General features: G+C 37.9%; 2 protein-coding genes across 4 annotated transcripts; one reads left to right on the plus strand and one right to left on the minus strand.

The window, feature by feature from the left end:
* Positions 1-3,462: 3,462 nt before the first annotated feature.
* On the plus strand, positions 3,463-17,479 carry LOC141599686 (plasma membrane ATPase-like). 3 transcript variants are annotated; one of them, XM_074419779.1, is made up of 18 exons: positions 3,463-3,742; positions 4,650-4,753; positions 4,842-5,062; positions 5,511-5,579; positions 5,694-5,819; positions 12,951-13,070; positions 13,295-13,393; positions 13,479-13,616; positions 13,704-14,018; positions 14,140-14,466; positions 14,544-14,663; positions 14,752-14,979; positions 15,073-15,382; positions 15,459-15,973; positions 16,069-16,242; positions 16,336-16,518; positions 16,606-16,787; positions 17,039-17,479. In XM_074419779.1, exons 7-18 carry the CDS (start codon positions 13,325-13,327, stop codon positions 17,133-17,135), a joined length of 2,658 nt encoding a protein of 885 aa, XP_074275880.1. In that variant the 5' UTR covers positions 3,463-3,742; positions 4,650-4,753; positions 4,842-5,062; positions 5,511-5,579; positions 5,694-5,819; positions 12,951-13,070; positions 13,295-13,324; the 3' UTR covers positions 17,136-17,479. The 3 variants fall into 3 exon arrangements, with proteins under 3 accessions (XP_074275880.1, XP_074275881.1, XP_074275879.1); XM_074419780.1 differs by lacking the exon at positions 3,463-3,742 and adding an exon at positions 3,819-3,948; XM_074419778.1 differs by lacking the exons at positions 3,463-3,742; positions 4,650-4,753; positions 4,842-5,062; positions 5,511-5,579; positions 5,694-5,819 and adding an exon at positions 12,522-12,724.
* Positions 17,480-23,981: 6,502 nt separating this feature from the next.
* On the minus strand, positions 23,982-28,113 carry LOC141599687 (uncharacterized). The gene is made up of 3 exons (XM_074419781.1): positions 27,952-28,113; positions 25,904-25,950; positions 23,982-25,675 (listed from the first exon to the last, which is right to left on the minus strand). Exon 3 carries the CDS (start codon positions 25,607-25,609, stop codon positions 24,401-24,403), a length of 1,209 nt encoding a protein of 402 aa, XP_074275882.1. The 5' UTR covers positions 25,610-25,675; positions 25,904-25,950; positions 27,952-28,113; the 3' UTR covers positions 23,982-24,400.
* Between the last annotated feature and the right edge of the window lie 43,976 nt (positions 28,114-72,089).

The raw sequence follows: 72,089 nt of genomic DNA on the forward strand, positions 1-72,089 counted from the left end.
AATCTTCACCGAACACTTAGGAACACATCTAAGTGAATATATATATTGTGAGTCACTTAAACACAAAGTTTAACAAATGTTAAGACATGAATGACCAACCTATTATCCAAAACTTATTTTGGAGCGAATAAAATGTCCTCAAAACACATTTAAGGAATCCTCCTCTAAACCAAAAGAAGGAAAACTTGATCAATGTCATACTTCACTTAACCATGTAAAGTGATGCACAATTCCTCAACTAAAACAGCCTCTTGTCATAGCGATTAAGAATTGTAAAATCAAAGCACATATTTTTCCTCATGTACACTTTGAACATATCAAAGAGTTATTCATAACCAACACATTTACTAAGAATTCTGACTCTAAGTTCAAAGTTGTTTTTTCATTTTTTTTTATCATAAAATGTTTGAACATATCAAACACGTTATAAAATGACAGAAGAATGAATAAACACTCATATAGCGTGAATCATCTTAAATGAAGACGGAAAAACATACGGTCTCATCATGCTCAACATTTAACTACCCACAAATAAAATAAAAATAGATTGAAATATAAAAGTTAAAGACAATGAACATATAGTAAAATGTAATCAAATAGGTAATCAAAAGTAATGCGGTGAACATATATATATATATATATATATATATATATATATATATATATATATATATATATATATAGAGGTGGGATCCGGTGAGAACGATCATTCGGTGAGAACGGTGAGAACAAGCTAATTATCCTATACCACGTGACTCCCTCCCTGCCATCCCTTTATCAATCCAATTTTAACAAAACACCCTCTCATCCCATCTCATCTTCCACGATCCCGACACAACTTCATTGACGCCATTGAGCACCACCAACCCCTGACCTCCTCCTGATTCATGAACCTCAAGTCTCGATTATCCTTCCTCCGGCCAGACAACGGCGGTCATCTCTCCTCCCTGCCTATAGCGGCGGCGCTGCTCGACTACTGCCGTCTATTCAGATGACGCCGGCAAATCAAATGACGGTGTCAAACCACGGGTTACATTAAGAGTGCCCTTCATCGCTCTTTATATTATACTCTAATTCCATGGCATCACCGGAGCTCCGGTCGTATCTCACATCGTGATGCCAGTGTAAATTGCCAATGAGAAATGGATTATCCATTTGGAGATGATCTTTCTACAAAAGCAGAAACTCCAGACTCAATGGTACACTACTACACTTAGAGCGGATTTTATTGGTTTAAGATGAAAATAAGCTTTACAGAAGAAAGTTGATGCTCTAGTTCAAGACGGAACCATACAGCGATATAGGTTAACTGTACAAGAATGTATGCTAAAACAGGAATGATGGTTGTTTTGTTCCTCGACGAACTTATACAATAATGGATCGTCAATCTTGAAATAATTGGGATCCTCTGGAAAATGGTATTCCACAGTGAACTACAACAAACTCCGACAATCAATGTATCTGGGTTCTATATTAATGTATCTCAAAGCAATTTTAATGTACCTAGTAAGTAATTTTGCGTATATATGTTTATACATTAAAATTGTGGTTAGATACATCAAAAACTCGAGTAGTTACATTAAAATAGGCGATTAAGAGTGAAGAAGAGAAACGCATAGACGGACTGTTGGGTTCAATTTCTTTTCAGATCTGGGTTGATACCGCCGTCGACAACCCTATCTCCACCATTTTCCCAAGTATTCATCATTCAATCCGCGACCTCGTCGTCGGAAATCAAGCTAAATTCGGTAAAACAATAAACACGAAAATCGAACTTACCAATTTAAGAATTGAAAAATAGGAGGATGATTAATGATTTAGAGGAAAATAGAGAGGATAAGTTCCTTAGAGTAATGAATTAATGTTCATTTTTGGAATGATGGAGGAAGCTGACTTTGATTAAAATGATGGATTAAAAGGAAATGGCAATGGCAATATCAAAGTGCAATATCAAAGTTACGCACATAACGAAGGAAGCAGGTGGGACCCGCAGGGCTTGATGGATTTACTAATGACTTTAATTTAAGCGCAAATATCAGTCGTACATTCACTTTTAATCCAAGGGAGGAGAGTCGTTCTCACCGTTCTCACCGAGTGTTTGTTCTCATAGGATCCTAAATCTATATATATATATATATATATATATATATATATATATATATATATATATATATATATATATATATATATATATATATATATATATATTATGACCAACACATGGCCATAACGAACTATTAACAAGAGGTTAAATAAGAATCCGTAATTTTCAATAAACTAATTATTAAAACATAATTAAGTGCGTAGAGAATTAACACATCAAAGTAACACAAAGCCTCTTTGAAACATGGTTCAAAGTAGCACAAAGCCTCTTTGAAACATAGTTTAGCTAGCATAGCTAAAACTGAATAATCCATCGACAAACAAGGGATTAAACAACTACGAGTTATAAATATTCCCGCTTTGTTTCTAAATCCACAAAAGACAAGAATTAGCAGTAGATGCAAGAAACAAACATATAATTCAAATTGATGGAAATGATGTCATTTGGCTCGAATCTGTCATGAACCAAATTAATATTATCTCCACATTATTCTCTTGTCGACACTAAGTCAAACATATTTAACAATACCGCATATTTGTCCTCAATAGTAAGAAAAACATAGACCATTTATAATCACAACAGGAGTCGTTATTAGTGCGAATACATACTCTTCTCCCGCCTCCTTAAGTTTAAGACTTTTACTAAGGATTTGGTGTACTGATAGCAAAACATCAAGAGTTTTCCATTTTTCCTAATCCCATAATCGAATGGCAAACAAATCACCTTGGAAAAATAACTCCTTACGTCAGTCAATCCCGTGTTTAAAAAAGGCACATCATCATCTCACGTAACAAAATGACGACAATCCTTAAAACACTTTTGGGTCAAGACACATAGTCTTGTACCATACGTCAAAAAAAATCTGACTTACTCCTAGTCTTGCGCTACATAAGCGGTAAGACATGTCTCAAAACCAATTTAATAGGTCTACATACAAAATAACAAATTTTTGCATGGATCAAGCTTACTATTTTTTGAACAAATATTGGTAAGAACACAGATTTCCATCATCCTACTCATTAGTAAGATACTCAACCTCGATCATATAATAGTGATCACAATTTCTCAAATTTGTGATTAATAAGATACTAAATCTTATCACACTAGTTATCAAAGTTCAAACCGCGTCACTATGGTAAACAAATCACCAAAAACACTTGTTGTCAAACTCAAGTATATGGATTAAGGCACAAATCCAAATCTATAAATCTATAAATCTTATTGAAAGGCTAAGCTAAAATGCCAATTTAAAGCCACGTAGACTAATTAAATGCCACGTCAAATTAAGAAATGCCACCTCGCATTTTCAAAACCCCATGTCATCACCTACACAAAATTCACCTCTTATCAGCTCCTACCGACAACGAAATACATCAAGCTTACCCGCCATTTCTTAATCCCGCGTTCTTACCTTTTTAATTTCCTCTTCTTTCAGCCAAGCAACATCAACCAACCACTGCCTACACAACCTTAAAAAAAAAAACGTTTCCCCCAATTTCACATTATACGGTTGCCGGTAATGGCCAGTTCTCGGAATCCCTTTGGCGCGGTCCATTACCGATTAAATCCGGCCCATGGCCCCAGACAAGGATCGGCAGGTGCTTCTTCTATGCGGTGTTGGTGGCGGTTCTGGAATATGTACGGCTTTAAATTTATTGCGCCTTTTCAACCCCCTTCTTACGGTTATTAACTCATACATTCATGACACTTACTTGTCATCTGTTTGCCTCCCCAAATGGATTACCCCATATGATTAAATTTTGGGTCTTAAAGCATTTTCCTTTGGAAACATTTCACAAACCTAACTACAAACCTCAATCAATTATCGGAAACTAGACAAGCAGGTGGTCTTCTGATTGTGTTTATTCTTAATCGGAACTTTAATTTGCAGTATTTGGATTTAATTGCGTCTATTTATTGGAGTTAATTGTGAGTGATTCGTTTCGTGTATGAGCTATCGCTGCTTTAGTAGTGTTTGCGAATTCCTCTACTGTGGTTTATCTAGAACTGATGTTGCTATTTAGTTTGCTGTATTTAGATGTGATTTGGCCTACATATTTAAGTTAATTGTGCATTATTTGTTCCGTTTATGATCTACCGTTCGTTTAGTTGCGTTTGCGATTTTTTGAATTGTGCTTTATCTCCAACTAATGAATGATGATGCTATCCGTTACTTTCTCCGACTGATTTCTGCGGTTTGTTGTTCTGAACATTTATTTCCGTTTTATGTTCTTAACTTGCATAGGTCAGCAGCCTTATATCTTCATAATTCATGAGAGAAGCTCTATGCACATTGATAGTGATGTACGTATGTGGTTTGGTTGAAAAGAAATACTCCCCCTGTCCCGGTTATTTGTTGTCCTTTTCCATTTTTGAGTGTCCGAGTCATTTGTTGTCCTTTCTATTTTAAGAATGAACTTAATGAGTAATTTGATCATTCTCATTTAATTTGTTCCACTTGTCATTTGGTTATTGGCCTTAGTCATGTCTATATAAAATTCAATTGTTATTAGGTGATACTTGCAAACTAAAAAATTTTGTTCAGGTCTTTCCTCCAGCAAATATCCGTATTGTTGGCCTCCAGCAAAAATGTTGTTCGGGTCATCCCAAACATCTCACGGCTGGCAGTGTTGATGAGTGACAACGCAAGTGCGCCTCTTTTGCCCCCTTTTTACTTTGTTGTTCAGCATGCCAACTGTAAACAATTTGTTCTTATTTATCATATTCCGGGCTGCAGGACTCACCCATCTGTCCCTCTGAAAACGGGCCATTCTACGGGTACGTCAAGCCTTCCACCATTGACGGAATCCGCTGATGACAACCCTCAGACCAGTTTGGTCCAGCCAAATACTAATCCACGTAAGAGAGGACGTCCACGCAGGCCAACAAGTGTTGACAAACCTGTTTCGAGTGCTAGCGTGCCACAAGTGGTTTTCACAGCCGATAGCAATATAAGTGGTAAAATTTCTCAACTTTATTTATGTCTTGCAATTTACGAACTACACAAAATGTTTTAGGCTCTGTTTGGCGAACAGCAGAAGCAGATTCATGATAGCGGATAACGTTAGCAGAATACGGTTAGTATATTTTAGTAGCAGGTTTGAGTGTTTGACTATAAAATTAAATTAGCAGAATTAGAATATGGTGTTTGGTAATTAGCAGATTATAGGATAATTAGAATGGATTTATGAATAAACTGAATATGCTAATACAATATGCTGCTATTAGCAGCATATTCAAAAATAGAAGATTCCGACCAATATGCCATCAGAATACGCCGTTTACCAAACACATGAAAATAGTAGATTGCTTGGTCAATCTACTAATTAGGCCGAAATCTACTAACTTTGCTCAATATGTTGTTTACCAAACACAGCCTTAAATTCTTTTGAATCATATAAACCAGGTGCAGGGTACACCTCTGAATCCATGCATGAACAACCCCCTGCTGCACCGGTTATGGACCCGACTTCAAGTACGCTATACTTTATTGTTTGTCTACTTTTTGTCACCAGCTCCATAGTAAAGTTTTAAATAGTTTTTCTGATTTTACGTAACAAATTTTTTTGGTGTTGCTTTAATTAAACAGACAGTGCTCACGTGGAGTTGAGTTATCGCCAAAAAGGTCGACCACGCAAGGCTACAAATTTTTGAAACTCGAAACTCAACCTTGCCACTCCGAGACCAACAATGTTAGATGTGAAGACAACATGAGGTATAATTTCCTTGAATGAACTTTCCTAGAATGTACTTTTTGATCGACTGTAACCTTAATATTTGTGTTATTCATATTAAAAAAAGCAGCTGGAACCGCAACTGAAAGTATGGACAACACCGTGACAACGAGCACCCCAACTTCAAGTACATTTTATTAGTTTCTATATAGATAGATAGATAGATAATGGAAGGCTGAGTCCGGCAAAAAAAAAAAAAGATACGGGTTACTTCTAATATTTAAAAACAAAGGGGAAAAAGTAAGAAGTAAATATTAGACCAACATACAATTGGGCCTGAAAAATTGACACCCAAACCGGTCCAAACACAGACGACAACAAAGGATTTGGGACGGGAACCCAAACGAGAAACCAAAAACAAAAAAACCCGTGAATTCCACGGGTCCCAAAACTAGTTAAATTATTAAAACCCCATCATGTATATTGTTCGTTCGAAAATTTCGCTAAGCTTATAATCATCACAAATGCCATAAACGAGAAATTTCAACAATTTAATTAATTCTTAAGATTAAATGAAACGAAATCACATAATCTTTACAAAACGCTAAACAAATTAGCTATTACCCTTACAATATTGGCTAAACACATTAGCAACCACCATGTATTTACCCGTTTTTACAAATTACCACCACGTATTTGCATTTTTACAAATAACATCCAATATTTACCGTATATTCCCCAACCACCACCGTATTTTAGCCCCGAACACCATATTTCTTATTTTCCGTTTCGTTAAGTGACGACGTAGTCATAATACCCAAATTACCCTTCTATGCTACGGAGTACAACATTAATTACTCCAAATACATTTTACTTTGTTTGCATAATTCAATTACCCTAAATTCCCAAATTAAATCACTGTTCCAATTCTATTGATTATTTGGGGTATTCGTTATATCTCCCTAAATCATTGAAACGATTTCCAGGACATATTCTACTCTTTATCCATGTACTTGATCAATCAGGTGACATCCACGCTTTCACCCCAATTATTTCTGTTTCTCTCTTGCTACCTTCGAAATATCACGCTCCCCTGCTTCATAAAACACACTAATATTTCTTAAGCACCACATTTCATGGACTTTGGTGTAGCAAGTTTTGATGGGTTTTCCATAGTCATAAAAAAAACTGTTACCCAAGATTTTTCACCCTCTAAACTTACTAAACTAATCAATGATTTTCACCCTCTAACCGCCTTCATCTTAAACATTCCTCCTTTGTTCTTTCTGATAAACTACAAGAGCAGAATATATTGAGTGCTTATAATGTTGATGTAGAGAGCAAGCCCTCTATTGATTTCATTCAAAAAAATTCAGATCTGGAATATGGTGACCATGATTTCAAGGAGGAAGTTGAGGAGCTGCTACAAATGGGTTCCGACGATGATGTTAATAACCGATTATTTGGGGTATTAGTCATGAACAACATTAATCACAAACTTAAATTTTCAATAAGCGATTGAATTTGGGGAGAGATAAGGGATTTGGTGATTTAGGGTTAAGGGAAATAAATGAAATATGTTTTGGGGATTAATTAATGTGAAGATAGGAGGGTAATCTGGGTATTTCACTTAAATCTTCACTTAGTGAGACGGAAAATAAGAAAAACGATGCTCGGAACGAAAATACGGTGGTGGTTGGAGAATATACGGTAAATGTTGAGTGTTATTTGTAAAAATGCAAATACGTGGTGGTAATTTGTAAAAAAGAGCAAATACATGGTGGTAATTTATAATTTTTCCCGAAAAATAATATCACTCAGATATTACACAAATACTATGCAAAACAAATTTGCACGTTGTAAAAAAAACTTGATCATAACAAATATGATAGTTTATGAATTATTGATACACAACTAATATGTTTCAATTCCTTCTATCTCCAGTTCATAGACTATACATCTGAGGTAGTACCTCTTATTGTTTTTTCTGAGTTTTATTTTAAAGTTTTTGAGTTATGCTTTAGTATAAAGATTTTGAGCACATTTACTAAAACATTACACTAAAAAAATATAATATTGCTCAAAAACTATATTTATAAATGGTAATATGCTCAGAAAAAATGTGTATATGCTCAAAAACTACAAGGTCTGAGGTACTACCTCAAATGCGTAATCCTTTTTCTCTTCTATCTCTCATGTAAAAACTAATTTTACACGTTACTATATATCACTAAGATATAACAGGTTCTCTTATGTAAAACGAATTTACAAGTACAAGTACATCACAAAGATATACACCATTTATGTAAAACAAAATTACATAAACTAATAATCTAATATATCACAAAGATATAAGTCATTTCGTAAAACAAATTTACAAGAACCGTCATATCACAAAGATATAAGTTATTTCGTAAAACAAATGTACAATAATTATTATATCACTAAGATATAAGCCTTGTATGTAAGTTATAAAATCTCACCAACAACAAATGTCAATAAGATATTTATTTTTCTATGTAATACAAAATTACACAATTTCACAAGATAAAATAAACAAAACGGATTAGTAAGTTCCAACTTTATCTTGCAAAACACAATATAGAGATAGTAATGAGTAGCATATACTAAATTGAACACGGAGTCGAATAATAGTATTTCTCATACCCATAAATCTGCTAGCCAAAATGCTTAAAACAAGAAATGTCACTGAGACAACTAAAATTTACAAACAAGGACAAATTTACGTGACTTGTAAAATATCACTTAGATATTTACCATTTACACGTAAAACAAGTTTTATGAAACATATTCATAAAATATAATTAATATCACGAAAGATATCATTATCCACATAAAACAAATTTACATGGTCCAAACACAAATATATAAGCGGAGTATGAAACACATTCATAAAATATCGGGTATAACTAAAATCATATAAAACAAATTTATATGATCCTAGTTCAACTTTGTGTGAGACACATTCACACACTTATAAAACTAGCTAAACAAATTAGCATTACTTTTAACATCACTAAGATATGCGAATATAGATATGTAAAATTACGGTCTTATATTGTGCAATTCGCCGCAACAACCAAATATGGAGAATAACCGTATAAGGAATAGCATTTTATCATACTAAAATGTGGGTTAAGAAAATTTTTGGGCTAATTCAATGTACTATGCAACACATGCTGACATACCCAACATCCAACTAGTAGACTAGCAAATGAAATAACATTGCTATAAAAGAAAAATGCTAACCCTTTGAAAGAAAATTTGTACAACATACCCAAGAATTGATTTTCCTTTCAATTAAATAATAATAAGATGCACATCTCAATGATTCTAAGATATAGGATAAGAACAAAACAATGACTAAGAGAGAACTGAGAAGTACTAAAACCATACATAAAAAATAAAGGGATATTCTCTCGTGTACCCCCGAACTTTTTCGTTTTCTATGGTGTACCCTCGTTTTTTGCAAAAAAAACTTTGACCGACAATAATTCTCTGTTACGAGTTCAGAAAACGGTAATTTTTTTTTTCAAACCAATTATCTCGTCAAGGCCTTCAATTTGAAAAAAAAATTCACCGCTTTTTGAACTCGTATCCGGTAGTTATGGTTGGTCAAACATTTTTTAACGAATAAACTTTGACCGACCATAAATCCCAACTACAAGTTGAGACGTCGGTGAATTTTTTTTTCAAACGGAAGACCTCTTAAAGACAGTCAATTTGGAAAAAAAGTTTATCGTATTCTGAACTTGTAGCCAAGAGTTATTGACGGTCAAAGTTTTTTTGCATGAAAAGAAGGGTATATCATAGAAAATGAAAAAGCTGAGGGGTACACGAGAGAATATCCCAAAAAGAAAAAAAAAACAACACAGTCCTCTTCCTCTTCCATGAAAATTCTAAGAAAATGAAATTGGAAACACATCCCTTTATTCATCACCATTTCACCTCCATTAAAAAATTGAAGAACCTATCTCCATTTATTCATTAGAAACAACAATTCGAAAAACGTTTCACACAGAATCATATCCGAAGCAACCGCCGCGCCTCCAAAATCGAGGCATATACCATCCATGTTCCACCCAGATAAGAATGACCACCGCCATCACTCAGATCGGCGCCGGAAAAAACTACTGAGCCGACTTACGTGCTCAACGCGCCATGACCGATGTCGGTGCGTGACACACACGCGCCTCTGTTCGGCATCAGATGGTGGTCCACCGCAGCAGATGGTGGTTCGTGACACACACGAAGCCTGATTATGACTAGGGCTATATGCGACAGTTGTGAAGACTGAAGAAAGAAAACGGGTAAGAGTCCATTTACAAATAGAGGTAACAAGAAAAACATGGCTGTAATTATTATAGTAAATTCAACATATGAATTAATCAAAACATGTAATTCAACATATGAATCAGATATGTAAACATTATTTATGAAATCAACATATGAGTCATAGATATCAGTTTACAAAAAAAAAAACAGGGGCTGTCGGACATGATAAAAAAAACGAATTGATTTTAATCATGTTATTTAGAGTCGGGACAGAAGCCAAAACACGATCGGCTCTGATACCACTGTTAGAAATATGCGTACCTTAATAGCGGAATATGTACGATGATCGACGTGCCGCTTTCTGTCCACGAAACCGAAACCGAAACCGAGATCGGTGGCTACTAGAGTCACCGGATATATTCACACCTCAAGTTCCAAAAGCACAAATGACGGTGGCTTTGTTGTGATTGTTTGTTACTGTTTTGTGTTATTGGTGTTGTATATATAATTCACACCGAATTACCATATTTATAGGCACTTAAAATAGGAGTTACGGGGAGATGAGGAGAAATAATGACCATTAAAACTGATTTAATGGCTCATTATCTCACCTTATTTACAGCCATAATAACACAATATTGACTCCTTGTAATAGCCACAATGAAGTGGCCGTTCAACTCAAAATTCAATAGCATATTCCACGACCAGACCCAACCCGATATTTTTGCGGCTTAAAAAAAACCTGAATCGAACCGATGACGACCCGTACTCCGACAAACTCGATATGACGCGACTCAAACTTGACCTGACTCGATTCCACCCCTATACCATGACCACATAAAAGTAGTCCATCGGAGATATAACAGTTCATAGACTATACATCTGAGGTAGTACTCTTATTGTTTATTTTCTGAGTTTTATTTTAAAGTTTTTGAGTTCTGCTTTAGTATAAAGTTTTTGAGCACATTTACTAAAACATTACACTAAAAAAATATAATATTGCTCAAAAACTATATTTATAAAGGAAGAATTGACAAGAATAATCCCACCTTTGCTCAGTCTTCCCAAAATAGTCCCACCTTTTGATAATCCGAAAATAATCCCAACTTTATAGAGTATCTTCTCAAAATAAGTCCTTACCTGTTAATAACCCACAATAGGAGGTAATAGTGTAACACTTTTATATCATTTATATTTCCTAATTAAGTAAATCAAAATTGTCCCACCTTTCCCTCCCTCATTATTCTTGTTCTTTATTTGTGTTCTTCAGCATTGTCAAACTGACCAAAACTTCCATTCTTTTTTCGTTTTTCTTCTTTTCCTCGCTTGTTCATGTTCTTGTTGTTCATATCCATTCCTCCAGTTTCTTATACAAATCTCCGTATCTTTAAACTTTTTTTTCTAACTACAATTTGTTAAACTTAATTGCAATAATAGAAGAAGGAACAAAGTGTGGTAAAAAAAAGCTTCCTTTTTGAGCAATTAATAACTATAGTCCAGATAATTGTGATCAAAATCAAAAATTTAAGCTATTAATTGCCTTAGTTATTATGAAATCACTTCAAAATTAGTATTTTTAAATAAGTTAAAAAAATGTGTGAATTTTGATGTTTATCATACTATCTTAAGACGTCTGAAACAAAATTTTCGAAATATCATAAAGAATGAACTGTGCAACAGTGGCAAACTACTGTATAAGTTTGAGAAAACAAAGAAAAGGGAGAAAAGTAACAATAGTTAGTAGAGGAATTTATGTATAATTAATAAAAATACAAAAATTAAAAGTATTACCTTTTATTGTAGGTTACTAAAAAGTAACGACTTATTTTGAGAAGATACTATACAAAGTTGGGACTATTTTCGGATTATCAAAAGGTAGGACTATTTTGGGAAGACTAAGCAAAGGTGGGATTATTCTTGTCAATTCTTCCTATTTATAAATGGTAATATACTCAGAAAAAATGTGTATATGCTCAAAAACTACAAAGTCTGAGGTACTACCTCAAATGCGTAATCTTTTTTCTCGAGATATAACACCAAATATATTAAAAATGTAGAATGATAGTAATATTTCAAAAATATACGTGGCCAAATAACTAAACTACTATATTTGGATTATTTCTGAACTATCTCAACAAAGCGAGATGAACAAAAAAACTACTCATGCATCAGAATGACAAGAAATGAAATCTGATTTAAGACAAAATTAGTATACTACTATAATTGTTTAATGAAAATTCCTTAATTAGAATCCCAAAATTCCAAAAATAGGAACACCACACCTTAAGTGCGAGTTAGTCTCCCAACAAAAAATGAGTAAATGACAAATGTCATCAAAAATTAACTATCTCCACGTGATTAGTCTAAGTTGTTAGTTATTTGCTTAAAATTAGATCTCTTACTTGCTCAAAATTTGTTATAAATATTACCACATTTTAACTCAAAATCACAAATCATTAAACATTAATTCATTCTTCCTTTAAAACCTCACTTAATTAAACCAAACTCCATAACATTCTCATTTCAATCAAATATTAACAATCATACATATATACCTCTTAATTTTCTTCTAATGATTGTTTAGTTTAATTGTAATCAAACAAAGATCATGGCTAACTTGGAGGATATCAAGAAGGAGAATGTCGACCTAGTATGATCTTTCATTCCTTTTTACATTACACTTTCCGTCCCAAAATGTTCACTGGCAATGTTGTTGTCACGAAATCATATGTCGCATTTTCCAAGATAATACGACAACAAATCATATGTCACAATCGTAAAATTTTGACGGGTTAAATATGTTAAATAATACGAAATATATGAAAATATAATACAATTTTGTTTGTTATTAACAAAGATGCATGTTATGTAAACAGGAGACAATTCCAGTGGATGAAGTATTTGTGCAGCTTAAATGCTCAAGAGAAGGACTTTCGACTCATGAAGGAGAAAATAGGCTTGTCATTTTTGGAAGGAACAAGCTTGAGGAGAAGAAGGCATACATTCCCTCTTTCCCTCTCTTTTATTTTTTTCCTTCATTCCTTTAGTTGAGTTTTTGTGTCCAAATACCGTCTCTCGGTGTTGAACAATACCGGGGTAAAACAACATTCGTTCTACCCCTTACCGCCTTTTTTAAGGTGTGAAATTCTTTTTTTCCTTTGTTTTTACGAAGATGGTGCTCATAATACTGATTTCGGGTTGAATTGAAAATATGAAACAGGAAAGCAAGTTTTTAAAATTTCTAGGATTTATGTGGAATCCATTATCATGGGTTATGGAGATGGCTGCTATCATGGCTATTGCATTGGCTAATGGAGGGGTAAAATTACATTTCCTCTCTTACAGAAACCATCATTTCTAATATTTTTGCTTAATCTTATTGAATTATAATGTTTTAAATGCAGGGGAAACCTACAGATTGGCAAGATTTTGTGGGAATCATCACATTGTTAATCATCAACTCGACTATTAGTTTTATTGAAGAAAACAATGCAGGAAATGCTGCTGCAGCACTGATGGCAGGTCTTGCGCCAAAGACCAAAGTATGTGATTCACTTTCCATATTTTCAACACTTCATATTTTATTATAATGCGTCTATGAAACTAAAGAGATGGTATATATGGTTTAGGTGCTAAGAGACGGGAAATGGAGTGAAGAAGATGCAGAAATTCTGGTTCCTGGAGACATAATCAGCATCAAACTTGGAGACATAGTCCCTGCTGATGCGCGTCTCTTAGAAGGAGATCCCCTTAAGATTGACCAATCTGCCCTCACTGGAGAGTCCTTGCCGGTTAACAAGAACCCTGGTGATGAAGTCTTCTCTGGATCCACTTGCAAACAAGGTGAAATCGAGGCTATTGTTATAGCTACTGGAGTTCATACCTTCTTTGGTAAGGCTGCTCACCTTGTTGACAGCACTAACCAAGTAGGTCACTTCCAGAAGGTACGAGTCTCTTTCTTTCCTGATAATAATGCGTTTTCTGAGACCCTTCTATACAAATATTATGGCCTAGACCAGATCGTAGTACTAACTGACATGAACTTGGGTGCAATTGTTCGTGCAGGTTTTGACAGCCATCGGAAACTTCTGTATAGTGTCAATTGCAGTTGGGATCTTGATAGAGTTAATCGTGATGTACCCAATTCAGCACAGGAGGTACAGAGATGGAATTGACAATTTGTTGGTGTTGCTCATTGGTGGAATCCCAATTGCTATGCCAACAGTCTTGTCAGTGACGATGGCAATTGGATCACATCGTCTTTCACAGCAGGGTGCCATCACTAAGAGGATGACCGCCATTGAAGAAATGGCTGGTATGGATGTGCTGTGCAGTGACAAGACGGGAACTCTCACTCTTAACAAGCTCACTGTTGACAAAACCATGATTGAGGTTTGGAACACATTTGCATCAGAATTGCGCATGCAACACCTTTTACATTTAATAACACATATAAATTCAACTTTCAGGCATTTACTCCCGATGTTGACAAGGAGACTGCAGTTTTGTATGCTGCTAGGGCTTCTCGTGTAGAAAACCAAGATGCTATTGATGCTTGCATTGTAGGAAATCTAGCAGATCCTAAAGAGGTGAACTTTTTTTTCTTCTGGGAAATCCGTCGGTATTAGAAAATCTATATGACAGTAAGAACTTGACAGCAAAATGACTTGCTTGCAGGCTAGAGCAGGAATCACTGAAGTACACTTCTTGCCTTTCAACCCTGTCGAAAAACGTACTGCAATAACATACTATGATAGTAAGGGAGATTGGTATCGCGTAAGCAAGGGAGCTCCTGAGCAGATAATTGAGCTCTGCAACCTTAGTCCTGATGTAAAGAGCAAGGCTCATGCCATCATCGATGGTTTCGCTGACCGTGGTCTTAGGTCTCTTGGTGTCGCTCTTCAGGTAAACCTGCCTGCATCAGAAAGACAAAAGAACTATCCTTAATCCCTTTGCACCTTAATGCAAATTTTAATATATGGTTTCTTTAAATGACAGACAATTCCCGAAAAGACCAAGGAAAGTCCAGGGGGACCATGGAAATTCATTGCTCTATTGCCTCTCTTTGACCCACCAAGGCATGACAGTGCAGAGACTATCAGACGTGCATTGAGCCTTGGCGTGAACGTGAAGATGATCACTGGTGACCAATTGGCCATTGGTAAAGAGACGGGTCGTAGGCTTGGCATGGGGACTAACATGTACCCTTCATCCTCTTTACTTGGTCAACATAAGGATGAAAGCATAGCTGCCATACCAGTTGAAGAGCTTATTGAGAAGGCTGATGGTTTCGCAGGAGTCTTCCCAGGTATATCAATTACTAAAACTACAATTATTCTGTGCCACCAAAATCAAAATACTAATGTTGATTTAAATACACACAGAGCACAAGTATGAGATAGTAAAGAAATTGCAAGAAAGAAAGCACATTTGCGGTATGACAGGAGATGGTGTGAATGACGCACCAGCCTTGAAAAAGGCAGACATTGGTATCGCTGTCGATGATGCAACTGATGCAGCTCGAAGTGCATCGGACATCGTCCTGACCGAGCCAGGATTAAGTGTGATCATAAGTGCTGTTTTAACTAGCCGAGCCATCTTCCAAAGAATGAAGAACTACACCATTTATGCAGTTTCCATCACTATCAGGATAGTCATAGGGTTCATGCTCATTGCTCTCATTTGGAAGTTTGATTTCTCTCCTTTCATGGTTCTTATCATTGCTGTACTCAATGATGGAACTATAATGACCATCTCTAAGGATCGAGTCAAGCCGTCCCCTACCCCGGATTCTTGGAAGCTCAAGGAGATCTTTGCCACTGGTGTTGTCCTTGGCACTTACCTTGCTCTCATGACTGTCGTTTTCTTCTGGCTTGTTCATGACTCGGACTTTTTCACAGTAAGTAGATGATCTATACCCTAAAAAATTGGGTACGGTTGTGTCAAATTTTGATAAGTCTACTTACCACAATTCCATTTTGTGTTGAATGGCAGCAACGCTTTGGAGTAAGAAGTATCAGGGAAAATGACAAAGAGATAATGGCAGCCATATACCTACAAGTGAGCATAGTGAGTCAAGCCCTAATCTTTGTGACACGCTCAAGAAGCTGGTCCTTCATTGAACGCCCTGGTCTCTTGCTAGTGTTTGCCTTTTTTCTAGCGCAACTGGTGAGTAAAAGGATTAAGTTCCTTATTTTCCCAAAGTAATCTCTATAACACAAGACGATTAAGTATTAATTAATCTGAACTTGGTTTGATCAGATTGCGACAATTATCGCGGTGTATGCAAACTGGGGATTTGCACATATTACAGGAATCGGATGGGGATGGGCTGGTGTGATCTGGTTATACAGTATTGTCTTCTACTTTCCCTTGGATATCTTAAAGTTCATCATTAGATACACACTAACTGGCAAAGCTTGGGACAACCTCATTGAGAAAAGGGTAAGTACTACACATACAACGGTCTCACACAAGCGTCGTAGGATGTTTTATTGGACTGTTTTATTTGACAACTTTCTGGAATTATAGATTGCATTTACAAGCAAAAAGGATTATGGAAGAGGTGAAAGAGAAGCACAATGGGCTACTGCTCAACGCACCCTGCACGGGCTCAACCATCCTACATCCTCGAACATCTTAGGTGACAGCAACAACTACAGGGAGTTGTCTGAAATAGCTGAGCAGGCCAAGAGACGTGCTGAGATTGCAAGGTAAATTTATGCCTAACCCGAAATTTACTCCTAAATTCTGGTTGTTTCGAGAGGAGGAAAAATTTCCCTAGAAAAAAAATGTGCTTTCTTCGTTCTAGGGGAAGAAAAATGATCCTTCTTTACCTCTGTTTCATCAGGTCAATCGTGCAGAAAGCACAGGAAGGACATTTACCTTCCCCTGAAAAATAATCACATTTTGCTGACAGAAAAAAAAAAAAATGTGTAATAAAACTTGAAAAATATATGATCAGGTTGAGGGAACTTCACACACTGAAAGGGCATGTAGAATCTGTTGTGAAGCTGAAAGGACTCGACATCGACACTATTCAACAGCATTACACAGTTTAAGGCAAAAGCAAGAATCCGCAGTGAACTTCTACAAGGCATATTGTGAAGTTGATGCATGGGATAAGATCATAAAAGATGAAGAAATAAGAAGAAGAAAAAAAACGAAAAATTCCAAAAGCATCTTGATGCAAGAAAGAATCAATGGCAATAAACCGGCCGGCCAAGGAAACTTCAGTCGGAGAAAATCCATGGTTCGGGGAAGCTAGGGCGCCATAGACGGGTCATAAGACTGTACTATCTTATCAAAAAAACACCAAAAACATAAGACTAGTTTTATTGTGAGTCTTGCATAAATGTAACAATGTTCCCATCTCTTAATGAAAGAAGCCTTATTTGTTTTCCAACTATTTATGTCATCTTTCTTCTATGTCCAAATATCTCTTGCAACCATGTATGTACAATGCTAAAATACGACCCGTACTCTGTAACTCTATCGTTCCCAAACAACCCGATGTATCTATCGGTTACAGGCACAAATCCGCACAATATTGAAACTTATGAGAAGAGCTTACAAAATCTAGTTCAAGAGAGCTGGACAGGCACACAAATCAAGGGTTCAATTCAATAAATAGCCGCAGGCCACATGCTCACATATCAGACATGCTAAAAATTTAGGGCTGAGCAAAAAATCCGATTATCTAAACTGATCCGATATCCGATCCGAATTCGATTCGAATTTTTGGATATCCGAACCGAAAGTTAAGTTTGGTTTGGATATTGATCCGAAATCTTTGGTTTTGGTTTGGATATGGATATTAGAATTAAAACATTTAGATATCCGATCCGATCCGAAACTATATTTTTCTAGTATAAAATTTTATTTGATACAACAACTTAATTAATGTAAAATATTTGAGAAATAACTAAGTGGTACTTAAATTTTATGTCGAGAACATTGGAGTAAGAATATTAAAGAAAATCATCATGTAAAACTATGAATATAATCGTGTTTCAAACTTAATTTTAAAGTAAATTCAAAAATATGGATATCCGATGGATATCCGCATCCGATCCGATTATTTTGGATACCCGAATATTGGATATCCGAAACATTTGGTTTGGATATTGGATATCTAATTTCAGGATTTTTAATATGGATATCCGATCCGAACTAGCACTTTGGATTGGATATCCGATCCGTACTCTGCCCCAGCTTAAATATCCCCCCAACTAATATTCAGAAGACAATCTACATCATGTTGTGAAATATAGAGTTGGGAGAATTATGGAGAGAAGGTAGAGAGAAAGTAAGGGAGACAAAAACTGTATTCTTATTTCATTATGAAGGATATATATACAATACAATGGGAGAAGGTTTCCATAAGACAATATATTCTAGAGTATTCTAAGATATGGACATCCATATAATAATATTTCGTAACACTCCCCCTTGGATGTCCATTACTGAAGAAAATGCCTCGTTAAAAACCTTCCTAGAAAAACCCTGTGGGAAAAACACTAGTGAAGGAAAAGAGTACACTAATCTTCAAACACGCATAATAATTGCTGCCTCGTTAAAACCTTTCCATGGAAAACCCAGTGGGACAAAACCATGGATAAGGAAAAAGAGTACAGCGCGTGTCAACTCCCCCTGATGATTACATAACTTGATAAATCTTGAAATGAACCATGCTTTGGCATAACTTCTCGAACGTTGAATAAAATCCATTGTAGATTTGTAGTTGATAAACTTGATATCTCCAAATCCTTGATAATTTCAATCTTCATATTTCTTTAATTCTCACAATCTAGGTGTAGTCATTTGTGATGACTCTTGAATCTTCATTTCAAATAATATTTTTCACAATAGTGATAGGGAACTTCTTGATAGATGACATAACATTATAGGTTAAGAATAACTCATCTTAATAATCATAGCGTATCAATGCGCTTATTGTGCTACCTCGTTAAAAACCTTGCTAGGAAAAACCCATTGGGACAAAAAAAAAACTAGTCGAAGGGAAAAAGAGTGTAGCCATCATTCCATAATTCCTTATTTTAAGGAGAATCAATCCGATAATTATTGAATAAATCATCCAATACTTTTGAACACTTTTCTTTGCTAAACCACATATGTATGAATTGGCATTCTCATTGTAGACTTTGACTACATTATTTTCCAATCGTTATGATACTTCTAGACCATAAACTAATTTCACATGTTTAGCATGAAGCTCATTTAAATCATAATTTTCATATGCTCAAACTTCAGGTTGAGACAATAACAATTTTAAATAAACTCTATAAGAGTTTTGATGTTCCATTTTAGAACTAATCACGATTCTTTCAATCGTATTGTAGAGGTTTATATATTTCATCAAGAGTTTTCAATAACTCAATTGATCAACCATTAACAATTGATGATCATATTTATAAGAGGCTCCTACAGGGAGTTTTCCACAAAGGAGTAGATCATAATATATTTCTCCTTTCCAACATTATCCATTCAAAATTATATTATGAAACATGTGGATGCATATGATATGAAACTAAGTTCTAAATGACATATGCTAACAAATATACAATAATAATAAATTAAATATTAAAACTAATATGCAATGATAAACTTACTCTCTATATGCACATGATGCTGACTCAAAATGCAAACTGTACAGTTTTCTTTTTCAATATTCATAATTTAAATTGACTTCAAGTCAATAACTGGACATCTAGTCCATGAGCTCATTTATAATCATAGATTATATGTCGACAATCAAAATGGACTTACTTATAAGATCCCCATTTTCTAGTCCATTAATTTTCGCGCGCAAATGCATATCGGTTCTTTAATTATATCGATATAATTTCAACATCTCATGATATTGTCAGTACTGAATCAGTGATATCTGAATATATTTGGTACCATTCCTTTTCTATATAGGCCATCTATTATCATTCAGATATTTATGTCTCTTCCGGGACATCCAAATTTCTTTACTCCATAGGAGTACCAACTGCCCAAACTTGCCATTTTCTTATTACTAGAAATATGTGAACCGATATGACTCTCACACTATATTTCACGTGTGCTTTATTGTTCAATTTGGCAAGATCTAATATTTCATTACATATATTTTCTATGACTAATGTATAGCTCGCTATACCACATATAGGGCTAAACTGTCTATAATTAAATCATAGATTTTAATGTAACATATTACTTTTTGATAAGGTGAATAAAGTGGTATCATAATACATCTTCATAACCAAATGAATACCGTCATTTCTAATAGCGTGAACCTCTACTTGATGTATTTCATATTGAAAACAAACCACTGAACTTCAGGTTCAGCTGGGGATAATTTACTTGTTTGTTTTTACCAACTTTTCCTTATCATTCTCCCCCTAAGGTGGTAAAAACCATAACCACCTTAGATCTTAATTTCTCATATCACCGATGAGAATTTATATGGGCATTTTTGTACATTAATAAAATCTTTTGGGGAGTAGCATATAATGCAGTTGGATTCTAAATGTGCTGAATTACAATGCTCTTTTCGGAGACTAACGATTCCATATAATAATCAAACTGTGATCTCCAATATTAAATATACTCAGTCTTCGTGTAATGTCTTGCCTTTAATAAATTTACACGAGAGAGTTTTCAGCACTTATGTTTTCCGTAGGATAAACTTCAGGTTTATCAAAACGGGTATAATAAGAACCCGAGATGGCCTTACTATGTCACATCTGAATTATTTCATGTCAACTTTCTAAGAATCCGGCCAGATAAATGATGTGACATTGGACATAACAAGTGTCTCATATATGTAGGCAAGACTGATCAATGTTCCTTCGGGGAACATAACTATATTACTGTTTTGAAAGTGAGATTATCTCTCTAACATTCCATGATATTATGATAATCGTGTATACTTCTGGTATATAAAACTTCTATTTATGGAACCAATATACATTTTGTCATTATTTTTTCAAAAACTCAAAATGATAAATAATTTGTATGACTATGCACATGAACAAGCAATAACATTAAAACGATATTAATGCAAGTTTATTATAATAACATTAATGAGATCTTATTACCCATAAAAATCATTTAATCAACATATAAATTCATACCTACTAGGAATCTCGCAAACATAACTTTATATTCCTTAATTCATACGAGTTGATTCAAGAAAAAAATAACTCGGAACCCATCATCAATAACAAATAAATACCATCATCACATGCGTGGGGCAATCAACTAATCACGTAATACACATGAAATGGTTACTAACTTTGTAATTTTGCGAGAGTACAACTTATGGTGATTAGGTTTAGTAATGTATGCATACTTAACTATACTCGACTACAAAATCATCTTATATAACGAATGATAAACATGTATTGGACAAGACTAGTTTTGAAGTATACGTAAGCAACCATCTTAATTTACTCAACTAAAAGTCATGAAGCCATGCACACATACCAAGATAAAATAAGACTGACACATACAAGATTATTAGAACTAATCAGGTCAATTACACGGCTACAAGTGATCCACATCATATTCATTCGCTATAATTTGTGATTAGAGACCTTTGTAAACCACTAAAACATGAACAAGATGGACAAGGATATGCAAGGATATACATATCGTATGTACGTATGTACGAGTAATGAATGCTTTTCGCGAGAACAAGAACCATTACGCATAAATTTAAATAGTAATAATTTCAAACATTATGAATTTCGGGCCATAATGTGCTTATCAAAATTTTCACTTGTATATCTTTTCTTCCTTTCTCATATCGAAATTTTTGCATATGTGAGTCTAATATTCTCACATGACTTTTCATGAGATATTCACTTTCATGAGATATTTTTCATTTCTTTCAATGAACGAATTTGGCTCAATAAGGCCACATCATTAAGCTCAATTGAGGCTTTTTACTTGGCTCATCAAATGCCACATTATTAGGCTCAATTAAGGCCGCAATATTAGGCTTATCATAACGCCATATTCTCGATCTCTGTTACATACAGAGTCTTTATGAAATGTCACATTCACTTCAAGGAATGGATCAAATTTCATATCTCATTATACTGTTCAACATCAAGTGAACAAATATCAATTCGCAAATAAATTTGTATTTCAAAAAGACTGCTTTAAACTCATTTGTGGTTTTAAAAAAAACAGTTGTGTACTTCTGGTCACTAGCATATACACGTGGACTTCTGGACACTTACACTTATACAATATGAAAATATTGTACTGATGAGACGGTGTTAAAATTATTACACACCTTTAAAACTTTGAACTTCAGGTCAAAGTTATAATATGGACATATCTCTCATCTTTATAAAATATATATCTTTATAAAATATATCTTTCGGAACTTCAGGTCCAGAAATTATATGATATGTCCTTTCTCAAAACTTGTTTAGAACTTCAGGTCTAAAATTATATGTACATTATATAAGACTAATGTATTAATTACATACACCATTATAAAATCTATATAAGTGGACTATAGAACTAAACAATAGTAATCGATAATTCATGATATAAAACAACACAAAATCTCATTGAAGACGGACACTATCCGTCACAAGCTGAAGACGGATAGTGCCCCTCTCACAAGATGCATATGGCAATATGTATGGGTGCTCCATTTTCCCTCCCACTTGCCAACCCACTTGCTTTATTGTGAGAGGTCTTCAGCTTGTGACGGATATTGTCCGTCACAAGCAAGACGCTTTGATAAAACAATGTATCCCATTATAAACTCCTTCATATGAGAATACGGAAACAATAGTAGTTATAGTGAATTTCTACACATGTGCAAGATTTAGAAAAACAAGGATTTAGATAGTAGTATAATTTAGTCATTGCCACTAGCGAATTTACGATATTGGTTTTTAATATCTATCCATTATTCTACGGCATTAACTTAAAATCTATCGAATTTTATATTGATTTTCATAAGCGGACATAACAAATTAACATAGTAAATTCATAACCACGCGGTTAGCACAAAAACAGAATTAAAGAATCGAATAGTGACGATTATTCATAGAGGTAACGATTTTGGTGTATAACGGAAACATACCTTGATTAGCGGAAAAAAAAAAATAATTAGATTTGATATAAACCTCCATATTATCAGATCTAAAGTAGGTTATGTCCGATGTAGAAATAATAATAAGGATGGCTAGAGACTCGTGCTGATAACGTGTTGTGAAATATAGAGTTGGGAGAATTATGGAGAGAAGGTAGAGAGAAAGTAAGGGAGACAAAAACTGTATTCTTATTTCATTATGAAGGATATATATACAATACAATGGGAGAAGGTTTCCATAAGACAATATATTCTAGAGTATTCTAAGATATGGACATCCATATTAATATTTCGTAACACATCAATGTCCAGTTTATCACTACGGTCATTGAAAGCCTAATCTTGATTTTTTTATGCTACGAGAGCAGCTAATATTACCTCAAATACGGTCAATAAAATCCCTTCAAACCGTATACATCTATTCCTAGTAAAATGTCACGACCCAAATTTAATAGAACTCGGATAAGTCGGGCTGGCTCACAAATCGAGGCTTCCCATTGGAAATTTATTTCCCTCCATAAATCTCTTTAGTAGGAGCTGGTTGCAAGACTTGCAACGACAACAAATGGTAGAAATCTACTCAACTACTTTGTTTCCAGTCTTTATTTCTGGGCTTCACTCTGCAGCCAACTTGTGAAGACCATACCTATTGAAATTCTAAACTACAGCTATACATTATTCTACAACCTTTCAGTTTTCACATTAAACCCGGTTATCCGAGGTACACAAGTAATGGAGTTCATCAATTCATATAAATAGCACAGGGAACAAGCAAAAGAGATGGTAAAAACCCGAAAACTAGTGAAATAAAATGAAAGGAAATATAGTGATACAATTAGTTATAGCATTGCTTTTCATCAGTTCAACCTTCATTGATGCCAGGACACTGACAAAAACAAGAAAGGGTAAAGTACATAGAAAAAAAGGGGGTAGTAGTAGTAGTAGTAGAGCTAAAAAAGGTGGTAAGAGTAGTCATAAACCTCTACATAAGGGCGGTGGAAAGACGGGTGGGGGCGGGGGTGGAGATTCCAACTGTGATCCGCTTTATCAGTATCTCTTTGGTAGCTGTGGGCAATGGCCATTCAACCCGTCTTCACCGGATGATCCGTTTCAGCCTAGACCGAGGCCTTCACCACCTGTAGTCCCGCCATTGCCACCTATTACCCCTTCTCCGCCTGTTGCGAGTCCGCCTTTGCTACCTTATCCACCACCTCCAATTGAAACTCCTCCCCCTCCGCTTGTTCCACCTATTTTACCACCACCACCACCACCTCTAGTGCCTTCACCACCATTTGCTCCTTTAGTACCTTCTCCACCACCATTTGCATCACCGCCTCCAATAGTCTCTCCCCCTTCATTGGTCTCACCACCACCTCCATTGGTTTCACCACCACCTCCACTGGTCTCACCCCCACCTCCACTATTTTCACCGCCACCTCCATTGTTTTCACCACCCCCACCTCCACTATTTTCACCGCCACCTCCATTGTTTTCACCACCTCCTCCACTGGTTTCACCACCCCCACCACCAGATCCAATTCCTTCCCCTCCGCCACCAATCCCTATATCACCACCTCCGCCATCACCGATTCTTCCACCACCAGTTGCATCACCGCCGCCGCCTGTCTTCCCGCCACCAATTGCATCACCACCACCACCATCAACACCAATCCCATTATCGCCACCACCACCGATACTGCCACCACCAGTTGCCTCACCACCACCATCACCAATCTTTCCACCACCAGTTGCCTCACCACCACCCACACCGGTTCTTCCACCACCAGTTGCCTCACCACCACCGATCCCCTCATCACCTCCACCAACACCAATAATTCCTGCATCACCACCGCCAATCCCCATCCCCTTTTCACCACCACCGACACCAATTGTCCCATTTACATCACCACCACCAACGCCAATCCCTATATTACCACCACCACCACCAACGCCAATAGTTCCCTTCACATCACCACCTCCAACACCAGTAGTTCCATTTGCATCACCACCTCCAACACCAATCCCTCTATTACCACCACCAACGCCAGCAGTTCCCTTTGCATCACCACCACCAACACCAGTATTTCCTTTTTTGTCACCGCCACTAACACCAGTATTTCCTTTTTTGTCACCGCCACCAACACCAGTCATTCCATTTTTGTCACCTCCACCGACGCCGATCCCTTTACTACCTCCACAAGCACCAATCCTTCCACCACAATTTTCACCACCGGTTATACCTTCTTCAACACCACCCACACCAATCACAGTATTACCACCACCTACACCCACCTTGGTTCCAACACCACCAATTCCTTCACCAACACAAGTTACCATCCTTCTATCCCCACCGCCAACACCTATTCTTTCAGCGCCCAAAGGTATTTTCACACCATAAATGAAAACCATATCATCATGATTAATTACATTGCCCTTTTATTCCACACAACTAACAACCAATTTCACTTCCACTACCTAAAAACAAAAAGAAAAAAAAAGTAAAAAATACATATTTTGCAACTTTGCACCACCACCAGTCCGCCACCAATACCAGCCCCTTTCCCGTGATGTCTTCCACCTTAACCATGTTACTTATCGCGATTCGGTGGCGAGTTTTCATATACACTGTTGGTTCTAGTAATTTGTCCAAAACCAAGAGCTATTCGAGCATAAGTTCTTTGTATTCTCATGCTAATGATATACCTTCACGGGTTTCACCTGGCTTCACTTGTTTCAAGAGATGGTGTTTCCTGCACATCAATTCAGCAAATATCTAAAATGAGGAAAGCGATTTGTAAGCTTAGCTTGATTATAAATATGTTCTCTGTTTGTAAGCTTAGCTTGATTATAAATATGTTCTCTGTTTGTAAGCTTAGCTTGATTATAAATATGTTCTCGGTTAAATCACCATTAATTTTATAATATCAAAGAACTTAAGTATTAGAACAATTGTGCTTCCTTTGGCAACTGCAGAAAGTCTCCAACTTGATTTTGCTTAGCAGGAAGAAATTAAGAAATTGGTTCAGATCAAACAGGCAAATGATTGCCTCCATGCCAAATAGAAATATTGAGCATCCATAAATACTTCCGTTAATATACTAAACATACGTATATCAGCAAAAATACGTCAAGCATTACAGTCGTCGTCAGTATCGATGATAAAGACTTAGTCCCTAAAATAATTATAGGGCTCCTATTATCCCACCCACTCTCTACTCTAGATGACAATCCGGTCGTCTAAGAGCAACAAATCTGACCTTCGGAAACCCAAATTGGACATTTAATAAGCCCATGAAAACAAAAGAAAAAAAAAATGCATTTGCCATGAACAATACAGAAGCACCTATAGAAGCATAAAAAAAAAAAAAAAAACCAACAGACAGCAAAAGCTTTTACTCACAGAAACTAACTTGATTATCACCTTTATCCTCCATGGTTTTATCTCCACCACCCGCCCTAGAACGTTTTACATCTATGGCTCCAGCAGTCTAATTTTTGTTACCACTAACATTGTTACCCCAACCTTCGTTTGCCTAATCTCCACCGTCAGACCTAGAACTCCCGCGTTCAGCGCCATTGCGTCTTACAGCATTCCACTAAACAGCTCAACAGCTTACAGAATCAAATAAGTTACATCTCACTTTCACCTCTATGATAGCTCAACATTATACCTCAAACGTAATGTTTGTTTTTAGACAACCTCTTCTTAATTCTTGAAACATTTACACTCTCCCATGCATCAAATATTTTCTTTCTCATAGACCAGTAAAACTTTCCCAAATCCCAAGTAGCTGAAGTAAGTAAACACTAATAGAGCATGTTGTGGTACAGAATGCCAAGGAATCCTATCCTTAATCCCTAAACATACAAAGTTAAAAAGACTCGGAGTTGAAAAATGCCGGCGTGCACTAACTCAAATCCCTAAACTCAAAAATATATGACGTCTAAAAAAACGCCGTATAAAATCAGCATAACACACCAGGATGGCGCTTCAGATGCCAGTATTTTATTAGTTTTTCTGTCAAAAAACTCGGAGTTAACGGTAGCATTTTTTAGTTCTGTACGTCTATTATCCCTTCGCCACTGGGAATAGGGCAACAGCTTAAATCAAGATGTACTCCAACTTCGAATGATCACCCAAAAGAAAAAGGATGCTCACTCATCAAAAAATTCCACATAATTATAAGCCATAAACCAGCTTAAGGGCAAGTTACGTTGAGAAATCGAATGCAACAATCTATCCACATTGCCCATAGCATAGAATTCAAGGGTTGACAACTTTTACAAAACCCAATGAATACTCAATGCTAAACATAAATTTCGAGTTCTCCAACCCCAACTGAGCAACGGGTCCATCCAAAATGACCTTAATTTTGTGCTATAGCGCCTGAACATGACCAATTCCATTTGTCAGACATGAATTACCTCAGTTAATGGTAAAACAACACAAACATCATGAACAAGCTCAAAATCAACAGTAAGTCTCCCTTAAAACGGGTCAAATATCAACCCCACTTGAGCATATAAGACAACTCTGTTGCTTTTTCCTATGCATTATGTTTTTGTCTAATCGATACTACTTGACCCGTCTTAAGCTTAAGTCGGACACACCTGACACCCGTCTTAAATGAGAATTTGTGCTCAACATAATATTCCTAAAAAATATAACTAAGGGTAAAAGGCGACAAGATTACACAACAATCAACAAGAAGCTCATGACATTAATTTGTAATGTAACAAAAATGAAGTACCTTGACACTATTGGGGTTCGAACCCAAGTGGCGGAGACCCTCTGAAGCGTCGCAATCATGCTGGCAGTGGCAGATGTGGAAGCAGCAGAAGTGGGTGGTCGGGATATGGGGTTTCTTGACTTCTTCGTTGTGTCAATGCTTGCTAGTTGCTACTCTAGTAAGTTCGAGCAAGTTTGGGTCCGTACCGAAAAATAGACCGAACCGAATCGGACCAGACCCGAATTGCATTCTTTTAGGTCGTCTTTGATCCTTTTTGTCGGTTTCAGTCTTTAGTCCACTGGTTCAAGACCGGCTAATTAAGTACGGATCCAATGAAATAAATCTTCAAGTTTTCACTAAAGATAAGCAAAAAAATTGATATCTGAACCAAAGCCGATACCCTCTCCAAATATGATCTGAAATGTTGGATATCCCATCAGAAAATTAAGTTTGGATCGAATATCTGATATGATTTCTTGGATATTTAAATCGGATATGGATATTAAGATTAAAACTTTTGGCTATCTAATCAAATAGAAATGTATTTTTCCAGTTAGTTACATATTAGAGTAAATTAGATATTACTCCCTTATGAAACACGTTTTGCTAAAATTACTCCCTTTTAAAACAAAATGCTAAAATTACTCCCTTAACTTCAAGTCAGGCAAGAAATTGCTCCCAAATCACAACTCAGGTGAAATATTCCGTCATTTTTTTAATTTTCTCGCCTTTTGTCTAATTTCATGACCATTTTGCCCCTGTAATGTCTTCCCCTGATGTTATATTCCCTGCTTTTGCTCAAATTACTCTATATTCATATATACCAACTTTAAAACAAATTTCAATAAAATATTTCTATAATTTGGAAGGCAAATTATTTGAAGGTAAATTTCTTTATCTCTCCCTTTATTTTGCAGATTTCACATGTATAAACTCTTCATTGTTTTTTTGTACAATTAATTGAAATTATTATTAATTGAATTTGCAATTAGGGTTCTTATTTTATTTGGATATTTTTCTGATTTGAATTGTTGGTGTGATGCAATAGAATGTCTAGTCATTCAAAGGAAAGCAGCTACCATAGTACTAGCCAACATCCGAGGAAATGCTTATGTGGGGTTCCTGTGGCGATATTAACATCATGGACATCTGGCAATCTTGGAAGACGGTTTGAGAAGTGTAAATTCTCAAATCTCAGGACTGGTTCAATTGGTTGTGAATGGTTTCGCTGGCATGATCGCACTCAAATGGATTGGCAAAAAGAGGTTATCAACAAACTGATGATGGAGAAGAGATTGTTGAAATGTGTTGATATATTAGGTAGGGATGTTCAGTCGCTTAAAGATGAGAGGAAGAAGCTGGAACTGGAGATTGAGAAGATGAAGGTCTTTGGTGCGATTGAGGTTGCTGGCAGACGGACCTCATTTTTCAAAGGTTCAACTATGGCAATTTTTGCCATTATGTTTGTAGTTGTAGTGTTAATATTCACCACATTTTAGTTTAACAAATGAAGCTCATGAAAATTTTCAATTAACGATTCATGAGCCATTTGATGTTATAATGTATGGAACTTATTCCGGGTTGTAATGTTACTTGAATTCCTCTATTTAAGGTTTTAATGTTACTTGAATTCCTTTATTTGCTGTTATAGTGTTCAAATAAAGGCTGATTTGCAATGAAAACATGACCATACTCAACCTGATTTGCTGTTATAGTGTATGGGTTTTCCTGCATTGTTGCATTACCATTGCAAGTATCCAACAATATAACAACATATCAAGGCAATGGAAACTGTATTACCAACATTGCAAGTATAAACAACATTCATTCATTACCAACATTCCTGCATTACCATTGGAATTGCCAATAGAAACTGTCAACAAAATACATTTAAGTACTGAAACTTATTGTACTACATAAGTTCTTGCATTACCAGCTACATCAGTTCTTGCATTACCAACATTCAAACTTAAGTTACATAATATCACTACTAAAGTAAATTGTTGCTATCTTGACTCAGCAACTGAGTGAAGGATAGTTTGGCATGAGGATTGGAGGTGCTTGGAGCTGATGTGTGGCTGGTGGATGGGTCTGCCTGAGATGATGTAGCATTTGCAGTAGCAGTTCCATGAGGTGCCCTTGTTCCAGCTCTTGTCACTTTCCTCTGCCTCATTTTTTTCCCACTGACTTTTACTTAGTGGCCTTCCACCTGGTGCCCTATCAGTGACAGGAGGTGCTCTTGGATTTTTACAGGTCCTTATGGAATGACCTGACCCTCCACAATTGCCACATTTATTTGTCTTTTTTATCCTCTTAACCTGCCTAGCTGCATCTTCACCTTGCTCCTTCATTCTTCTTTTGGACTTAGGCCTACCAGGCATGCTTTTCATAGGTGGTGCCAGTGGCTCTGGTAGACCTGTTTTCTCCCAATGCTTAACACCAGGCATGGGAAATACAACAGGTTCATAAGTCATCTGATACTTTGCTTTAGTGTAAGCCTCATGAACATAATCTTTTGGGTCTGATCTTTCCAAATTTATGCAACACATATCATGTGGACAAGACAATCCACTGAGATTCCAATGAAAGCATGTACAGGTCCTAAAATTAAGATCTACACAACACTGCTCCCCTTTATAAATCACTTCATATACCCCTGCATAAGCCCTAGACCATTTACATAACCTAGACTCTGTCTCAGCCCATTCTATGTACTTATTCACTTAAGGCATTAACCTTTCCTTATATGCATTGCCACCCTCCCTCTTTTGACATATTCTTTCCATTACATACCTCCTCATCCACTCCATATGTGTGAGGATTGGCTTATCTTTGGCTTCTTTTAGTATAACATTAAAGACCTCACAAAGATTGTTTAGTAGAAGGTTAGACTTACAGTTTATGTCAAAAGCATGCCAGTGTCTAGGGGGATAACATTCAAATACTCCCATGCTTCAGTTGATAGAGATTTTAGACCATTCATCTCATTATCAAACTCAGCCTGTAAGCATTTAAAAAAATGTTAGTAAAGTGTAAACTGACAAAAAACCAATCAACATTCAACCTAAAGTAAATTATGAACTATTTACATACCTTTGTTGTGGCTCTTGCAGCTGTCCGAAATGATTCCTTAAACACTTGACCACTGAAATTCAACTTGAAGTTAGCCCAAATATGTCTTGCACAAAACCTCACATTTGCCTTTGGTATAACCATATTTAGTGCATCTAGCAAACTCTTCTGCCTGTCAAACATGAAGCTTAGCCCTTCTCCCTCCACCTTACCCAAGTTAGATGCTAACAACTCCAAAAACCATGTGCAAGAGTCTCTATTTTCCACTTCAACCACTGCCCAAGCAACAGGATATATGTTGTTATTTCCATCCAAGCCTACAACAACAAGACAAATCCAGGGTACACTCCCTTCAAATGACACCCATCTACACCTAGAATGGGTCTACAACCCTTAGTGAACCCTTCCTTGCAGGCTGCAAGACATATATACATCCTTTTAAAGATGGGTGGGGGCCTTTCAATTGAATCACATACCACAAAAGCTGCACTTCCTCGATTGTATTTTAAAATACCAGCAACATAGTCCTACACATGTGCATATTGATCACTCCCATTCCCATAAATGATTAACTTGGCCCTTGCCCTTGCATACCAACATTTCATATAGCTAACATGAACCCCCAACTCTATCAAGACAAAGCTTTGAAATTTTTTCAACTTCCAGTCAATGTTATCTCTAAAGAACTCTAAGTATTTCTCTGCCAAGAACTCAGAGTTTACTTTCCTATTGTAGCTTGCCCTGACACAGTTATGTTTCAAATTCAATGTGACACCCCGCGATAACGCGGAAACATAACTAATAAATTAAAGCGGAAATTTATGATATTTTAAAAACCTTTTATTACTAGTTAAAGATTAACACGCGGGTGCCAAAATGAAATGAAACAAATACAACAATAAACAAACTTAGGTTATTACAACCCAAGTCTAGAAAGAGGGGAAAATATATCCCCACGAATAAACAAATAAAGGGTTTCTAAACTAGCAAACTAAGGTCCAAGGGTTTAGTTCTCGCTAGCCCACACGTCTTCCCCACGTAAGCATCTGCACCACCTGTCATTCATGTAAACATGAACGCCACAGTCAGTGGGGAGTAACTCAAGGTTCTCCCAGCCACAATATGTCGAAATACAGATAAACAGGAACATATTAGAACATCATAAATACAACCATTTGATGCAAGCACTGAGACTATAATTCAAAACATGCGTAATAAATCATAGATAAGGCATATGATACATCCATATGAAACCATCCAACCAAAACGTCATAAATGACAATACAACTATAAACACGATAGAATATCATTTGTCACGGATAAACAAGGTTACATGATAATACATGTGAATGGAAACCCTAGCCATGAACTTTGAAAACCAAATAACATACAATACACGAAATGGGACTACTAACATCACATAATAAGCAAAGCATCCGGCTCAGAGGCTACCTTTAAAGCATGTCCGATACACAAGTCCTTAACTACCTTTGCTCAGCGGTTACCTTTAAAACATGTCCAAATACTACAAACAAGTGCCCGACTCAGAGGTTACCTTTAAAACATGTTCGAGGCACAACACATAAAATATCTGGCTCAACGGTTACCTTTAAAACATGTCCGAATACTACAAACAAGTGTCCGACTCAGAGGTTACCTTTAAAACATGTTCGAGACACAACAAACAAGTATCAGGCTCAGCGGTTACCTTTAAAACATGGCCAAATACAACAAATAAGTGCCCGACTCAGAGGTTACCTTTAAAACATGTCCGAGGCACAACAAACAAGTATCTGGCTCAGCGGTTACCTTTAAAATATGGCCAAATACAACAAACAAGTACCCGACTCAGAGGTTACCTTTAAAACATGTCCGAGACACAACAAACAAGTATCTGGCTCAGCGGTTACCTTTAAAACATGGCCAAATACAACAAACAAGTCCCCGACTCAGAGGTTACCTTTAAAACATGTCCGAGGCACAACAAACAAGTATCTGGCTCAGCGGTTACCTTTAAAATATGGCCAAATGCAACAAACAAGTGCAACAAACAAGCACAACAAACAAGCACATAGAACGGGATTATTAATGTCACATTCATACTTATGGCTTGCATCTCACCATAAGTACGGATGAGAACATCAATCCCGACGACCTTATCTCAACTAGAGGGCCTATGGCTCACCCCTAGTATCCGATAGGACCGAGACTCAGGGACGAGATGATTAATGTCACATTCATACTTATGGCCTGCATCACCATAAGTACGGATGGGAACATCACTTCCGATGAATCATATCGCAACTAGAGGGCCTCTGGCTCACCCCTAGTAACCGATAGGATCAAGACTCAGGGACGGGATTATTAATGTCACATTCATACTTATGGCCTGCATCACCATAAGTACGGATGAGAACATCAATCCCGACGATCATATCGTAATTAGAGGGCCTATGGCTCACCCTTAGTATCCGATAGGACCGAGACTCCCACAACCGAACAATACTAGACATTATCTAGAATACGACTCACTACAAGTACATATTTATAATAAATATCTCATACTTGTATTATATTAATAAATATTCTACTTCATAATTTGACATGCCGGTTAAGTAAAATATAATAAGGGATAATGAATAATCTACGTTATATGAAATATACGGGGTAAAATGTGACCAAGTCCAAGTGACTCATTTATGAGCCCAATAAACAATTTATAAGGAGTCCAACAATTAAATCACATTAAGCCAACAAACAAGATATGTTAGACCCAACTTGGTGCTCATGTAAGATTGTGGACAGCGGGCCGCCCACGGGGGCGCTTGGTGAGAAGCGAAAACAAGCGTTTGCATTTTGTATGGAGTCGCCACCAATTTTTATGGGAAATTGGAACCGTTCGAATACCTCATGTCATGTCAAGACATAAAGTAGTGACATGAACACTAAGCAATCGTTACCCTTAGCATTCTATGTCTAGAATGACTCTCGTGGATGCCAATGAACACGGGTGCTCACGGAGATCTGGAGTAAGGGGTGAGGGTACGTATTAGGAAGCTCTTTTGATCGAACACCTAATCCCGCCCGCCTCGATAGCGGCCTCTACTAATGATTAGGGAGTTTATTCGTACTTGATATATCGTCGATTGTATGCATGCAATGCAACATCCATTGATTAATCCTAACATGTGAATTAAGACTAAGTCGGTTAACAATTAATTTAGCATACAATTAATGTCAAAGTTGGAATTTAAGTCAAATGACATGTGAAAACATACAAGAAATAGGATAAATAAAGAAAATTATAATAATGAAAATTACAATAATTACATCGGGATAGGCGATTTATGTCGAAAATACCTTTAAAACGGATAATTTGGGAAAAAGGAATAAAAGAATAAAATTAATGAATTAAAAGAATCAAATAAATTAACGAACAGATCAGAAGGTGATAATACGGATAATAGTTAATTAATACGTAAACTAAATAACTATGTCAAGGCAGAAACGGAGTTCAGAGACAGAACTCAGCCTGGAACAGGCGCAGCAGAGCTGCGTCCTTTGGAATAGGCGCAGCAGACGCTGCGTCTGTTCTTGGCTCAGTTCTGGCTGTGAAGCCGTAATTGCAAGCCGTTAATGTCAATTGGTGTTTTTAATGATTGATTAATAATATTTACTCGGATGAAAGTGATTAGCATGTTATTTAACATATGATTGGGTCATAAAAATAGTACAATATGAATGAGACGGATGCAAACGAATTAATACAAGATGAAATAATTACGGAAGTGAAAAATATATTAATGAGTCCTCTATTGAAATCAATTAATTAGTCTAAACATGATGATATATGACGAATATATGATGAACATGACAAAAGATAGATGAAAACTGTATCAAAGACGAATCCCAGAAACTCAATATGAACAAATTGAATCTCTACAACCCGGAATTGAATTTAATGACGAAAACCCGCAAATATGAATTACTTGTGATTTAAGGTCGGATTAATGACGAACTAAACATGTTAATGATGAATAATAAATATACATGTGAATTATTAAACTATTGTACCGAAGAATTAACAAACAAGTGAAAACAAATAATCAAAGACGAATTACAGAGAACGAAGGAAGAAGAAAAGAAGCGAGAGGCTGGCGGCCCCTCACGAAGCGCGCGCGAGAAGGCTGCGCTCCTTCAAAGAGGCGCAGCGATTCTTTGCGTCTTTTCTCGACTGTCAGTCTTCTGAAAATCCGTAAAAAGAGGTTTTAAAGACGGTTTTAGAAATCGGTTTTAATGAGGTATTTTCGACGTAAACCTTACAATGAGTGATACGATAAATAAATACAATAAATAAATAAGGATTATACACCCTCAGACTTACATGTTGACGAAACGAGAAGAACTAAGATATCGATTAGTGATGCTCGACGCGAATGCAAAGAAAGTGCCCTCGTAAGAGGAAAACGATTGAAACAAATTGATTAATTAGATTGATTATTGTGGAGTTGGTCAAATTGGTCGGTCATGCAACGGAGAGGCTGGTACCCGGAAGGATCCGAGCTTACGTGGTCGAAAGTTCAAGCACGTAGGCGCCAATAAGTAAGAACAAAGTCTAGAATGCAAAGGGAGAAGAGAAGGGCGGACACTCGCGTGAGAAATATGAGGAACGAAGGCTCCTATTTATACTAATCACGGAATTAGGGTTTAGGAAAGGAGAGAAAGATCCGGAAACAACCGACTTAGGTTAAACACGGAAACTTGGACAAAAAAAGCACTTGAGGAAGAGGCGCAAAGACTTGTCGCGTCCTTTCCTCAGCGGGTTCCTCCTGCGCAAGAAAGCGCGTTTGACAGCCTGTCGTATTTTAGGCATAACTTTCTCTACAAGACTCGGAATTAGGTGATTTCGGTGGCGTTGGAAAGCTAAAAGAAAGATCTAGAACTTTCTGTGAAATAGGCCTGACCCAAAAAACTCGTTATGACCTCGTAGAACGGGCCTAAAGCTCGGGTTGTCAATTTAACTAAATGAAATGCACATTTTGTAATGTAAACTTTTAGTTTAGCCTAATGAAGTGACATGAGACTCAAAATGAGATATAATCTCAACATTTTATGACATCCTAACCTTAGGTATACAAGCACGTTGCTTTGACTCGGGATTTGACGGTTTTAGGAAATGAAGACGATTTTTGACACGGACTCCAAATGAACTCTAATTACTGCCAAAACGACCGTAATGACACTTAGATGACAACAAAGAGGTAGACACAAATATTTGAGCAATCACTTGACGATAATCTTACGAACTGTCACAAATCGTTCCGCGTAGCAAACATGCGGTCCAATCATCACCGGGTGGTTTGCGGGAGGTGCAGAAACGAGGTGTCTACAAAGATTCAAACATATAATCATGTGAAGCCAACAATTTGATCATGTAAGAGAAATATATATACAAAGAATGATATTCGACGGATTATGCTATAAAATTCGAGACGGGAATTTAAACGATTAACACATACCAAATTTGGCGCCGAATGTACTCATAATATGAGTGTGGCCCTGTGACTACAAATCAAACCCAACAAGTAGAATATAGTGAGCCCAAAGAATATAAGAGAGTGAGCCCAACAACTATTCACTAAATATCATTCCAACGCCCATTAATCTTTGCAAACTTTGTGACCATCATCATCAACATACTATTACTTGGCTACAACCAAATAAATTCCCACTAACCAAATAATTGATCTAACTTTTACAATTTCCATTATCTAAACAAACGATCCACTACTACAAGATTAATTAATCAATGATCAATGATGTAAAACAACCTTCCTGCTTTCACGACCAAGCTTTCACGACCAATCTCCCAAACCCACAACAAAATTAATCAACGGCAAAAATCGAATAAACAGGGGGATGCCTTTAGCGTAAAGGTACAAGCGGGAAAACCGCTCTGAGGGACCATTAAATCCGTCCCAAAACAGAGAGCACGGGCAGTAAAACGGAGGGCAAAACCCGGGTGAGCAGCTAGCAAATGCACGATTTCAGACAATAAACAAAAAACGAATTCGAGATGAAAAGAGTACGACTAGAACAAGGGTAACGCCATTAATTTTCTGCCATAAACGAGCCCATAAAACCAGTAAGGAAAGCATACGGATTATTCGAAATGACAACAGGCAACACTCGTGTCTCGGAGATGACAAAACCGTGATAAATATGCCATGGGAACAACTAATAACCAACTAAATTGACCACAAGCTTGACACAATTAACCCCACACATGAGAAAACACATAAAGATTAAAACTTTAAGACGAAGGAGTATAAAAACCGAGTTGAAAGGATGGAATATCGACTCATTGTCGAGTAACCTATCACCGTTACCTTAAACGTTCCTTATTCTTCGAATAAATGGTCCCAAAAGCTTCAATCTACCACAAGGTCTTCGAAACCTTCGTCATGGAGCAAGAAAACAAAAGAGATTGAGGCAAAACCGAAACTTTATAAGATGGGTCAGAAACGAAAGTCGTACAAGATCGCAACTTTCTTACCTTAAAAGAATGAGGAAGGAATGAGGAAGCTAATGGTATAAAAATAATGGAATTTGGTTGAGAAACGGAGATGAAATCTGGGTTAGAAGGTCGACGGAAATGGCGTGTGTATGGTTCTGTTGTTTGTTGTTGTTGCTGCGTGAAAAAGAAGAAGAAGAGGGGTAGGGACACGATAGGTGTAGCAATTAGGATTATATAATAATAACAATAATATAAATATATATAATAATAATAATAATAATAATAATAATAATAATAATAATAATGTTTGTAGGGTGAGGGTATGAGTGGATAATTATTAGACTAGTTGGGTGAAAAAGGTAAGTGGTGTGTTGTCGACATAGGATAGGTCGAGAAAAGATTAGTCTCACAAGAGGAAATGTGACGGTCTATAGCTAGACGAAAAAATGTCTCGAGTCTACTTTAACTTGAGACGGAAACTGATATTATTACTGTCACTGTTATTACTGTCTGACTAAAATACGTATTTTTATATAAATTAAGCTTTAGAATATTCTTTTTATAAAATTCGTGCTTAAAATGAATTAATTAAAAATAATTTTAAAAATATAAAATAAAGTAATTAAACGGTTTAATAAATTTTAAATGTCAAAATGGGAAATTCGCGGGTGTTACATTTAAGCCCTTAATCTAAAATGTATCCTCATTGTCCATTTGTGTAGCATGAACTCTGAACTTACACTTTCTCACCTCCTCACCACATGTACATTCACCAAATTTAGATTTCTTACTATTCCAAGGACACTTGCACCTATGCCTACAATAGGCAGTCACTATCTTTCCCATTGTGAGAATCGTAGAAATCATACCCATTACTCACACTGTGATGCACTAGTGCCTTCCTAAACACTTCAACACTAGGGAACTTCAACCCTAAACTCAAACCAACACTTTTTGAGAAGTCAGTCATAGGATTAAAACAAGAGTTAGAATCAACCTCATCATCAGACCCATGCAAACTTCTAAGCTCATCTGATTCTATACCCTCCTCTTCAATGAACTTGACCTCAAGGTCATCAACTCCTATCAAATTTCTTTTACCTCTTTCTTCTAAATCTGCTGCACTCTTACCTCTTTCTTCCACAGTCTCCTGAACAGTTTCAAGTATCACACCACCATCTGCTTTTGCAAATAGATCTTCCTCAACTTCAACCCTAACATCATATTCATCTTGCTCAAACTTTGGATCACTTGTTTGACTTAGATCTGAATCAGTAAACTCATCTCCAAGGTCACCAACCTCTACCTTTTCCTTTTCCTTTCCTTTTCCAAGCACAACTTTCCCTTTCCCCTTAAATTTTCTAACAACTGTCTTCTTCCTGCCTTTAACAATTTGTTTTCCTTTACCTTTCTCTGTCACCTTATCTGGTATTATGAACATGTCATCAACAGCTTCAACACTAAGCAATTTCTTCTTCTCAACCTTGTTCTTATCAACACCAGCCTCAAACCCTACAACTTTACTCTTCTGCACTTCAACAACAGCAATACGTTCTGTCCCAGATTTATCTATCTGTTTACCACTAGACCCAACTCCTAAGTTGGCCACAAAGTGTAAAGGTCTCTTTACAGGCAACTTAGCTCTACTTGAGATAACATTACATCCAATTAAAGGTATTAGATCTGAGTTGTTTGGCTCTGTAGCTGGGGGTTGTTTTACTATAGTGGAAATGTTTGTTTTGTTTTGCCTAGGACTTCTTCTCAAAATGTGACACCCCCATACTCCAAGTGCCTTACCAGGACCACTCAGGTATAGGAACGTCACTATCTCGGTTACCCGAGGCAATGAATATCATAAGACAATAAAGAAACGTACTCTAAAAGTAAATATAATTTAAGTGATTACATGTCTCAAACCAAAACGATTAACCGAAATACAAATCCAAAACCAAACTTTCTACTATCCAAAACTGAACAACTACAAATATCGTCTGACACGCAGAAGACTCTTCTAATGCCAAGTGATGACTCATCCCAGCTAGCCCAAAAGCATCATATCAAACCTGCTCAACAACTGCTCACCATCCTCGAATGGATCACCATAGTTTTACAAAACAAACAATGGGGTCAGTACTAATTACACAATCCAAATCACAACAAGACAAATGCCAAAAAGCTCAACCGTCACATCAAACCCCAAACTCCATAATCAATCTCCACATAACTAACTACACACTAAAGTAGTGTAGTCCCGCGCAGTACCCATCGCAAATGAATCGCACACCGCCGGTGGGGACATGGCCGTTCCCACCTAAGCCCCGCTCATCTCCATCGAGCGATAAACCCATGTTCATTAATGTGCACATCCTTTCTGTGGCGGGTTCCACAGAAGGCGAATCAAGGGTGTGAAGGCACTCCCGCAAGTGACTCCACTCAGCCAGGGACGCACTCCGAAGATCACAGACAGATACAACAATAACAATAAACGATATTAATCAACAACCGTCACAATCACCAGCAGTATGATAAATCAACAATAATAATACAACCACCACACACATCATGTAATTAATACCGAGTAGGGAAACCCTACCTGGAATGCAATCACAGAATCAGACGATCTAGCAGCTGTCTCAAAACCTCTCTTCTATGAACCCTCCTCCTATACACACATTCATACAATTACTACCACAACAATACAATCATAAAAACCCCCCAATTCCCAAATTAGGGTTTAACCAACATCAACCAATTACTATAAAAATGATACGTAGAACTTATCCTTGATGCAAAGATCACAACGGTATAAAGAACAAAGGAAACCGACACCTCTAGCTCCGGGATTTGCCAATAAAGCGGAAGAACAATGCAACGTAACTTGAAATCTCTCTTAATAAGTGAATTAGGTTTTGTAAAAGTGTTTAAAGAAGATGACGAAAGGTATTATATATTAATCCGCCTTATTAACAAAACCCGTCAAATAACACCCGATAACCGACTTACTCGATCAAGTAAGTCACGTACTCGATCAAGTGCCACGTACTCAATCGAGTACCAAGGCTAATCGATCGAGTACCCTATAGGCAGACTACTGTTTTGTATACCAAACATACTTACTCGACAGAGTAAGCCCCACTCGATAGAGTACCCACAGACTCATAAAACCGTAGTATTACACAAAGGTTGTAAAGATTCAGTTTTGTGAGTTTTTTTTCTCACCCCTGGGACTTGATCTCAGAGGTAGTGAAAGCTCATTTATGATGTTTGCTTGCTTTTTCCTGGGGGCTTTGAATGTGCTTGGACCACCTTTAAATGTGGATGGACCAATTTTGATTTGTGCATTTTTGTTGGGCTGGGCATTTACTTTGGGGTGTGCTTTGAATATGGGCTTTTTGTCTATTAAAGTACTCTCCATATCACTTTTCACTTGCATCTCCCCCTCATTGTCTCTCTTTCCCCTACTTCTGGTGATTCTAGGAGTGACCCCTGTTTTAGGTTGAGTGATGTACAGAGTTATGGTCCCCAACTTACACATTGTCCTCAGCAACTAGAGCACATCAACCTCTTTCAATAGCAAAGTCCTCCCATTAGTAAGATCCACTCCATACCTTCTATACCACATATCAATCTGTTGACTTACATAAATATTGCCCCAAATCTTTTAAAAAATCCACATTCAACCTATCATTCACTACAACATTCAGATTGTGTATACAACCCCCCTTATAAGTAGTCAGGCCTTCCTTTGTTTCAAACTTCCCCTTATAAAATACCCTCAAATTAACACTAAATGGCTTAACTAATGAACCCATAACCTACAATATAGGTAAAAACAACCACCATCATTATATGGTTTAAATTAGGGTTACACTAATTTAGGGTTAAATGAACACAGAACATTCACAATTAGATGTAAATGGAATAATTAAAATAAACGCATCAAAATAACCTACTGCAATTCAATTTAAAAAAAAATCTAAATCGAAATAAGATAACCATAAATATAAAAAACTCACCTTAATTTGGATGAAAATGCGCAGATTACAGATTAGGGTTTGTCGCCTACTTCCAGAGCATTTGAATATAATCGTCGCAAAAAAAATTGATTGAATTGGGGAAGAAATTTAGGGGTTTAGGGTTTTGATTTAGGAAATTGGGGGTTCAGGTTTTGTGTGTTTGTATGAATGAGAAAACAAATTGAATGACTGAGATTATGAAATTTTTTTACTTTGGGCATATGTTAAATAAAGGGTAATATTGTCCATTACTTTGTTTTTTTCACCTGAGTTGTGATTTGGGAGCAAGTTCTTGCCTGACTTGAAGTTAAGGGAGTAATTTTAGCATTTTGTTTTAAAAGGGAGTAATTTTAGCAAAACGTGTTTCATAAGGGAGTAATATCTAATTTATTCTACATATTATTCTTGTAGATTAAAATCAAATTTTGATTAAAAAGAAAAAATTGATAATCAACCAAGTTTATACCAATTCACATATTTTGTCTAATAAATTGATAATCAACCAAGTTTATAGAGAATATAACCAAGTTTATATCGAATATCTGTGTATTTATTGTTTTGGTATGTAATTTTGTTTTTAATCTGCGTGTGTATTGTTGTTATAGTTGTAACACCCCCATCTACTAAAGTGTCTTACTAAGGACTATCTTAGCACATGATAGTGCTACCATCTCGGTTACCCGAGGTAGCATGCATCAAAGATACCATAATAAAACAAGAAATATAGATAATAAAGTTTAACCAAGGTTATACAACTGAAATCTCAAAGTGAAAGTAAAATACAACTCGTCTCAAACTAGCCAAAAGACGATAGTCTACTAAACAACAACGGAAGCTAATGTTTAAGTCTCGACAACCTCCCATCCAAACCTGCAAGCAAGCTCAAACATCAATCCCTTACTAGACTCACTGCTCACCATTTGCCGAAAATATCAAATGGATCACCATAGTTTTGAAAATATTGAAGGGTCAGTACAATTACACAATTAATCACAACAACACATGAAAGTAAACAACATAAGATAACACAATCAATGCTCCAATAATCCTCCACACTCCATAACCACAAATGTCGCTCATCGCAAAGAGTAGCCGAGTTCCCATCGCAATAGGTAACCCACCCCTGCCGATGCCAAATCGTAGTGTGGACATCAAATTCCCGCCCATAGCAACGAGCGAACCCAAGCTCATTAATGTGCACATCACCTTTGTATTCTTTACACCGTTGAGACCGTCGCATCATGGGTAAGATTCTAGTATGATTTTTATATCGTTTCATTGTTTTTGATTGAAACCCTAATTGGGTATTTTGGGGGATTTTGGGAGTTTGGTGATTGTTAGATAGTAATTATATGATTGTCTGATTATAAGAGGTGGTTTCGTAGAGGAGCAGTTTTGAATAGCTGATTTGTGATGATCTTTGTGATTTGCCTTTCCAGGTAGGGTTTCCCTACTCGGTTATTGATTACATGGTATTTGATAGTTGATTGGTGATGGTTGTGATGTTGTTGATATTTATCATATTGGTATTGTAATTGGTAATTGTTGTCGTTTAGTTGGTTGGATGTGTTTGTCTGTGGTTCGCGAGGCGCATCCTCAGCTAAGTGGAGTCACTTGCGGGAGTGACTTCACGCTCTTGATTCGCCCCTTGTGGAACCCGCCACAAGAGGGGATGTGCACATTAAGGAACTTGGGTTTTTGCTCGGTATTGATAAGCGGAGATTTGGTGGTTACGGCTACGGTCCCCCTTTGGCGGCGTGGAATATCTGTTGCGATGGGTATTCTGGCAGGCTACACACTTTAGTGTGTAGTCAGGTGTGTGGAGATGTGACGGAGTTGGGTGATTTGTATATTGTTATCTTGCTTATATTAGATTCTGTAATCATTAACCGACCCCGTTAATTGTTTTAAAAACTGTGGTGATCCATTCGGGGATGATGAGCAGTTATTGAGCAGGTATGAGATGGATTGCGCAAGGGATAGCTGGGATGGAGTCATCACGAGTCATTAGAGTCTTCCGCTGTGTGTTGAACTTATATTTCTTTCAGTTGGTTTGATAGTTTGGAACAGATGTATTTCACTTTATAGTTTTAGGATTTTTGATTATGTAATCAGTTAAACTTATTTATCTTAAGTATGTTTTTTTATGGTCAATTTGATATACACTGCCTCAGGTAACCGAGATGGTAGCACTTACATGGATTAGGTTGTCTTAGTAAGGCACCTTGGTGTATGAGGGTGTTACAAAGGTCGCTGAAAACCTCCCTCTTCATAGCTCATACATTCGAACTTCTTGTGGCCAGTTCCACCACAGTTGTAGCATTGTAAGTGTGTGTTATCACTGGCTCTCTGGCCACCTTTCCCTCCATAGCGAGACCTTCCACTAAAGCCAGCTCCAGCCGAATAGGATTTAGCCTGGTTGTAGTTACCATGCTTGTAGTTCGATTGGCTACTACCCTCATCATCAGCCCTACGCTTCTCATTCACCTTATCCTTAGCCTCCTTGGCCATATTAGCGAGTCGCTCTGCATGCCCAGCTCTTTCATAGACATCTTTCAAGTCAGTGATCATCCCAGCTAGTAACCTGTCCATAATCCTCAGCGTCAACCCTTTCTCGAAACGGAGTACTAAGCTTTGTTAACTCATCTCCATATCCTCAGCATATCGGACTAGCTCATTAAACTTGATGTAATATTCGGATACGGTCATGCTATCGGTCATGACAAAGAAGTCGAACTCATCTCTCATCTAGCTACGAACATGCATCGGCACAAACTCACGTCTCATCGCCACTTTGAGCTCATCCCAAGGAATCGCTCCTTCACCCCGATCCCTATAAAACTCCCATGCAGCTGCCTTTTCTTGTACCCACCATCCCCCGGCTTGGCCTCTTAAGTAAAAGGTAGCCTGATCCACCTTCATATCTGGGGGACAGTTAACCACCTCAAATATACTCTCCATTTCACGGAACCATTTGTCGAACAGATTGGGTGCTCATGTGCCTTCATATGTCGTAGGACGATGGCGAGAGATAGCAGCGCTTAGAAGGGATGCATCAACTACCTCCCACTCCCTCCCCACATTTTTCAAAGCCCCAATGAGCGCATTATTCTGCTCGATCATCCTTGCTATATCCTCAATGGTAATGTTAGCGGCCCTAGCTATGGCAACTAATCTCTTTGGCGGCATGTTGAGCTTCAATAACCAAAACAAACGTAAGCACATAGCCTATGGCTCAAAATGAAAAATCAACCATCCAAAGAGGTACTCGGTCGAGTGCCTTACGCCACTCAGTCGAGTACCTGTGTTACTCGGCCGAGTGTCCACACTCCAGTAGCTGGCCCAAAAATCACAAAAGTTGTACTCGGTCGAGTGTCCTAGGCACTTGGTCGAGTACGCCCACTCGTTCGAGTGTCTACTCTACTCGGCCGAGTGTCCACTTTCCAGTAGACATACCAAAATCACAAAAACCACACTCGGTCGAGTCCTAGGTAAACTCGGTCGAGTTCCCTTTACTCGGTCGAGTACCCTGCCTCACTCGGCCAAGTCATGCAATATAGCCTCCTAACACATACCGCAACTATCATAGATACCATACACCTTATTTCACATGTTCCTAACTCGATATATATGCGGAAATAAACACTTTAGCGCTCATATACAATCATTCACCATATAAACCAACCTCATGTTATACACTTCACTCCAATTCCATGTAAACCAATCTCATGATAATTAATCCATCATATTATTACACATGCCATGATATATATAAAGCAACACACAACATGCGATTTTAGGACGTCTCCTAAATCCTTACGGTAGCTCCAAACAACTTCTACCCGGGTTCATTTTAATTAGACACCCTATGTTCATTCGTTTTAGGTTCCAAAATCGTTGCTCTGATACCACTTTGTAACACCCCCATCTATTAAAGTGCCTTACCAAGGACTACCTTAACACATGAGTGTGCTACCATCTCGGTTACCCGAGGTAGCATGCATCAACGATACTATAATGAAACAAGAAATGTAAATAATAAAGTTTAACCAAGGTTATTCAACTGAAATCTCAAGGTGAAAGTAAAATAAAACTCGTCTCAAACTAGCCAAAAGATAGTCTACTAAACAACAGCGGAAGCTAATGTGTAAGTCCCGATGTGGACATGGGCCGCCTGCATGCCAAGCCAATATGTGGATGTGTAGCAGTCGGAAAGCCACACTCGGTGGCGTAGAAATGTTTTCGACCGGATGGCTTTAGATCGGTCGATTTCGTCTCTATGAATGTCTCGAAACGATGCAGAGATGTTCGGAGTCACCATCAAGCAATTATGGGATGACTGAAAACCATTCGAATCCACTTTGTACCTCGGTCAAACGAAGCAAAAAGCGGTGTTTGACATATGTACTAAAGATAAGGAATCGTCCCTCTTTAGCATCCTATCGCTAGAATGACTCTCGTTCTCCCTGGATAAGGTTGTCCACTATCCAAAGTTTCTGAGTAAGAGGTGAGGGTACGTATTGGGAAGCTCTTTAATCGAACACCTAATCCCGCCCGCGGTAGTGGTCTCTACTGATCGATCTTGGTTGGTTAAGTGCAGAAGTTGATAAAACGGTTTAAATGCATGAATGCTTATCGACAACTTTAAACCTAACACGTGAGATTTGCTATGTCGGTTATTTTTCCAAATATCAAGTAATTGATGTCATGTTGGATTTAATGTTGATTTGCATGCAAGATGGAAATTAAACATCCATTTACCAAGTTAGGTTTATGGTGTTTAACATGATCCATTTGACTTAAAAAGTGCTTTAGAATTTAAAGTGTAAAATGCAAACTCGTCAATATGATCCGTCCTGTATTCGGGTTAATTGAAGTCAGGATCATCCTATATGAGTGTTGGAAGTAGGACAGGAGCAGTGACAGGCTGTCATTGAGGGGCGAGCCTGTTGGCGATGCAAGGATGCCTGTCCAGACTTGAAACTTAGAAAGAAGAGGGCCTGTTTAGGCGCGAGTTAGGTGACGACCCAAAGGGGCGTCTCCTTATTGTTGAAAATGTTTGTGAAATTGTTTGTAAAAGGGTGTTAAAACCGCTTTTGTTGAAAAGGTCATTAAGACCGTTTTTGTACTAATATGAAGAACGAGACTTGGAATAATTATTACCGTCTTGATAATATTCGATGTCGGATTCGGTTTGGCAAGCTTGATATGAATAGTTTTGTAAAAAGGATGTGAAAAAATGCTTAATATGAAATAATTATATTAAGTTCATTGCTTTTTAATTAAAGTGTAAAAAATGCTTGATATGAACTAATTATATTAAGTTCATTGCTTTGTAATTAGTCAAAGTTTATCATCGTACTCGGGTTGAACCGACATGTTATGTAGAAACAAGGATGATTATTTGTATATGACTAATATGGTTTTTGCAAATATAAACAAATGAAAAGAGGGCTTTAAAATACCCTAAAAATGTAATTAACCAAATATTATCACCGAGTCACGGATTAAACCGTCATATTATGAGGAACCAAGGGTGAATATAATTCATGGTTAAAAATGCTTATTATTAAAATGATTTGAAATAGTAAAAATCGATTGCAAATAAGAAATGAAAACAGAGGAAAGATGAACTCAAACACGTTTGAGTTCTGACCTGGGGTGCCATAAGAGGTGCGAGGCACCTAGTTGTGACTAGGGGCTTCTGCCTTAGGTCAAAACTCGATTTTGGCTTACTTAATCCATATTTTGGATCATGTTATGCATGGTTTATCATGTTAAAGTCATAAAAAAAGATAAAAAGAACATGAAAGAAGAGGATTAATTACACCCTCATACTCACATGCTAGGTTGCTTAACGAGAAATCGACAAAGTGTAAAAACTCGTGAGTCGGAAAACTCGGCTTAAAACCGTTTTTGTAAAGTATGGAGTGTTGCTTTGCTTTGATGATTGTGTAGTTGGTTGAAGTGGTAAGTCAAGTAATTTAATGCACGATGACGGTACCAAACAATGTGTAAGGCTCGTATTTTCAATAGGTAGGTCGAAAATACGTGTCATTTGTTGACTCGGGAAGTCGAAGTCTAGAATTTTAAGGAAGAAAAGAAAGGGCGGACTCCCGCGTCCCTTATAATGGTAGCATTTGAGGGTTATTTATAGAGGACTTTGTGGTGGTGTGCATCTTGGGCAACGTGGCCATATAGGCAGCTTGAAGAGGCGCGAGCATGTCCGCAGGTCTTCGAGTTATCTTGTCACTATCACATATTTGGATTTGTGGTTTGTTCTATCTTAGGTTTTTTAGGACATGATTGTTTTACTTGACCATCAAGTATATCGTGTATACTTAGCATGGAAGCATTGTGAGGTTTTTTTTTATGTTTGACTCGGTTTAACTCGTTATTGGAGTCGAGATTTGAATTTTGAGTCGGTTTTTGGTCCGGTGTCAGTTTTGACTCTAGTTAGTGTCATTGTGACCCCGTTGTCGTGCATAAAACACTCCAGGTATTTTTAAAATGTTTTGAAAATGTTTTTGTTTTCGTTTTTGAGTTTTCCAATGCGTAGTTATATAAATTGTCGATCAAACGTAGCGATTCCAAAGCATGTTATAGTCCGATAATCATCGGGTGTTTGTTGGGGATTCAACAGATACCAGGTATCTACACTCTACAACGTTGCATCCAAAAGCCGCAAGCAAGCTCAAACATCAACATCGGCTAGACTCACTGCTCATTTGTTGGAAATATCAAATGATCATCACAGTTTTGAAAACATTGAAGGGTCAGTACAATTACACAATTAATCACAACCACACCCGAAAGTAAACAACATAAAATAACTAAATCAATGCTCCAATAATCCTCCAAACTTCATAACCACAAAGGGCTCTCATCGCAACGAGTAGACCTGTTATCAGGCCGGGTTCGGGCTGAGCCGTGCTGACCCGAGGTTGGGTCGGGCTCACCTGGCTAGGCCCTGAACCGGAAAAGGGGGATGGCGGGCTTGGCAGGGCTTGATTGTGTTGGGTACGTGTCTAGCCCAAGCCAGGCTGGGGCTGACCAGGCGTGGTTGACCTATGTATTATTTTTTTTTAAACTAGTGACGACGGAATTGCTTACGTAATCGAAAACCTTTATATTATTCCGTAATAGAAACGACATATATTCGATAACTCCGTAACTAACTTACATAATTATTTGACGTGCATAATGACGACATAATAGATAATTGGAAATTGAAATGACTCAATTTAAATATCACGGGTATAATTCACGAGTAATGCTAATGGCCACCTTCAAATGATGATACATGACGTCGTAGCCTCCATCGGTCCTCCATTTGTAATATTTAGTAATATTATTATCTTTACAAACCTTGCAAATAACTTAAATTCATTGGACGTATTTGGATGGGAGATTTTGTGGAAGTACCTCCATACGAATATTTCTCGGACCATTGTTTTTTTTGAGATATTAAATAACTTGAATTTATAGAAATGAAGAATAGAATAGATAGAGAGTTGAGAAAGTGTGAGCATTAGTGTGGGAATTGGGGGGGTATTTATTGGATTAGAATTAGGAAAATAAAAATAAAAATAAAAATTCAAAAAACTAGTCGTTGACTCATTGGGACTTGGGACAAATTTCAAAATCAAAAAAATGAAAAAACAAGTCGCTGGGAATGAGTGGGACTTGGTAATTTGGGATTTCGGTGAAGCCTGCCTAGGTAAATGTTTGTTTTCTTATTATAAATAAAAGTGATTTATTATGGTTTTATGGGAAAAAAAGGGAAAAAATGAAGGGCTTGAACTTTACTATTATAAATTTTTGAAATAATTTTTCTTTATCAAAAATTTATAATAGTTAATTTGCCTACATATCTTCGTTAGAAGAATCAAAGCCCACGTAGTTCTTTACTAACTTCAGTTACATGTTTTTGGATTGGAGGCGGTTGGATGACTTTGACCTTCCTAGGTTGGAGAGCTCGTCTCGGATGACCCATCGGCGGTACGCTCGTCTTCCTCTAATGGGTCATACTCCGTTGCCCCTTGACGTCTTTCTTGGCTTGATCCGAATCTTTTTTGCACACACATCTCTTTACGGTCGAGGATGCTAGGCTAGATCTTCTGTTATCTAAAACTCTTCCACCTGCACTAAAAGCGGACTACGACGCAATCGTAGAAGCGGGAACAACAAGCACGTCTCTAGCTATTTTTGATTGTAAGGGGAATTGGATGGAACAGGATTTCCACCAAAGAAGGATGTTGAATTCCTTATCATTTTATTAAACCTGATATGATAAATAATCGTCCAAGTCTTTTGTGGTGCAAATAGTAGTAGTGGAGGATTGTGTTGATGACCTCCGAAATTAAATTGAATGAAGTTCGTTGTCAAACCGAGCGCTCTTTTGAGCCGGAGGGTTACTACTATTAGACTCGTCATTAACCGTAACATAAATTTTAGACAACTCACGTAAAATATTAATACATTCATCAACATAATTTTGAGCATTAAATTCAACACCAAGCAAATTATAATAATATTCTACAGTATTCCTTAAACCAATATGTTTCAATACACGGATCTAATAGGCAAGCTACACCATATATAAGCGGAAAAGTACTAAAATAATTCCACCATTTTTTTTCATATAAATGATTACGAGTATTAAACATGCTTCAGCCTTTTCAATCTTAGAAAACGCAAGAACGATCTTTAAACATTCAAGTATGACTAAATGCACATTAGATTCATACACAAGAGAGAAAATGTTGGTGGCTTTGTAAAACGGTTCAAACAGTTTACAAACATTGTCGACAATTGTCCACATACTATTATCAAGCATTTTATGGTCGTAACGTTGGTGACTATTATATAACTCATTTAAAATGGCTTTATACTTTACAACTTAGTTAAGCAATTTATATGTCAAATTCCACCTAGTAGGGCAGTCGGTGGACCATTGTTTGGGTTTTAACCCATGTTGTTTACACAAAGTTTTGTATTGTGTTTTCATCAATCTAGCATTTCTAATCCAATTAATGCAAGTTTTGATTGGTCTTAAAAGTGGTACAAGAAAAGTAACTCCTTCTTAAGCCGCAAAGTTTATAATATGGGCACAACACGCAATATGCACAAGTTCGCCATTTAACAATAAATTATCCATTCTAAGAACATGTTCAATACATTTAGTGTTAGTCGATGCATTGTCAAATGAGATGGAGAAAACTTTCTTAGATAATTAATAATTTCTAAACATTTTTTAAGACGCAAAAAGTGGTTATAACCGGTGTGTTTTTCTTCCACGATATCAAAAGCAATAATATGTTTTTATAAAAAATAATCATGATCAATCCAATGAACGGTAACACACAAATACGGATCATTTTTTTTTGTAGTCTATGTGTCGCTAGTTAATGCTACTCGACCATCACAATTAGCAAAATATTCAGTCAATTCTTTTTCTTTTCTTTATATTGTTCCATAGTAGTTCGTTTTAAAGTGTGACGGCTAACACGAGTGAAAGCGGGTTGTAATGCTCGCCTATTAAAACTTTCCAAATTAACACTTTCACCATAAATAAAAGGCAACTCTTTAAGATTCACGAATGTAGCCATATGACCAATCATAGCCTTTTGGTTATAAAAAATTCTTTACCTCCACTGGCTTCTTTAATCATGAAACGACTAAGTTGGGTTTGAGTTTGGCTAACAACACCACTTCCGCTTATACCATGCTCTTTATTCAAGTGACGACTCATACTTCTAAGTCTGTTTCCAACTTTCCAAGCATAATCTTTTTTTTTTCTTTCTTTACATCACGGCAAACGGTGCATACACAACGATAACTCCGTGGATCTTTTTCGTCTTGCACCCTCACGAAATAGCTCCATACATATGATGTTTTATTTCCTTTTTTACTTGAATTTGCTTCTTCTTCAATATGTGCATTATGGGTAGAACCCACAAAAATTCAAATAAATTAGATGATTATATTACTAAAATGCAAGATTAAAAAAAAACTAATTAAAAATAAAAGTAACACTAATTAAAAAATGAAATTAACAATAATTTAAAAAATAAAATAAAATATATTACCCTCTTGAGACGCAAATACCACATCAACTTCTTCCGGAGTATAATATCTTCCCTCTTCCATTTTTATATAATTATAAATTTAATATAATACATAATAATTAGTAAGTATTATAAATTTATAATAATTATTAATAAGATAATTCTATTACACTAGTAATCTAATACTCCCTCTATCCCAGTCATTTGTGGTCCTTTTCCATATTGAGGGTGTCTCAGTGAGTTGTTGTACTTTCTATTTAAGAATGAACTTGGTGAACAATTTGATCATTCACACTCAATTTGTTCCGCTTGTCACTTAGTAATTGACCTCTTTCTCTCTCATTGGTCTTTGTGCCAAAACCAAAGGACAATAATTGACCGGGACATAGGGAGTATATTGTAACTGAAAATTAATTAGTAAAAACTTGATAATTTGAATTTATATAAATGTAGAATAGATTAAGATAGAGAGTTGAGAAATTCTGAGGATTAGTATGGGAATTAGGGTGTATTTATAGGATTAGAATTAGGAAAAAAAATCTAAACTAGTCGTTGACAAAGACGTTGGACTTGGAAGATATAGTTGTTGAGAAATAGTTATTTGGGGCGGGCCAAACCGGGTCGGTCAAAGAGCAGGTCAGAGGGCGGGACGGGACGGGTCGGGTTTGGGTTCCGTGATCCGGGCCAGGCCAGGATAGGGAAGCGGGCTAGGCGGGTCGGGCCGGGCTGTATGCTGAAGGAGCCCGAAGGTCGGGCCAAGTGAGTCCGTGCTGATGGCCCTCTCTAGCAACGAGTCGTCAGGTTCCCATCGCAATAGGTAACCCACCCCTGTCGATGCCAAACCGCAGCGTGGACATCAAATTACCGCTCATCGCAATGAGCGAACTCAAGCTCATTAATGTGTACATCCCCTTGTGACGGGAGGCGAAACAAGGGGCTGAAATCATCTCCTAACATGGCTCACAATATCCAACCAACAACTCCGATAATCACAATCACAATACATAATATTACAGTCACAACAATCACAATAACACCCAAAGCAATTAACCACATAATTGTACCGTGTAGGAAAACCCTACCTTATTCACGAAATCCGAAAATAGCGCAACGATGGTGTAGAACTGGTCTTCTATGAAATCGTCACCTATACAACGACGTACATGTAATACTAATCAAAATCCTTCACTATATAAACACATCATCTAATTCACCCAAATTAGGGTTTAAAGCAACCTCTAGAACAACTATAAAATGAATAGAGGTGATGATTGACTTACTAACGCGATTGGGAAGAGAAATGCTAACTCCAAAATCCCCAAAATGACGAATCCTTGCTTAGGTGATGATCAAGATGCTTAGAGGGTGTTTAATGTGATTAGGTTTTGCAAATGATGTTTATGAACTGCTTAAAATGATTTTATAATCCTCTAATCATCTTAATCAAACCGCGAAAAAACAACCTGTCAGACCGGCACTTGGTCGAGTACCCCAGGTACTCGGTCGAGTACACCCTACTCGACCGAGTGTCACCCACACTCGATCGAGTGCACCCAAGTCAGAAGCCTGACTAAAACCACCCAACAACGCACTCGATCGAGTGCAGCCTACCCGACCGAGTACTTTATGCTAATAAATGGGTAGTATTACAATAGTAGCCGATTTATTTTAGATGCTATCTATGTTTATTTTTTCTGGGTTTATTATGATACCTAGGATAAGGACATGTAATAAGTTGTGTAGCGGTGGAAAAACATCTGAACCTTCCAAGGATAAAAGAAAGAGCAAGGCACGGGCTTTGGACAAGAGTAAGGAAAAGGCTAGGAGGCCGGTGTTAAAGAAGGGTAAGAACAAGGTTAGAGAGTGCGACAATGACTGTGAGGTAGATTTTGAGGTGACTGATAATGAACTTGATGAAAATTTATTGGATGTTAAATTCAGTTTGGGAGAAGAAGATTTGAGGGCAGAAGAACTTTTTACAATTTAAAGAGGGTCACTTATAAATATTGATAAGTCACTGGGTAGGCCTGTTATAGGCTTTTCTATGGTGGAGCCCACTATTGAGGAGGAAATTGATAATGCTGACGACGATGAATTCCAAAGTTTGAAGGGATCAAATGATGAAATTGTGATTGATGTGCAACGTTTAATCATGAAGTTTATTTTAGTATAAAAATGGTGTTTGTAAAAGGTTTGAAGTTCATGATAAGCATTCACTAAAAAAAGCAGTTGTTTATCATGACATACAAAATTACTATGATTTTTTTTCTTAGCATAATGAAAATAAGAGAATAACTAATTATTGTAGGAATAAGTGTAGATGTGAGTGGATTAAGAAAAAATTCAAAGTTTGGAGAGTGTATTTGTAAGGCAAAAAGAAAGTGTACTTATATTGTTTATGCCACCCCAATGGAAAATTATGGTATTTGGTAGATTAGGGGTTTCAATTTAAACCATCATTATGTGTGGAGAGGCATCAATAACAGGGTGAATGTTGAGTAGTTGGCTGACAAATATTTAGATGAGTGGAAGGTAGAGCTGAGCAAAAAATCCGATTATCCAAACTGATCCGATATCCGATTCGAACCTGATCTGAATTTTTGGATATCTGATCAAAAAGTTAAGTTTGGTTTGGATATCTGATCCGAAATCTTTGATTTTGGTTTGGATATGGATATTAGAATTAAAACATTTGGATATCCGATCCGATCCGAAACTATAGTTTTCTAGTATAATTTCGAGAAAATACAATTTTATTTGATATAACAACTTAATAAATGTTTAAAACACTAGAAAAATATGTAAGTGGTATTTAAATTTTATGTCGAGAACATTGGAGTGAGAATACTAGAGAAAATCATTATGTAAGACGATGAATATATTCGTGTTTCAAACTTAATTTTAAAGTAAATTCAAAAGTATGGATATCTGAAACCGACCCGATTATTTTGGATACCCGAACATTGGATATCTGAAACATTTGATTTGGATATTGGATATTTAAATTTAGTATTTCTAATATGGATATCCGATCCGAAGTAGCACTTTGGATCGGATATCCGATCCGTGCTCTACCCTAGTGGAAGGTGAATCATAGTCTAAAGATAGTTTCGCAAAAACAAATCAAAAGGAATATAGGTGTTGATTTGAAATATGGTTTGTATTGGTTAATAAGAGTAAGGGTAAAACTAACAATTTATGGAGACTTTGCTGACCAATTTGGTAGAAGTTGGGATTACATGGCAGTTGTAAGAAAGTATATCAAGGGGTTAAGTGGTATTGTTGGTGCGGTTCGAAACTTTATCGTCTACGTCAACCAACCAAAACAATATTTATAACTAAACAAACTACTCTTAGTAGAGTGGTAAGTAAAGGCCGGATCCCAAATAACGGGTATTGAAATAATTTATCGGTTGTAGAAAGCTATGTCTTAGAGTGTCACAAATTGGGTTGAGATTTGAGGTATCAAGCTAAACTACTATAACAATGAAATGTAAAGAAATGAAAGTAAAGCAAGCAAGTAAAGTGGGGGTTTGTAAACAATATATTAAAGCACTAGGGTGTCATGGGTTCATAGGGGATTCATGGTGGTGATCATACAAACACGTTTTCATAGTTGCAAGAAATTTATTGTTGTACTGGAACCGAGTTAGTTTATATCTTACGATTCATAGGAAGATTTGGGTCCCGGAGCCGAGTTGTCTAGACTGTACAACATCTACAAGTCGACTTACTTTCTTTCTATTCACTTTTATGCAAGGTCTAACAAAACTCGAGTTAGTTTATATCTTATAAGTCTTGTTGTATAGATAAGAGATGTGCAAAATGCAAGGTTTCATAGTCTAGCATTTTATCAAGCATAACATGTGCATAGGTTAACACTACAACAAGCAAACAATCTTATGATAACATATTAGATTAAGTATGAATCTACCCCCATGTTATAGCTCCCCTAATCCCCCATTAACCCTAGCTAGGAGAGTACTCACTCATGACTATGGTAAACATGCTAATGAAGGTGTCAATCATATTAGCAAAGTTAAACATGGTGAATGAGTAAACTAAATAAATAAGCAAAGGTAGAAGGGATTATACCAAATTGAGGATGATCCAAATAATAAGCTAAGAATAATAGAAGAACACTTGATGAATGATGAAGAGTTGTCAAGTCTTCAATAAACCCAAATAATCTTCAAATTACCTAAATAAAACTAAGAACACTTGAAGGATTAAAGAGAATTTGAGATTTGAATAATATTGAGATAAGTGATTACAACTTGGTTAGTAATATCTAAACTAGATTAAGGCTAAATTAGAACCTGATAAACTTTCTTTCTTCCCCTAACACAATTGGGTATTTATACTAAGTACAAGTATTAGGGTAACTAAGGGCTTAAATGACGATTAAGTCCCTAAAAAGATGATTAATGCGTTACAAGTCTCAGGAGAGAGCCGCCCAAATTATCATTGAAGGAAACTTGTGCTGCCCAAAGGATCCGCTCGACCTGGAGGTGAGTCGCTTGGATCGTGGCCTTAGACGCCCAGATTGTTGGTGGAGTCACTCGACCTGGGCTCGAGACGCCCGGATCTCTACTCAGCTATTCTTCTTCTTCTTTGACTGCCAAAGGATCCGTGGGGATCGTTGGTAGGTCGTGGGGTTCCTCATCATTGCCCATTTCTACTTCATTTATTCACTTAGGCCTTTAGTAATGGTCTCCTCTTTGATGCTTGGTCATTAGATGCACTCCATTTAGCTCCACTTTGCTCCATAAGTGAAAGGTTAACAATCGTCTCCTACCAAGGACACAAAACCTCAAAGAATATGTAAAGTAGGGAACTAAAGATAAAAAACGACCCTAATAAGCACTAGAAAGCATAGGAACGAGGCTAGTTCAGGGACTAAATGTGCACAAATATGAGTCACATCAATTATAGTTGTTGACAGCATGGAAAGACCATCACCCTTCTTTCAAAGAATGTATATTTGCTTGAAGCCACTTAAGGAGGGATATTTGAATGATTGTAGACCAATAATTGGGATAAATGGTTGCCATTTAAAAGGGTCATACCCAGGGTTGTGTTTAGTGGATGTTGGTATGTGTGAGGTCCCTGAAAAAAATTTCCCTTTTGAAATAAATAAATAGTCGGAGTCGCTAGTAGGTTTTATAAAAAAATATACAAAAATAAGTTTAACGGAAAAGCCCCTTTGATCCTTGAAATGGAGACTGATCCGTCACTCCGGTCTAAACCAAAGATTGCGGATTCGGGGGTAAAGGTACGGTCAGGGAAGGTGTTAGGCACCCGGACCGCCCACTAAACTGACGGCCTCTAATATTTATTTGTAATATTATATATTTGATGAATCTAACTAAATAGTACAAGTTATTTACAAGGACAAATTAACTAATGTTAGTTTATATACAATTATACAAATTATACGATAAAAATAGAGAAAAATAAAACTTATTCAATTTTGGTACCCTCAGGCCTATGTGGATGTTGACAATTAATGAATTTTGACTTTGTCGTAAATTAGCGGGTCTTATTATGGACGCGGGCCCACGGGGGTCGCTTGGGAGGAAAAGCGAGCAAGCTTTTGCATTTGTGGAGTCGCCACCAATTTATTGTGGAAAATTGGAAACCGTTCGAATACTTCGTGTCATGTCAAGACACAAAGTAGTGACATGAACACCAAGAACTCGTTACCCTTAGCATTCTATGTCTAGAATGACTCTCGTGGATGCCAATGAACACGGATGTTCACAGAGATCTGGAGTAAGGGGTGAGGGTATGTTTTAGGAAGCTCTTTTGATCGAACACCTAATCCCGCCCGCCTCGATAGCAGCCTCTACTAATGATTAGGAAAAATCGTCTATACTCGATATGTTGAAGGTTATATGCATGCAATGCAACATCCATTAGATTAATCCTAACATGTGAAGAATTAAACTTAATCGGTGAACAAGTAATTTAATCATACAATTGGGTCAAAGTTGGAGTTAAGGTTGATTACATGTGAAAGACATACAAGCAATAATAAAGAATATAATAAAGAAAATACAATAAAGAAAATTACAATAATTACAATGGGTTAATTGATTTACGTCGAAAATACATTTAGAACGGATAATTTGAGAAAAGAAAGAATAAATAATTTAACGAACAGATTAATAGGTGAAAATACGAATAATAGTAATTAATACGTAATTAATAAACTAAGTCAAGGCAGAAGCGGGAGTTCAGAGACAGAACTCAACCCGGAACAGGCGCAGCAGAGCTGCGTCCTTTGGAAGAGACACAGCAAACGCTACGTCTGTTCCCGAGTTCAGTTTTGGTTGTGAAGCCAGAATTGCAAATTGTTAATGTTTGTGAGTGATTTAAATGCTTGATTAATGATATTTGACTCGGATAGAAGTGTTTTAACATATTATTTACATGTGATTGGGTCATAAAAACAGTAAAACATGGATAAAATTATTTAGAACAAATAATTACAAGATTAATAGATTAATAATGAATTAAACATACAATTCAAACTAATTAGATTAATCAGATTATTAATGACGAATTAATGATGGTGACGATAAATAACAGATGCAAATATACCAATGATGAATTTCAGAGACTCAATATTGATGAATCGAACGTCCAAAACCCGGATTGATTTCATTGACGATAACCCGCAAATATGAATTATTAGGCATTTAAGTCAAGATATGAAAGATGAATTAAAAAATAATGATTTACATGTTAAAATTATTATACCGAAAATTATCATGTTAATGAACAATGAACAAACAAAGACGAAACAAAACAAACAGACGAAGGAAGAAGAAAGGAAGCAGGAATTGCGGCAACCTTAGAAAGAGGCGCAGCAGGTGCTGCGTCCCTTCGAAGAGGCGCAGCAGTTGCTGCGTCCTTTCTCGACGTTTGTCTCCTGTTAATCCGTAAAAAGGGTTTGAAACAAGGTTTTGTAAATCGGTTTTATGTGTGTTTTCGACGTAAACCTTACAATAATGATTACAAAAATAAAGAACGATAATTAAAATAAGATTTACACCCTCAGACTTACATGTTTGACGAAACGAGATTGACTAAGTTAATGTTTAGTGATGCTCGACTCGAATGTACGACGAAAGTGCCCTCTAAGAGGAAAACGAACAAGATTGATTAAAGTTGATTGATGTGGAGTTGGTCAAATTGGTCGGTCATGCAAAACGAGGCTGGTACTCAGAAGGATCCGAGCTTACGTGGTCGAAAGTTCAAGCACGTAGACACCAAAAAGCAAGAGCGTGGTCTAGAATGCAAAGGGAGAAGAGAAGGGCGGACACTAACATGAGAAATATGTGAGACCGAAGGTCTCTATTTATACTAATCACACGGAGGAATTAGGGTTTCAGAGAAACTTTGGAAGTGAATCTCGAAAAGATATGAAAAATACGCAGAAAGGACTTGGGGAAGAGGCGCAGCAAGAACTGCGTCTCTTGGAAGAGGCGCAGCACCTGCTGCGTCCTTTCCCAAGTGGTTTCCTCCCGTGGAAGAAAGATTTTCGCGTTTCTATTATGGAATTGCGGTTTGATCTCAATTTCCTTAATATTTTATATAATATTTCCGGGATATAATTTACCTAAAGATAAAAGATTGAAAATATGGAATAGAAATATCCGGAATATTCCAGAACATTCTGACTCGGCATTTTAAACGGTTATTAGAAAATGAAGACGATTTTTGACCCGGTCTCCAAATGTACTCTAATTACGTTCAAAACGACCGTATCGGCGCGTAGATGACGACTATGAGGTAAACACAAGTGTTTGAGCTATCATTTGATGATAAACTTACGAGCTGTCATAAATCGTTCCGTGTACCAAACATGCGGCCCAATCATCACCGAGTGGTTTGCGGGAGGTGCAGAAATGAGGTATCTACAGAACCCCCACTTTGACTGAGGCTTGGACAAGGCGAAAGTCAAAGTATAGCCATCAGGTCAATCGAAGATTACAACCCGACGACTATGGCGATGCGAGGCGGCTCAAGGGGTCTGAACTAAGGACCTGTCGTCGGGAACATTTTAGAGTCTGTCGACTATCGGGGGAGGGTCGTTTAAAGTCCATTAGACTACGTAAGGAGGCTCGCCAGCCATAAGAAAAGACCATACCTGAGATTCCTTGAGACTCCAAGGGAAGGCAAAACGTGATATCGAAGAGGCAGCAGAACGTCGGCAGGAGCTGCTGGGAGAAATCTGCTCGAGTCGGTTTTCGAACAAACGTCGGTAAACTCTAGATTGGTGTTGATCTCCACGTTTTGAGAGGGACGATTGGCTGTCCAGAACTCTAGCTGGGGGAACATAACCGGGACTGATCTCCACGTCTTGAGAGGGACAATTGTCTGTCCAGAACTCTCGCTGGGGGAACAGGACAGAGGTGTGTCGAAACACCTATCAGAGGGTACTCGCTCGTTGCGGCAAGCGAGGTCTTGATAGAATACCGTGATAGTTCGCATTTGGCTTGAAAATGCGTGTCCGGGCGAAGAATAAACGTCAAACGGACCGAATATGCGATATATGGTATCGAGGAAGAGGCTCACCAAAGATGGGCTCACAAATAACGAACTTGTAACGATTCTTCGAAAAAATAATTTGGAGGGAAACTGAGGAAGAGGCGCAGCAAGAGCTGTGTCTCTTGGAAGAGGCGCAACACGTGCTGCATCTTTTCCTGGGTGTGGCCTTGTCTGAGTAAAAACTCGATAAAATACGGGATTTCTTCATAATTTCGAAACACAAATTCTCACAATACTCTCTCAAATTCCAACCATTTTCCGCCAAAATTTGATCAAAAGCTTGCATTTGCCATGACTAATCGAGGTGTGTGTATTATATTTGCATTAATCTTCTGTTTTTGATTAAATTGGATAGATAAATTAGGGTTTCCAACCCTAAAAATGTCGAAAATTTGGGGCTTTTCCTACAAACGATTTTGCCTTGCAAAATTGACTTGACAAATGGATAATTGGTAGTATAAGGATCGTAACCATGTATTTGTTTCGAATTTTCATTGAATTTTGAGCATTTGAGCGAAATTGTGACGGTCTCACAGCTGAACCGTAAATTGCTTCGAAAATAGCCTTAGGATTGCCCATTTGTGATGAAACTTGATATTTGGAATCCTTGTATGATGGGTAAACTTCCTACCATTTCGGATTTTCGATTTGTGACGTCTTTTTCAGGACACTTTTCTAGGGCATAATCACTATAATAACGAAATGCTATTGAAATTCCGACTCGAACCCATGACTAGGCCTCAACTTAGGCTTGACTTGACCCATATTACCATATGAGCGGACGGGTTTGTGGGAAAACAGCCAAAGATGGCGAGAAAAGAGCGATTTCGGAGCTTTGAAAACTCGAAAATCCCCTAACAATGGCTTGTCGTCATTTGACGCGGCCTAAAATCACTTTAATCTTGCAGGTGACGAGGCTTCTACGTCAGGTAGAGCTCCCATGGACGTGGACACCGTTATTGACCCTTCTCGTGCGCTCGAGGAGGAGTTAGAGCAGGTTTTACTGCTGCAGTGGCAGCTGTTGAGGACGAGGTCATCGAGGAGGAGGTTGTCGAGGAGGAGGAGGTCTCGAGGTGGGCCAACGTTAGACGAGGTGGTCACCAGCTGAGGGGAGCACCGGAGTGGGCTGAGAGTTGGGACAGCAGACACCTCATCTGGGCTGCGGAGGGTCACCTGTCCTACAGGACGGTGAAGAGCTTGGTAATTTGAACTCATCATTCTCTCCTTTTACCTTCTTTCATTTTTATTTGCTATTCCTTTTCTCTTTCATTCGAGCTAAAGATAGCTCTTGCGTTGAATCAAAATAGGAGGCTGGGAACATCAGGTCTTTCTCGGGTTACACGACGATGATGGAGTCTTACGGGAGGTTGTCGGCGGAGGAGCGGACCATCATCGAGCGGGGAGCGTTTAGTGCCTTGGTACGAGCTTGGAGGGACATCAAGGGAAGGAAGATTCGGGCTAACCTTAGCCTGGTTCGAGCTTTCCTTGATCGGTTTTGGGACACGACCTCTACCTTTCACATGACTTTCGGTGAGGTTGGGGTCATGTTGGAGGATTACTGCCTGATTTATGGCTTGCCGAATGGGACTGAGTTTATGGAGTGGCCGGAGACAGCCATGAGGGTGGACTCAGCTGAGGCTAGGAGCTTGATCGGTTGGAACCTGATGCCGAAGGCTGTTGCGGTTCCCGGGCTGGTGTCGAGTTCCTACGTCCGGGATTACTTCGCTGGGAAGAGACCGACGATGGTGGCCATCGATGGGAGGGAGACGACTCCTCCTCCTTGCACTGCAGAGCAGAGAGCTCGTTTGTGGCTCTGGTGGTTCTTGTCTTCGATCTACCTCGGAGATAAGGGAGAGGGGCTGTCGATAAAGCTTCTTCCCTTCCTTTCCGACTTGAGTGACCTAGGCCATTGGGACTGGGTCAATGTTGGCTTTGCGGTCCTCATTCGCTATATGAGGGCCATGGTTCGTCCGGAGTTGATGGAGAAGGGGACTTCTCCTGCTACCGTTGGCCCTGGACTGTTGCTGGAGGTATGAACCTTCGTTTCATATCATGAAAGATCATTTCCTTTTCTTATCGAATCACGAAAGATCGTTATTAATTATCTTGTCTTGCAGGCGTGGGTGTACTCTTACTTTCCGAGCCTCGCGCTCAAGACGACGGAGCCAATGGAGGAGGCCTATCCCGTTGTGAGGGATTGGGTCATGTGTCGCACGAAGAGCCAGCGTTCGTTTCACGACGTCTGTCGACGGGACGTGAACGCTCTGCAGTTGGAGGGCGTGAGTACCTTCAACTCATCTTTCTTTGTTTGCTTCTTCATTGCTTTCTTTTAGAACTGATCATAGGAATGACCCTTTGTTTGCTTTTCATAGTGGGTGCCCAGGCCTTGGGTGGACTACATTGGCGTCCCTTCTTTTGTGGCTGAGGTTCTTCGACCTAGGAGCTCGACGGTTGCTTCTGAGGATGTCGATGGATCCAGTGTGGTACTTAGGCGAGCGCTTGACTCGTCAGTGCTCTCGAGATGTCTTGACGGTCCCCATCTATCCTACTCGGACGATGTTCAAGGAGCCTTCCGATGCTGAGAGGGAGGCAGACTTGGCAGACATCGGTGGCAACGCCCTCCTTCTTCCTGGCGAGGACTACTCGGCGTTCCTCTACCGGAGGTTGGCGTACTGGCCAGTTGTGGTAAGTGATTTATTCTTCTTTTGATTGTCTTGAAGACATGATGAATGATCATCGATTAATGGAAACCATCTGAATTTTGCAGGAGGTTGAGGTGGCGGGCATCGAGCCCCCAGCGTACCTTGAGACCCTCGAGTATACTGATGCGACGGGGATGACGACGATCTCCGAGCTTCGCGACTTTGACGTGGCGGTGACAGATGCTGGCCTGGACGAGTGGCAACATCTGATTCGGAGGATAAGTTCCCCAACTTGTATATAATTTTTTGGTATGAGAATACACTTGTTAAACTTGTCCAATCATTGAAAATCCTTGTTTATTGAAATGCATGTTGCGCCATCCCGGTTCGTGGCTTTGTGGAGGGTAGCCAACCGGCTACGGGCTACTGCCATCGAGGCACTTGTTGGCGGTTGAGGGCGTCAGGTATGAACCTTCCGTTTATTTCACTTTTGAGTTTTCTTACTTTCTTTATGCTTGAAATGATTGACATGAGCCAATTCTTGTCGTTTGCAGAGGGAGCGTGACTAAGAGCGAGAGTTAGCCCAGTCCCGAGAGGAGATAACTCGCCTGCTGAGGGAGCTAGAGGTCCGCAATGCCAAGATCGCTGCTCTCGAGGCGCGAGTTACCGAGTTGGGTGACTACCAGTAGTAGTTTGCTTGTTTTTGCTGTTTTTATTGGCTTTACTTCATACAGTTTTGTACATGTTTAGGACCTTCATTTTGGACTTCATACACTTTGTTTTGGGCTCGAGCCCCCATTTTGGTGTACATATTCCCTTTTTGGTTGTATATATGATGGCATGAGTGCCTTTGCTGCTGGGTTGTCTGTTTGTACCTGCAGGTTAACTTTGAACAGGTTTGGTAGATGACGGTTTGTGCCGTCATGCTGCCGAAATTTACACAGAAATTGCATATAAAACACATATTTGTACACATGGCCTAAATTAGCGCAAGAAAAAGACTCGAGAAAATGCAAAAAAAGTATCGAAAATGACCGGACGGTAGGGAGGGTTACCCCCTAAAAAAATGAAAATAGAAACATATAAGTTTGAAATGAAATGGGAGTGAAATGATTGCCCAAAAAAGAAAATTAAAAAGAAACGGATAAGTTTGAAAATAAATAATTAAATTGGTGAGATGATTCCCCAAAAAATAAGAAAATTAAAAAGAAATGGATAAGTGTGCTGAAATGACGAAAATACCGATGTCGCCTCGAAATGCGTGCCCGTGGAATTAGGAAATTCGAAACATGATAATTTGACGGAATTACCAAAAATAATAACCCGTATGAATAGGAAATTATGCTTTAAAGAATTAGGAAAGATCCAACGCGGAAAATCACAGAAATACAACAGAGGAAGAGGCGCAGCAGGAGCTGCGTCCCTTTGAAGAGGCGCAGCAGGTGCTGTGCCTTTTCCTCAGTGTGTCCGTCCTGACAGATTTTAGGAAACACCTTTTAGTATAAACATAGACGTCAATGGAGGTTTTATTCACATAACTCTTCCGTCTTTCTTTCGTCTATTACATAAAAACTCTCTAATTAAGCATACATCATGAATACTTTAGAAATCCGTCTCAAGGAATGGACAAACGAGTTCTCAAATGTGGAGAAACACGATATGGGTGCCTATAAATTTGGATCAATTTTGAGCTTGAAGCTAATCAATGTGGTTAAACCGTTCTTGGATGCTTGTCTTGAGTATTGGGACCCGAATTATCACGTGTTTGCCTTTCCTGGAGGCGATATCTGCCCATTCCCTGAAGAAAATGCTGCAATTGGTGGTTGGGACCCTGAACATTACCTGCTATACTCTCTACTTTCCAAGGGTATAAGAACAAATTCAGAGATTTGCTTGGTTTGACAAGAGCTGAGGTTGACCGTCTTGTGACCTCAAAAGGAGTTCGAATGCTTGACTTCATTGATCGATTCATAAATAGGGCAGACCCTACTATTTCCTATGTTGCGAGGCGTAGGGCATTCGGGTTTTGCCTATTGCATGTTTATGTCCTTCAAGGGCATGTTGATGAGGATGTGAGAGGTGACCCTCGCTATTTGAGACTAGTTGAGCAGATGGAGCTGCGCAGGAGCTCAGCTTGCTTATGTTTAGGAGAGATCCTGTTGGGGTTAGATAACAGGAAAGCCAACCACGACCTTCCTTATTTAGGAAGTCCCATAATCTTGCAGGTAAAAGAACAAAATTTTTCCTTTTTTTTTTCGTTTTTTTATTTTTGTCTTTTCGTTTTCGTTTTTTTTTTTTATTCTAATACCTGCTTTTGGTAGGTTTGGCTTATGAAGCGCTTGCGATTGATCGAGCCCCCAGTTAACGTTCCTGCTTATCATGCTCGCTCAATTGCAATGAGGACTAGGCTTTACATGGTAGACTTTACTCGAGTTTGCAACTACTGGGAGAACAAGCTAAAGAGCGAGGATGGTCCCCTGATTAGATGGATCGTACCATGGTGGCATCTCAAATATGTTACTGAAGTATCGTCCTTGGATCCTACGCGATCGGTGCGCATTCCCGGCCTAGAATTTATGATATGCATCTTCTTAGAGAGGCTGATGAGACAAGTTGGATTGAAGCAGACGATTCTGAAGCTTGATAATGTTCCTCAGACTGCCATGGTGCTTAATACTGAGAGCCGAAGAGAGTGGGCCATCAAATGGGCTCAAAGAAACACGTGGTTCCTAAACTCTTCTGTTAGTGCACTATGGGTATCATTCTCCTACATACGGTGGAGGAAAGCTACTACCCCTGAGGAGCGAGAGAGACTAAGGAAGCGCGAGCCTGTTGACTACAAGGTTCGTGATGTAGAGAAGGAGAAATAGAAGCACTTGACCGAGGGAGAGGAAGAAGCTGGATTTCGAGTTGTTCATCCTTCGAAGAAACCGAAGACCTCTCCTGTCATGTAAAAGGTGGTTGATAAGAATGGCAAGGCTAGACCACAAGAGAGACCGTTGGTGATTAGGTCTGAGATAGCGTAGGGGCGCCCGGCTCGTGGTCGAGACAAGAAATATGACAAGAATGACAAAGGCAAATGAAAGATGGAAGAATAGCCTAAGTCCTTGATATTATTTATTATTATTATTATTGTTTGTAATAAAAAGGTAGGGTTTTTAGAATTGATGAGTAGTATTTTAGTCGCTTTTTACTCATCCTTTTATCTTATTTCCGACTCGATTTTGTGTGCTTAAACGGTTTAATAGCTCATTTATTTACTACTTTATAATAATTAGTCGGCTTAGTTATATTTAGTAATTACTCGAGTTTTTATAATATTAGTATTAATATTATTTTATTGTTTATATTTTGTAGGAGAGGTGGAATAATAAAGAGGAGATTCGAGTTATGAGTAATTTGAGACGGAATTGAGACGATTCAAGACGGAGTCAAAGGATGAAAATGGGAAGTAAACAAAGCAAAATCAAAAGTCAACCATTGACTTGTCACCTTCATCTCCCTCCTTCATTCAACTGCACTTCTCCCTGCCTCTTTCGTTATGCTGCAACTCCATCAAATTCAATCAACAATTGACTCAAATACTACCTTAATAATAGCCAAGCTTTTGATATCCATTGTTAATCCATAATTAACCACTAAATCCACCGTGAAATCAACAACCATTCACAAATATTCATTTCACCATTTACTCCATCACCAGTTACCTCGCTAATCAACAATTCCATCATCACCCAGTTTTCAACATTCATCATCCATCCGCCATTACCATCCTCCATTCAACCTTCATCTTCAACCTCCATCAATTACCACGACATCACCATTTGCCCATTCATTCACTAATCAAACTCCGTCACCACAACAATCAGTCACCAGTGAATTCATCAATTTCGACCTCAGATTCGAACTCGGGATCCAAACTGAGCTTTTATGAAGCTATGTTGCTCCGTGCCGGTGCCCCGGCAGTCGACATCCTCAACCGGCAGAACACACCCATTATCCTCCTTTTTGGTGAAGGTCTCGCTACCGGTATAGGGACCGGCAGCCGGCCAGCCGGCACAACGCACCAAATCAACAATTTAGCATCGTCTTCTTTGTTCTCTCTCACGGTGCCCTGCGGTCGACTGACCGGCAAAACACACATCCCACTTGATTTCTGCTCTTTTCTCAATGACCTCGCTGCCGGCACAAGCCCCGGCCGCCGGCGTGCCGGCAGGACACCCCTTTTGCTGCGTCTTGTTCACGCGTCCCACTTTTCCCCCTTTTTCCTTTATCTTTGTTTTTCAATTGTTTGGTTTTGTAAACTTTGTGTCGATTAGTTTTGTATTTAGGATTAGATTTATTATTATTATTATTATTATTATTATTATTATTATTATTATTATTATTATTATTATTATTATTATTATTATTATTATTATTAGTGTCATTATTAGTAGTAGTAATTAGATGAGTATAAAAGACACACATACCACATTACTACCTTAGAAATTAGATTATAAATTAGTCTCTCTTACTCTCTCAATATTTGTAGAACCCTAAATATTTTCCTCTCAATATTTCTTCAATTAAATTGGTAATCATTCCTTAATTAGTTTAATCAATCTCTTGTTCATCCAAGTTCTTCATTCCATCAATTCAAGTTCCCATGTTATTGGTATAATTATTTACTCTTATTTCTCTCTTTAATTTCAATAGTTTACATTTGTCTTCTTTTAAGTTTTGTTTAATTGTTTATGTTTGAATTCTCCTCTTTTGTTGTTTAATTGATGCTAATCTCTTTCTTGTTCATCTTTTCTTTGTTTTCCATTGTTGTTGCTCTCAAAAATTGAGTCTTTAACTTTCTTGTGTCAAAGATTGAATCTTTGAGTTGCTTGTGTTAAAGATTGTGTCTTTTAGTTTAATTCTCACCCATCTTTAGTCTAATTTGTCTTTCTTCATAATTTGTGTTGATTAGTAATAGAATTTGTTCTTCCGCCATGTTTATGCTTAAAGTTTCCATCTTTGTTGTTTCTCTTGCAATTATGAACATGATTAGTGAGTAGTCTTGCACTAGGACTCGGTTTGACCCGACATGAGTAGTTTCACTAATTGATTCTCATATAGGCTAATTATTTGGGGAAATTGGTGAGGGTAGTTTAGAGGATTGATTTGGGTTTATGGATTGATTTTTGGGTAGTGTCGATTTATGACCCTTGTCCACCAACGAGAGTTGGTTAGGTTGTGATTTGGATACCCGGAATTCGACCCTATTGCTAACCTAGGTTGAGACCGAAAGGGAGAACCGGGTAGGGCACCTCTAAATTAGCGTTTGAAATCGACCTCCGAGAGGAGGAGTGGGATGACCCGGAATACGATGGGGGCTTAATGACCTTGACCAAGTTCTTGACCTCCTTGGAATTGTGCACGATTTTGGGGTAGTTGAGTGTTGAGTTAGGGATTCCTACCTTCGAACCCGAGAGGGGGGTTGGTGGGTAGTGCTAGTGTCCTACTTCGAACCCGAGAGGGGGGTCTTAGGCGAATTAGAGCCATCTCCTCCTTGCTTGTCTACCCGAGTGATTAGCCTAGGGAATTAGTATGTGGAATTACGAATTGTTGTGGGAGAACCGAGTTCTAGGCCTTTTATTCATTTGATTTACAACTTTATTCCTCTCTTACTCATTTATCATCTTTAGTTAATTTGCATTTTATTTCATTTATGTTAGTTGTTTAGTTTTAAACCTCATCCAAATATTTCCGACTTAGCTAAGCATAAGAATATAGACAATTAGTAATCACCCATGCTCCCTGTGGATTCGACCTCGACTACCCTACTACATTAGTTGAGTAAATTGTTTGATCGGGGGAGTGCGACAAAACCCCCTTATCAAGAATCCTAGCCTATTTATTTTTGGCATTTTTTATTATGTGTCATATTATTATTATTATGGAAAGATGTGAATAAAAAGGTTAATTGGTTATGAAACCGTTGTGATTTTCTTTTATTATTCTTGTCGAATTCCAAATGCATATGCAAATGTCCTTCTAATTACATTTAAAAAATAATGGGTTGTATCCTGTGAAGGATTGCCTACGTATTCATTTAAAAAATGAAATCAAACCCTTGCGCGTAGTTCAAGTAAATGTAAAAGAATAATTGTTCTAAGCAAGAGCTTGTAATGAACTAGAAAACAAGCATGAGCTTTACTTACTCCTAAAACACAATTCAGTTTATTTGATGATATGAGGATGACGAATTGTCAAAATGCAAGAGCAAGGTGACATTAGCTTTATTTTAGCTGGCCAGGGGCTGTTTATATTTCGTGCCACAAGAGCGACACGTGAGGTTACGCGAGGCGCATTTTTGTTCCTATTCTAGGCATAGTAACATTTTAGTTGGTCGAGGTTTGTTGGGTTGGGAAATTCATTCCCATCTAAGTCTGTGATCCTAACCACACCCCCAGGGAGTATGGATTTGACCATAAATGGTCCGGCCCAGTTGGGTTTATACTTTCCTCATGGATCGACAGGTAAAAGAGCTCTAACTGATTTGAGAACCAAGTCTCCTTCTTTGATGTTCCTTGGCTTAACCCTTTTGTTGAAGGCTCGTTTGATACGTGCCTGATATGTTTGTACATTATGTAATGCGCGCAATCTACGTTCATCCAGGAGGATGAGTTCTTCATATCTATCCCTCTTCCAATCGGCTTCTGGGATTTGACTTTCGAGTAAAATACGCAAGGATGGTATTTCGAGCTCGACTGGTTGTACGGCTTCCATGCCGTAGGTAAAATAGAAAGGGGTGGCCCAAGTGGGCGTCTTAATAGATGTGCGATATCCCCATAAGGCAAAAGGTATCTTACTTGGCTAATCTCGATAGTTTTCAACCATTTCCTTGAGGATTGTGACGACGTTCTTGTTTGCTGCCTCTACCGCGCCATTAGTTTGTGGTCTATATAGTGAGGAGTGGTGGTGCTTGATCTTGTACTTGGCTAGCAATTGCTCAGTCTCAGCCTGGAAATGTGATCTATTGTCACTGATGATATCATGTGGGCAACCTTATCGACAGATGATATTGGTTTGTATGAATTTTGCTACGTTCTTGGCTGTGAGACTAGTGTAGGAAGCCGCTTCCACCCATTTGGTGAAATAGTCGATTGCCACCAGAATGAAACAATGACCTCCTGTTCCGGTTGGAGTGATCTTTCCGATGATGTCAATTCCTCAAGCGGAAAATGGTCAAGGAGATGTCATGGTGTAGAGTAATGAAGGAGGGACATGTTGCACATTCCCGAAGATTTGGCAGTTGTGGCAATGTCTGACATATTTGATGCAATCGGTTTCCATTGTGGTCCAATAATACCCCAAACGCGTGATTTTCTTTGCCATCATTGGCCCACTCATGTGAGGGCCACATTCTCCATCGTGGACTTCTTCCATCACTTTCCGTGCCTGTGAATGATCAAGGCAACGCACGATTACACCAAGAGGTGTTCTTTTGTATAATTCTCCTTGCATGAGGACGTATTGGGAAGCTAGTAAGCGTATAGCACATTGTCCCCTCCTGTCCATATCCGGTGGATAGGTGCCGTTGAGTTTGAAGTTCAGGATTGCTTGGAACCAAGGTTCCTCTGGGTTTTCTTCTTTATCTGTGATTTGGTGCACATAAGCCGGTTCTGACCGTCGTTCGATGCATAAAGGCATTTCTACCATATTATCCGGTATATTAATCAAAGATGCAAGTTTTGCAAGAGCATCTGCAAATTGATTCTCCTCTCGAGGTAGGTGTAGGTAGGTTACTTGATCGAAGAATTGGGCAACTTGGTCTATCCTGGCTTGATAGGCTGCTAGGCTTTCACTCCGAATTTTCCAAGATCCCGTAATTTGGTTGATGATCAAAGATGAATCTCCATATACTCGAAGGTTTTTGATGCCTAAACCTACTGCTGCTTGTAGTCCAATGAGGCAAGCTTCGTATTCTGCTGCATTATTTGTCACCTTGAAGTCGAGTTTGACAGAGAGTGGTGTATGCTCGCCTTCAGGAGAAATGAGCAACACTCCTACTCCAAATCCTCTTAAGTTCGATGCTCCATCAAAGTAAAGGTCCCAGGAGTCTATATCGGTTTGGAGTATATCCTCATCCAGAAACGACCAGGTGTCTATTGTTTGTGCATCATTGATGGGATTTTCTGCGAAGAACTCGGCAACGGCGTGCCCTTTTATAACTTTCAGAGGTACATACTTGAGATCGAACTCTGAGAGCATCAAAGTCCATCTTGCTAGGCGTCCGTTGAGAACGGGTTTCTCGAAGAGGTATTTGACATGATCCATTTTGGAGTATATTTTGACGGAGTAGCTAAGCATGTAATGGCGTAGCTTCTTCGTTGCCCACACAAGAGCGAGGCATGTCTTCTCGAGTGGTGTGTATTTTCACTCATACTCCTTGAACTTCTTACTAAGGTAGTAGATAACTTTTTCTTCTTTTCCTACGGTTTGGGCTAGCATGGCGCCCATGGCTGTTTCAGTTACTGTGAGATATAAACCAAGAGGTTGATCTCGTTGCGGTGGCATGAGCACTGGCGGTTTGGCTAGTATCACCTTGATTCGGTCGAATACTTTATGACAATCATCATCCCACATGGTGTGATCTGTTTTCTTTAGCTTTTTGAAGATAGGTTCATAGATCATGGTTAGTTTCGATAAGAATCGACTTATATATTGCACCTTACCTAGGAATCCTCTAACTTCTTTATCTGTTTGAGGTTGCGGCATTTCGATTAGAGCTTTGATTTTGGAAGGGTGATGCGTGTCTAAAATATGATGTTTTACACCCTCTTTTACACGCATTTCAGAGCTCATTTGTGTATTTTATTCTACTATATTCCCTTTTTCCGTCTACTTTCGTGTTTTTGTGTAATATTGCAGAAATGTGAAGAATTTTTAGCGGAAATCGAGTCGAATCCGTCCCCGAGTGCTTGGCATAGGATTTGACATGAAGATTTAACTCGGGAAATAAACTTGGTGCGCATTTCAAGGCCTGAAAGATAGATTCGCGAGAGTTTCAGAAGCGGATTACCAGTTGACTTGGTCTATAGACTGACCTACATGGTCTATAGACTGTCAGAGTGCTTCTCGACATTGCAGCCTTATTCAGATAGCTATATCTCGAGTTCTAGAGCATATAATCGGCTGACTCCACTTGGGGGTGAAAGCTTATCCTCTTAGCTTTCCAAAGCCGCGTAAAACGCCTGATTTGGCCAAGTAACGAAGAAATGGCAACTGTTTTAAGATCGGTGCGCGCTGC

This window comes from Silene latifolia, chromosome 9 (genome assembly GCF_048544455.1).
Source record: "Silene latifolia isolate original U9 population chromosome 9, ASM4854445v1, whole genome shotgun sequence".
Classification (NCBI taxonomy): Eukaryota; Viridiplantae; Streptophyta; class Magnoliopsida; order Caryophyllales; family Caryophyllaceae; genus Silene; species Silene latifolia.

Excerpts from the sequence above, each read along its gene's own strand:
- LOC141599686 (XM_074419778.1), top strand. The coding sequence starts at position 12,683 with ATGGCTAACTTGGAGGATATCAAGAAGGAGAATGTCGACCTA. Across the intron at positions 15,383-15,458 it reads TTTCGCAGGAGTCTTCCCAG|AGCACAAGTATGAGATAGTA; the intron begins GTATATCAATTA and ends AAATACACACAG. Across the intron at positions 16,243-16,335 it reads CCTTTTTTCTAGCGCAACTG|ATTGCGACAATTATCGCGGT; the intron begins GTGAGTAAAAGG and ends TGGTTTGATCAG.
- LOC141599687 (XM_074419781.1), bottom strand. The coding sequence starts at position 25,609 with ATGGTTTTCATTTATGGTGTGAAAATACCTTTGGGCGCTGAAAGAATA.